General features: G+C 36.2%; 4 protein-coding genes and 1 long non-coding RNA gene across 9 annotated transcripts; 2 read left to right on the forward strand and 3 right to left on the reverse strand.

Moving 5' to 3' along the window:
* Nucleotides 1-1,136: 1,136 nt before the first annotated feature.
* On the reverse strand, nt 1,137-4,166 carry LOC148253492 (uncharacterized). The gene is made up of 3 exons (XR_015821606.1): nt 2,282-4,166; nt 1,393-2,099; nt 1,137-1,322 (listed from the first exon to the last, which is right to left on the reverse strand). It is a non-coding gene; the product is annotated as an uncharacterized LOC148253492 (long non-coding RNA).
* A 4,560-nt stretch (nt 4,167-8,726) lies between these two features.
* Nucleotides 8,727-9,412, forward strand: LOC148253493 (uncharacterized). The gene is made up of 2 exons (XM_088223394.1): nt 8,727-8,841; nt 9,162-9,412. The coding sequence occupies exons 1-2, from the start codon at nt 8,727-8,729 to the stop codon at nt 9,410-9,412; spliced, it is 366 nt and encodes a 121-aa protein (XP_088079520.1).
* A 4,370-nt stretch (nt 9,413-13,782) lies between these two features.
* On the reverse strand, nt 13,783-29,856 carry LOC110811640 (Zincin-like metalloproteases family protein). 5 transcript variants are annotated; one of them, XR_015821473.1, is made up of 22 exons: nt 29,617-29,856; nt 29,321-29,442; nt 28,812-28,975; nt 28,272-28,362; nt 27,871-28,050; nt 26,883-26,963; nt 24,507-24,587; nt 21,504-21,596; nt 20,538-20,618; nt 20,299-20,461; nt 20,040-20,160; nt 19,884-19,956; nt 19,559-19,666; nt 19,326-19,423; nt 19,182-19,227; nt 18,823-18,919; nt 18,161-18,234; nt 17,977-18,081; nt 16,064-16,144; nt 15,786-15,914; nt 15,508-15,562; nt 13,783-14,338 (listed from the first exon to the last, which is right to left on the reverse strand). XR_015821473.1 is itself a non-coding variant. In XM_088222528.1 (21 exons), exons 1-20 carry the CDS (start codon nt 29,768-29,770, stop codon nt 15,804-15,806), a joined length of 2,124 nt encoding a protein of 707 aa, XP_088078654.1. In that variant the 5' UTR covers nt 29,771-29,856; the 3' UTR covers nt 15,349-15,562; nt 15,786-15,803. The 5 variants fall into 5 exon arrangements, 2 of the variants coding, with proteins under 2 accessions (XP_088078654.1, XP_088078653.1); XR_015821472.1 differs by having other exon boundaries at nt 15,752-15,914; XR_015821471.1 differs by lacking the exon at nt 13,783-14,338 and having other exon boundaries at nt 15,349-15,562; nt 15,752-15,914.
* A 10,538-nt stretch (nt 29,857-40,394) lies between these two features.
* Nucleotides 40,395-47,176, forward strand: LOC110811607 (SRP72 RNA-binding domain-containing protein). The gene is made up of 6 exons (XM_022038151.2): nt 40,395-40,690; nt 40,798-40,934; nt 42,675-43,027; nt 45,271-45,367; nt 45,480-45,761; nt 45,901-47,176. The coding sequence occupies exons 1-6, from the start codon at nt 40,549-40,551 to the stop codon at nt 46,906-46,908; spliced, it is 2,019 nt and encodes a 672-aa protein (XP_021893843.1). The 5' UTR covers nt 40,395-40,548; the 3' UTR covers nt 46,909-47,176.
* A 309-nt stretch (nt 47,177-47,485) lies between these two features.
* Nucleotides 47,486-50,831, reverse strand: LOC110811649 (Restriction endonuclease, type II-like superfamily protein). Its single transcript, XM_022038200.2, has 2 exons — nt 50,446-50,831; nt 47,486-48,607 (listed from the first exon to the last, which is right to left on the reverse strand). The coding sequence occupies exon 2, from the start codon at nt 48,560-48,562 to the stop codon at nt 47,663-47,665; it is 900 nt and encodes a 299-aa protein (XP_021893892.2). The 5' UTR covers nt 48,563-48,607; nt 50,446-50,831; the 3' UTR covers nt 47,486-47,662.
* Between the last annotated feature and the right edge of the window lie 21,258 nt (nt 50,832-72,089).

Consider the following 72,089-nt stretch of genomic DNA (forward strand, 5'->3'; position numbering starts at 1 on the left):
GCCAATATTGGAATTCCGACACGGCGGCTCCGCCGTGCTCCGGCCAAGCGGCGGCGATCCGCCTCGGGTTGGTCGTTTTCGGCCGAATTCGGCCAAACTTGCATCGGTCCCTGCGATAAAACAACCCTAGGGCCCTTGGTGGGCTAAAAAATCACGAAAAATCGAGACTTACCGGCGGCGGTACTCTCGGGTGCGGCTGCTCCTCCGGTGTGAGTCGCGTTTTGATGTTTGGCTCGATCAACCTGTAGAGAAAAGAACGATGATCACAGTGGTATAAAATTTGCATCGAACGGAGGCCGGGAAGGGCCTCATCGGAGGCAAAAACAGAGAGGAGTCGCAGTAGCGCCGCAGGACTTCAGCGGGGTTTTCCGGCCGTTTGGCTGGTGGTTTGGCCATAAGCGGATTCAGCATCGAAAAACGAGCCAGGGGGAGAAAATTTACTTCGATTGGCGCTCAGAAACTTCTCCGGTGCGGTGGCGAGTGGCGGCGGCCGGCTCCTCCAGCGTCTGGTTCTTATTCTCCGGCGATGCACTGGCGGCTAGGGTTTTATGGTCAGGTGTGGATGGGGTTATTTATACCCTTTGTCTTTTAATCTCAACCGTCCATCAAGATTAAATCTGGACCGTCCGATCGTGATTTAATTGGAATTAAATCTGGACCGTCCATGCTTGATTGAATCTGGGCCGTCCGTACGCGTGAATCTGGACCGTCCGTGCGCACGTTTGATCTGGGCCGTCCGTACGCGCAAGAACGAATCTGGACCGTCCGATCGTGCACACGTGGATCGCCCACGTGGCCCGTCCCGTGTCAGCGTTTCCTTGCCACGCGGCGTGTCCTGGTTGGCCGTGGCTACTGACGTGGCACAACTTTTCTAAATTGCGTTTTGACCATCGGTTTCCGATTTTCTTTTTAAAAATACCCCCAGAATCTAAATTTTCACCCATTTTTTCCAAAATTAATTATAATTAAATCCAAATAATATTTTTATTCAATTTTATCATTATTATTATTTTTATTTTTATTAAATTAAATTAAATTAAATTAAATTAAAATCTAAAAAATTCAAATACAAAAAAGAAAAATAAATAAAAAATAAAAATAAAAATAATATATAAAAAAAGATTTTGGGTGTTACATCCTGCACGGGTGGGTGGCTTGACTGAGCCCGCGTGGCCAGCCCGCCACTATCCCCACTCCATCACTGCTCAACAAACACCAAAAAACATGAAAAAGCTTTACCTTTCCAGCATGGGGCGATTTGGCCTCGGCTTGGCTCCCAGTCGCCTCTTTTCGGTCACCTCGAGGCTCCCTAGCTCCCAAACCTGCACACACATACACACATGAACACTCGTTTAATCAAAAACACAAACCAAAAGAAGAAAAGGAACGCACCTATCTCGGGTCCGGTGCTCGAAAAACCCAAACAACCTCGGTCTCTGCCGTCGCACGATGCCTCGACCATTTCCTCTTCCTCATTCTTCCTTTCAGCTCAGCTTACACTATTCTCCCACCTTTGCCTCTCTCGTCTTCCCTTTTCTTCCCTTGTAGTGGCCGTTCTCGGATCCCCCATTCTCTTTCCCGTTCGACCACTCCTCTCTTCTCTTATCCTTCCCCTTTTTCCTCTCATTTCCCTTCCTTTTTCTGGCTTCCCCCTTTCTTCCCTTTCCTTTTTTCTTCTCTCTCGGCTTCCCCGCACGACCCTCTCATTTCTTCCCTCTTTCGCTCGATCACTTTTTTTTTCCTCATTCCTTTTCTCCTTCTCTATCCTTCCTCTTTCTTTCCTCTCCTTCTTCTTCTTTTTCGACTTCTCCGTGCAATCCCCTCTTCTTCTTTCTCCCTGATCGCTCCTCTCTCTTTTTTTCGATTGCCCTCATAATGAAGAAAAACTCTAAACTTTTCCTTTTTATACTCATTCATCCCAACCGTTAGATTTCTCTGACTCGATCTGGGCCATTCGTTCTCTTTTTAAATCTCAGCCATTTGATCTTCTCAAATGGTTCGATCAGGACCGTCCATTTCTTGATTTCCTTTGCCCCTTTCTACTTCTTCTTATTTATACTTTTACCCCTCCTTTTTTCTCATTTGTTTTATTTGAGTCCCTGAAATTAACCAAAAGTTTCTTAATTTTAAAAATTTCTTTTATTTATATTGTAACAGCCCCGGAAATTCATAATGAAATGTATATTAAAAATATCAAATGCGGAAGCGAAGTCAAAATTTGAATAACATCCCTTACACCAAAACCAAAAACGTGCTCACAAAATATAAAAGATCAAACTACCTAAAGGAGAAACTTGAAAGTAAAAGCTACGAATGTGACTATGGAGTCTTTAGGCGTCCCCTTCGTCGTCCTCCTGCGGAACCGGCTCGGGAACGATGTCCTCTTGATCTGAAATGATTAAATAAGGAATGAGCTACACTATCCCAGTAAAGACATCACGATATCTCACCGTCACGGAAGTAAAGGTGGGTAGAAAACATAAAAAGACCAATGGAGCATAATTTACAACAAATCCTTTTATCGATAATAAAACTTTTACCATTCACTTACCTCGGTGAAATTTATAAAACAATATACGAAAGCAATAACATCGTCATCATCATGAAACCATATATATAAACTGTATAACATAATACCTATCAAGCTTTTCGTAATTCAATCGTTACACAACATATTTTTCCTTATTTACCAGCCCACTAGTATCCATGGGGATCCATAGGGGTCCCGCTACCCGTTAACCCTTAACACTTGAAATCGTATTCTAGGGCCGTCCCCATACCCCGTCCGGTATGGGCGCCAAAATTATAAACCTCATTACCCCGTCCGGTATGAGGGTGAAACGGGCCGTCCCCATACCCCGTCCGGTATGGGCGCCAAAACACATAAGATCTCCATACCCCGTCCGGTATGGGAGACCACAATCCCGGTAGGGTTCCCTACGGACCCGGTCCGTCCACCATCTCCCAGGATATCTAGTTAGGCTGACCACATTATATAATTACCCATTTACAGAATCTTTCATTCTCCCTTCCCTCAGTCAGCATTATCAATCCACATACAAACAAGCAAAACAGTAATTTATGCCAAACAGACAACATACAGCATCAATATCCCAGTCATTCAATCCATAATCAATAAAACAATACAATATGCACATGACACTATAAAATGAAAACATTAAACCTCATACTGTATTTAAAACTGTAAAGCAGGCCAAATAACAGTTAACCGACAAACACACTAGACTCGGGCTCCATTAGCGACCTTAAGCAATTTCACACATTCGTTGATTCATGAAATACCGTTTTATCATTTATTGAACTTTAAAACCGTGATAGGAAATAGGGTGAGGGGTCCTTACTCATTTCGGGGTCCGAACACGGTTTCACAGTGCGCTTGCAGGCTGTCCCTAATTTTCCCTGAATTTTTCCTGGGGAACGGAAACGTACTACAGGTACCTGCACGTGTTCCAAAAAATCCCAAATTAGGCCTAGGGCCCCTTTTCGGCCAATATCGCAACTCCGGCACGGCGGCGGTTCGCCTCGGGTTGGCCGTTTTTGGCCACACTCGCATTGGTTCCTGCGATAAAACAACCCTACGGCCCTCGGGGGGCCGAAAATTTACGGAAAACCGAAGCTTACCGGCGGCGGTGCTCTCGGGTGCGGCGGCTCTCCGGTGAAGTTCGTGTTTTGGTGATTCGGCTCCGATCAACCTGTAGAGAAAAGAATGGTGATCACGGTGGTATAAAAATTGCATTAAACGGAGGCCGGGAAGGGCCTCATCGGTGGCAAAAATCGAGAAGGGGCGCGGCGGCGCCGCTAGCTTTTGGCCCTGTTTTCCGGCCGTTTGGCCGGGATTTTGGCTCCGATTTGGCCACTGGGGAAATCAGCGTGGAAAAACGAGTCGGGAGTATGAAATTTACCTCGATCAGCGGTCGGAAATCCCTCCGATGCGGCGGCGGGTGGCGGCGGCCGGCTTCTTGTTCGTCTTCTCCGGCGAGGGTAGGCGGCTAGGGTTTGGGGTCTGGTGTGGGGGTCTTATTTATACCTTTTTGCCTTTTGATCTCAGCCGTTCATTTTGATTAAATCTGGACCGTCCGTGCGATTAAATCTGGGTCGTCCGTGCGCGCGATTGATCTGGGCCGTCCGATCGTGCGATTGATCTGGGCCGTCCGATCGCGCGCACGCGGATCGCCAACGTGGCTCGTCCCCGGTCGACGTGGTTTTGCCACGTGGCAGGTCCTGGTTGGCCAAGCCTATTGACTGGGTCTGCTGACGTGGCACGCGCATTTTTTTTTTTTTTTCCTTCTTCAATTTCCCCGGGCGCTACATATATCCTTACTCTAATTTTATTTTTTATTTTTTTTTATTCTCTATCTTCTTTTTTTTTTCTTTAGATGGATATTACATTTTTTTTGTCATATGATGAATTAAAAAAAAATAAATTAAGGTAGCTGCAATATATATATATATATGAGATATATATACATAATCTTTGGGGTTGTTGCAAAAATTAGAGTTGCTGGAAATTAGGCTAGTAAATACATAAATATATATTTATATAATGTGGATGAAAAAAAAAATTGGGTTGTATCCCTTACTCTCATGCCGCCGAAATATATATATATATATATATATATATATATAATATGAATGGTGAAAAAAAAAAGGAAAAAGAGATAGGATAAATTGGGCTGGGGCTGTACAACTCCAAAATAATTAATTTTTATTTAATTTTTGAACACATTATATATAGATATATATATGTTTATCCTTTGTGTAATTTTGAATTAAGTGTTATATATGATGTAAATTTATTAGGATTAATTGCATATAGATAATTTAAATAAAATTAATTTTATATTAGTGATTTGATCATTATACTTTTTATAATTATTTTGATAATTATATTTTTTAATTTAAAATTGAGTTCATTATAATAAAATATAAGAAATTTTATTTCTGGCCATCAAAATAAATAAATTTATTTATTTATTATTTATAAAGAACGATATGACAATAAAAAAATTTGTAGTTCGAGAATAAAATGAAGTTATTTATTGTATAAGAAGCATATATGGAAATAATTATTTTAATTTTATATCAATTTTTTGAACTACCCGAAAAATATAAAATTTTATTAATTATTTGTCATCATGATGGTTGAACTCAACTATACCAACATGACCGATCTGACAACTAAGAGATTATTTGGTATAGAGCAATTTATGGAAGTTATATAGGTTACTTTTAAAATATGTGTGAGAATCGACTTGACTACCAAGGGACTCATTTATACTGTTAGAGAATTTTTTTATTCTACTAAATTGAAATATATATTTCTTAAAATTATTTTATTTATTTAGTGAAAATCTTATTTAGATAAAAGTCTATTTCTTTATGATATATGTAAATGTGTTCTTATATTGTTGCATTTTTTTTCTTAATTTTAGATTTTTCAATATGTCTGTTATATCACTGCGTGACATATTTGATGTCAATAAGTTGGTTAGACTAAATTTTGATGACTAGTATCGAAATATGAGAATTGTTCTCATGTATGAAAAACTTATTGATATGATTGATAAGTTTGCTAGAGAGACCCCACCTGATGATGATGTTGAGGCATCAAGGATTTTCAGAAACACTTAACAGATTGTCTTACTGTCAAATGCATTATTCTTGCTTCTATGAGTTCTGAATTCCAGAGGAAACATGAGGATATGGATCCCCATGCAAATCATCGATTATCTTAAGAAGATGTATAGTGCACAAAGTAGGACAACTAGATACTACTTATCTAAGTCTTTGTTTAGATCCAAGTTGACTGCCAACTCTCCAGTTAGGCCCCATGTTTTGAACATGATTGGTTTTATCGAAAAACTTCAAAAATTAGGGAACACACTAAGTAAAGAACTTTCTCAAGATTTGATCTTGTAGACACTACCTGAGTCATTTTCTCAATTTATTATTAATTTCAACATGAATAAAATGGATTATGATCTCCATGAGATGCTCAACATGTTGGTCGATTATGGGAATCAAATTGCATCTGAGAATAGGAAAAGAACTGTCATGTTGGTTGATAACTCTTCTAAGAAGAAGGGTAAGGGTAAGAAGAAACCTAAAAGGGCATTGGAAGAGAAACTACAAGGAGTATCTTGCATCTCTGAAAGATAAGAAACAAGGTGAGACCTTAATAAAAAGTGTTTTCATGATTTCTTTAACTTCTATTAATCTGTCTATATGAGTATTAGATACCGGTAGTTATTTTAACATTTACAATACGTTGCAGGGACTACAAATTAGTAGAAGATTAGAGAAAAGAGAAGTTAATCTTCAAGTTATGAATGGTGCAAAAGTTGCAACCCTAGCTGTAGATCAATTTCTCTTAGGATGCCTACGCAAAAAATACTTTTGTTGGATGATTGTTATTATGTTCCTAAATTTGTTTTGGACATAATTTTAATATTTTTTTTGGATCAACATGGTTTTTGTATTATTTTAAATAATGAAGTTTGCTTTATTTATTATTATGATGATTTATATGTAAATGATTATCTCCAACATGGTATTTATGTCTTACCTGATATGAATAAAAACTCAAATTTACATGTTTCTAGTCTTACGAGAAAAAGAGATGATCAAGTAAATTATACATATCTTTAGCATTATAGACTTGGTTATATTGGAGAGAAAAGAATAAGTAAGTTGTACAAGGAAGGTTACCTTAATAAATATGATTATGAATCATATCTAACTTGTAAATCTTGTCTCAAAGGAAAATCGACCAAATTTCCATTTATTAGAAGTGGAGAAAGAGCTTTTGAATTATTGAAACTAATTCATATTGATGTTTGTGGCCCCATGAAAACTCAAGCCAGATGATGATATTCTTACCTTATCACCTTCACTGATGATATGTCAAGATATGAATTTGTATATCTTATAAAACATAAATCAGTCTATTAAAATGTTCAAAAGATTCTATAGTCAAGTTGAGAAACATATTGACAAAAGCATTAAAATGTTAAGGTATGATAGAGGAGGAGAATATCTTAGTGATAACTTTACTGGATATCTCAAAGAAAATGAGATTCTCTCACAGTGGACCCCTCCTAGAACACCACAACACAATGATGTATCTGAAAGAGGAAATCGAACCTTATTAAATATGATGAGATCAATGATGGGGTTTACAGATCTTCTAATTAATTTATGGGGATATGTTTTGAAAACTGCTGCATATTTGCCAAATAAAGTATCCACTAAGTCAATCTCTACAACTCCATATGAGATATAGAAAAGACGTAAACCAAACTTTAAGTATGTTAAAGTTTGGGATTGTCTAGCTTATGTTAAGATATTACAAACTGATAAACTTGCCTCAAGACCTAATAAGTGTATATTTATTAGATATCCTAAAGAAACAATGAGATATTATTCTATCACCCATCTAACCATAAAGTATTTGTGGCTAGCGGAACAACTTTTTTGGAAACGAAATTTCTTTTTAAAAGAAATCATGGTGAAAGAATTAGGCTTGATGAAGTTCAAGAAACTAATGAATCAATACAATGAGAGGATCATGAGAAACAGGTTTAGAAACTTTTACTAGATATTTTAAAGATAACAACCATCTCTAATGGTTGAGATTCAAGAAATAAATGTTGTTCAAGAACCACTTAGTGAACTTGTTCAAAATCATATTAAACGACAACCTAATCTAGTACAAAGTGAGCAAGTTGTACATGAACCTTTTAGAAGGTCTGGTAGACAACAAGACAAGTTAAATCTTTTAATGCAAGATGATGTAACAAGTGAGGTTAATCATGGTGATGATGATCCCAAGACCAATGAAGAGGCTATGCAAGGTTTTGATTATGAGAAATGAATAAAGGCCATGGAATCTGAAATGGAATCCATGAAAGTTAACAAAGTTTGGATTTTAGTTGAAACTTTAAAGGATGTAAAGCCTACTGGTTGTAAATAGATTTTTAAAAGAAAGATTAGAGACGGAAAGATGGAGACCTATAAAGGTCGTCTTGTTGTTAAGGGATATCATCAAAATAAAAAGGAATCGATTATAATGAAATATTTTCTCTATAATAATTCTCAAATCAATTCGGATTCTACTTGTTGTACCTACATACTATAATTATGAGATGTGAAAAATGGATGTAAAAACTGTTTTCCTAAATGGTGAGTTGGAAGAGGATGTGTATATGACACAACCTGAATGTTTTATATCCCCGTCTGATCATGATAAAGTATGTACGTTATAAAGATCCATTTATGGATTAAAGCAAGCATATCAGAGTTGAAAGATTCATTTTAAAAAAATAATTAAAAAGTTCAATTTTGTTAGATGCGAAGAGAAACCTTATGTGTATAAAAAGGTCAGTAGGAGTACGATTATTTTCTTAGTGATATATGTAGATGATATATTATTTATTGGAAATGATATACCAGCATTACAAAATACTAAGATCTAGCTATCTAAACAGTTCTCCATGAAAGACTTGGGAGAAGTATCTTATATATTGAGAATAAAGATCTATAAAGATAGATCTAAGAAGTTGTTTGGACTTTTTCAGTCCATATACATTGATACCATTATGAAAAAATTTAATATGAAAAATTCTAAGATGGGCTATCTATCGATAGACATTGGAATTACTCTCAGTAGAGAAAATTGTGTTAAAAACTCTGAAGAGAGATAATACATGGGTAGAGTCCCATATGCTAATGTAGTGGGAGCTATCATATGTACCATGACATATACACGTCCTGATATGACTTATGCACTAGGAGTGACTAGTCAATATCAGGAAAATCCTAGTGAGGAACATTAGAAAGTGGTAAAGACTATTTTTAAGTACTTGAGAAGAATTAAAGACCAATTACTCATCTATGGAGAATCTGAGTTAAAACTAGAAGATTATACCGATGCAAGTTTTGCTTCAGATAAAGATAGTAACAAATCTATATCTAGTTATATATTCACTTTAAATGGTGGTGCAGTAAGTTAGAAAAGTTCAAACAAGCTACGGTAGCTGATTCAGTGACCGAAGTAGAATATATAGCGGCAAGTAAAGCTACTAAGGAAACTATTTAGATGAAGAAGTTCTTAACTGAACTTGGTGTGGTTTCTTCAATAGAATGTCAAGTTCTATTATTGTGTGACAATATTAGAGCTATCTCTCAAACAAAGGAGCCGAGATCGCATCAAAAATCCAAACACGTTTTGCAGAGGTACCACTTGATTAGAGAAATCATTAAACGTGAGGATGTTAAAATTCAAAAGGTTGATGGAAAGGATAATGCAACTGACCCGTTCACCAAGGCTCTTGGTGCAAAAGAGTTTGACAAGCATAAGTGGAAGTTGGAAATGAACTACATGACAAATTAGATCTAGTACAAGTGGAAGATTATTAGGGATATAAGTGTTGTGCTCACAATCTAATTATTCGTGTAATATATTGAATACATTATTATTTGATAATTTATTTTAATATATGACAATAATATTTTTATTATCATATTTATTATCTTATTGTTTAATTTATGTAATAAAATTTTTGATTAAATTTATGAATTTTATATCAAGATGAAGATCTTGATAATGAGAGTAAAATTTTTTATGGTTTAATCAAAAATATTCTTAGTCATTAGATCATCAAAATAAGACATTAATGATCTGGTAAAACTAATATATATGTAATAGTTTCTATAAGATAAAGATTAGTTGATCTCATTAATTAAATCATATATATAGATAATGCATATTGAGATATGATCATTGAACCGACTCAATTGAGAATTTCTAATGGTTAATATTATCTTAAATTATCAATAGAGTATTTTTTTAAAATGATGAGATATAAGAATTTCTTTTGACCTGAGATCATCATAGTAATTGATAAGTCATTTATTATACTTCGATTCTGAGCACTTATAGTCATAAAACTATAGTTGAAATGATAAATATTTGTAGAATTAATTATTGATCAAGACAGAATTTATCAACTTTAGTAATAAGTTTAAACTCTATGTTGTCATTTATTATAATGATTAAATTAAGACTTTGGGTAAGACAGTTGAATGAAAGAAGAAAATAATTTCATATATTATTTATTAGTTAATTATAATTTACACGAAATATAGTTGATTATTTATTAGGATTTGACAGTTAAATCATATTTTAGAATTAACCCGGAGTAATAATGACAGAAAAAAATATTACATCTTTCTTTAGCATATTCTTAAGAGTAATTGTATATTTCATATTATCCGTTCGTTGAGAAGTGTTGCTAGACATCAACCTTAATTAGTAAATTAGTTTGACCAATTTAATACCGATTTAGTATTGAACCAATGAGATCGCACACTAACGAATATTTTGATTTTTGCTAAATGAATTAATTATTTTATAATTAAATTAAAAAATTTAATTTAATTAAATAAATAAAAATTTTATATAAATAAATTATTATTATATTTTTTGATAACACCGAGAATATATTAATATTAGAGACAAATTAAATTTTTTTATTTTTAAAATAAAAAAATTAATATTTATAATTTTAGTTACTATATTATTAGTATAATAATATAATATATGTACTTATTATAATTGTAACACCCATTAATTTTATCATTTTTATTATTTTTATTATTAATTTTTAATTTATTTTATTTAGTTTATTTTGTAATTATTGAATTTTAATTGATTTATTTAATTTAATTTAATTTAATTTAATTTAATTTAATTTAATTTAATAAAAATAAAAATGATAATAATGATAAAATTGGGTAAAAATATTATTTGCATTTAATTGAAATTGATTTTGAGAAAAAGGAGTGAAAATTTGGATTATTGGGGTATTTTTGAAAAGAAAATCGGAAACCGGGGGTCAAAACGTAATTTAAAAAAGTTGTGCTCCGTCAGCGCCACGTCAGTAGCCACGTCAGCGGCCCAGTCAGCAGCCCTGGCCAACCAGGACCTGCCGCGTGGCAAGGCCACGACGACCCGGGAACAGGCCACGTGGGCGATCCGCGTGCCCGCGATCGGACGGCCCAGATGCGTCCTCGCGCGCACGGACGGCCCAGATGCACGCGTACGAACGGCCCAGTTTCAATCAAGTACGGACGGTCCAGATTTAATTGCGATGGACGGCCCAAATTTAATCCAAATTAAATCGCGATCGAACGGCCCAGATTAAATCAAGATGGACGGCTGTGATTAAAAGGCAAAGGGTATAAATAAACCTCTCACACCTGACCACAAAAACCCTAGCCGCCAGCCCTCACCGGAGAAGACGAACCAGACGCCGGAAGAGCCGGCCGCCGCCACTCGCCGCTGCACCGGGGAGTTTTCCGACCGCCGATCGAGGTAAATTTCATACCCTGACTCATTTTTCAATGCTGAGTTTTCCTGTGGCCGAATCGGAGCCAAACTCCCGGCCAAACAGCCGGAAAACACGGCCGAAACCCTGCGGCGCCGCCGCGCCCCTCCTCGGTTTTTGCCTCCGATGAGGCCCTTCCCGGCCTCTGTTTGATACAATTTGTATATCACCGTGATCACCATTCTTTTCTCTACAGGTTGATCAGAGCCAAATCACCAAAACACGAACCTCGCCGAAGAGCCGCCGCACCCGAGAGCATCGCCGCCGGTAAGCTTCAGTTTTTCGTAATTTTTTGGCCCCCCGAGGGTCCTAGGGTTGTTTTATAGCAGGGACCGATGCAAGTGTGGCCGAATTTGGTCGAAAACGGCCGAAAACGACCAACCCGAGGCGAATCACCGCTGCAAGCGGCGTCGCCGGAGCACGGCGGAGCCGCCGTGCCGGAATTGCAATATTGGCCGAAAGGGGTCCTGGGTCTAATTTGGAATTTTTTGGGACACGTGCAGGTACCAGTAGTGCGTTTCAGTTCTCTGGGAAAAATTCAGGGAAAATTAGGGATAGCCTGTAAGCGCACTGTAGAGCCTTATTCAGACCCCGAAACAAGTAAGGACCCTTCACCCTATTTCCTATCACGGTATTAAAGTTCAATAAATGATAAAACGGTATTTCATGAATCAATAGATGTGTGAAATTGTTTAAGGTCGCTAATGGAGTCCGAGTCTGGTGTGTTTGTCGGTCAGCTGTTGTTTGGCCTATTTTACAGTTTTAAATGCAGTATGAGGTCTGATATTTTTATTTCATAGTTTCGTGTCCATATATCACTATTTTATTGATTATGGGTTGAATGACTGAGAACCCGATGTTGTATGTTGTCTTGTTTGGCATAAATTACTAGTTTGCTTGTTTGTGTGTAATTTGATGATGTTGACTGAGGAAAAAGGGGAATAAAAGGTTATGTAAATTGATAATTGTATAATGTGGTCAGCCTGACTAGATATCCTAGGAGATGGTGGACGGACCGGATCCGTAGGGAACCTTACCGGGATTGTGGTCTCTCATACCGGACGGGGTATGGAGACCTTATGTGTTTTGGCGCCCATACCGGACGGGGTATGGGGACGGCCCGTTTCACCCTCATACCGGACGGAGTATTGAGGTTTATAGTTTTGGCGCCCATACTGGACAGGGTATGGGGACGGCCCTGGAATCTGATTACAAGTGTTAAGGGTTCACGGGTAGTGGGACCCCTATGGATCCCCATGGATACTAGTAGGCTGGTAAATGAGGAAAAATATATTGTGTAATGATTGAAATGCAAAAGGCGTGATAAGTATTATGTTATACAGTTCATATGATTTCATGATGATGATAATGTTATTGCTTTCGTATGTTGTTTTATGAACTTCACCGAGTTAAGTGGATAGTAAAGGATTTTATTATTGATAAAAGAATTTGTTGTAAATTATGCTCCATTGGTCTTTTTGTGTTTTCTACCCACCTTCACCTCCGTGACAGTGAGATAGTGTGATGTCTTTACTGGGCTGGTGTAGCTCATTCCTTATTTAATCATTTCATATCAGGAAGACATTGTTCCCGAGCTCGTTCTGCAGGAAGACGGCGAAGGGAACGCCTGAAGACTCCGTATTTATATTTATAGTTTTTATTTTCGAGTTTATCTTTTAGTTAGTTTGTTCTTTTATACTTTGAGCACGTTTTTTGTTTTAGTGTAAGAGATGTTAATCAAAATTTTTATTACGCTTCCGCATTTGACCTTTTTAATACACATATTTTATTTTAAAAATTCCGAGGCCGTTACAATAATAATAAAAATTATTATAAAATTTAATTTAAAATTAAACTAATTTATAAAATTATTTTATTAAATAATAATAATTAAAAAAAGCAATATGAGATATATATGTGTAAGTAAAAGAAAATAAAATAAGTAGATAAGTCTAAATTGATTTGGATGTCTAAAGAAATAAGTCAAAAATGATATGACCACCCATGCCACCTATATATATATATATATATATATATATGTGGGGATTGCAAAAAAAATTAGTGAAGAGAAGAGCTGAAAAAATTAGCTTTTATTTTTGTGAGAAAATTTTAACATAAATATTGATCAATTTATTTGTGCATTTGGTTGATCAAAGAGTTAATTAGCAAAAATTAATTTGGATGTGAATACACATAGACTGTTTGTATTTTCTAATAATTTTAATTTGAGAACCCATTGACAACATTTTAGATTTGATCTTTAAACTATAATATAATTTTTGAAGTACAAATAGATTATGTTGGATTGTTTTTTATCTTTTGTTTCGCGTTATGAACATATAACTAACAGTTCTACACAATCTAATACCACCTATTTATCTCTTATCAAAGAGATAAATACTTATTTACATTAAATATCAGGTGTCATTTTATATAAAAAAATAATTTGAACTGATTCACATAAAAAAAAACTTAATAAAACTCTTAATTCCAAAATCCCCAATCTCTCTATCTTCTATTCTCTATCAAGGACACATTCATCCATATATCATTGACTTCAAGAAGCAACAAAAGATAGGAAGCTAGTAGCTAGTAGCAACAAGGATGACAAGCCCCCGAGGGCATCCTGAAGGAGTAAATTATCATCATACTTGGATCAATTGCGAGTTGGAAGAGACAAAGATTTAGAGACGTTCACCATATACTTATTTTATCAAATTCTTTTGGAGTCTTTAGCAACCCCTCGTTCCTCTTTCTTGTTACTTGAATATGTTTGTGCGAGAGTTTAGTAACTAAAATCTTCCGTTGCTTCTCTTTTGAGTGCTGATATGTCTGTCGATCTTGGCCTCCTTGTTACAAAGTGGAAGATATAGTCGAAGATGCTATTGGCGCTAGTAAATCTTCATTGTTCCTTTCAAATAGTCGTCATTCTTTTGTTTTGTTGTGCACAGATTGAGGGAGGGGAGGAAGAAGGGAAGATTAGAAAGAGAAAATAGTGAGTGAGAGAGAGAGAGAGAGAGAGAGAGAGAGAGAGAAAAATGGGCTGGGATTGGTTTTTTTAATTATTTTAATATAAACTAATTTAATTTTTAATGATCTTTGAATTGATTCAAACTAATCTAAATTTAACATCTAATGTAAATATGTAACCAACTAAAAGATTTCATACCTCAAAATCAGTTTCACGTTGCATAAAATGTTAATAATGTTAAGGTTTAATGATAAAAATGAATTTTCTAAAATATTTTTTTAAAATATAAGAACTAACTTGACATGTAATTATACAATTTTTTGTGCATGAAGAATGATGTTGTTAGACACTCTTTCCCAACCAAACAAATCTCGAAAACTAAGGCTCCCCCTCGTGTTGTTTTTTTTTGCTTTGGGAGGCTTGCTTGGAAAAGATATTAACTATAGATAAACTGAAAAGTAAGGGGTGCTTCCTTGTGAATGCTTGCTACTGCTGTTTGAAGGCGGAGGAAACATGCAATCACCTCGTATTATGTTGTCCTACTGCCCCCCCCCCCCCCCCCCTTTGTGGACTTTTGAGTATGGTATTTTGGGCATTAATTGGGTCATTGTTGGGTCGGTGGGAAGAGAGATTTTGGCTTGGGATGGTTTAAATGTTAAAAATAACTTAGCTAATGTGATCCTGTATTTTGAGTTATATGGAAAAAAATAAAAATAAAAATAGTAGAGTTTTTTATTGTGATAAAAATAATTTTTTTAATCTAAAAAATAGATAATTGAATTATTTTGAGTCTATTTTATTAAGTCACGATATTATTGTGATGTAAATTTTAAAAATATTCTTAAAACACTAATTTTATTATAAATTTTTTGTATATAAACAATTTACTTTTTTATTTAAAAAAAATTAACATAAAATTAAAACAATGACCAAATCAAATTAAAAAATTGTAGAGAGAAACAAAAGATATTTTGGCCATTAATTCATCTTTATAAATCAACTTTTGTAATTTTAAAAATAATATAATCATTCTTAAAAAAATTGAAGTACTCCTGGTTGGTTTTATAGTATTACAGAAAAAATCCTTTTAATGCATTTAATATACTCATGAGATCTCAAAACATGTACCTCAGAAAAATTAACTCCCCCCTGCAACCAGAAGAGAAGACGCTGAAGATCAATCCTACAAAACATACACCATACCCAGTCACCAATCATTTCACACTGCCAGATATATACGATGAGAGCACCAAAAGAAAAGATAAGGTTTCAAATTATGATATACATGTTTATTTTCACTGATAAATTTTATCTAAACTGACTAATTAATTAATTATAAGAAATAAGTTGTGGAATTAGAAATCTAAATTACCATAATTAATTGTTTCTTTTACAAAAGATATTACCCAAGTCCCCTCTATGCATCACAAACTGTACTCAGTTTTGCCATCAATGAAAGCTTGAATTGATGGTTCTCTTCCTAGAAAATCGGCAAGAAGTTCAACGGGTTCTTTGGCTCCTCCTGGAGCCAAGACCTGCAAATAGATTTTTACCACAAACCCAGGTCGAAATTTAGAAAGAAAAACAAAAATTGATATTGAGAGCATCCAAGTCGATTGAACACAAATGCAAATGAAGGAAGAATAAATTTGAACTGTTAGGTAATTTTGCTGGCGTATATTACCTTACTCCTGAACTGCATGCCAACATACTGATTCAAAATGCCGTCGCAAAATCTTGAAGCAAAAATATCAGCTGCAAAAACCTATAAATAGTATTTTGAAACATCAGTGATGTGATTCTTTTAGCCCCACGTTGGTACCAAATTTAATAATCCACATTGAAGAGTGATAGCATGATCAAATAATGACCGGAGAGGATAAAAGATGCTGCATATGATGAAAGTATAATGCAAAAAGGATGCATTTAGTTGTGGTGTGTGTTCCAGAAATTTTTTCGAAAGAATGAAAACCGCTAAAAATCAGCATGAGACTAGACAACTCAAGTTCCATTTGATAGATAGAAAATGCTTTAAAATTTTCATTTTCTATGTTCGTATATATTTCAACATACAACATGTGTAGTTGAAAATGAAAAACAATGTTTACAAAATGAGAGCAAAACCAAGCAACATATTAACATTTTAATGCATAAGCCTGTGAATAACCAAATAAAACTAGAAGATTTGAGGCAACTTTTGGTATATAAAAATGTTCTTTGGTTTTTATTTCTTAAATTCATAAATATATATATATATATTGCTAAATGTATGTTGTAATACTCAATGTAGATAAACTTCTCTAGAAAAATTAAAAGTTGATTTTAAGAAATAAAAACTAAATGAAAATATGTTATGTACCAATAGTTTCTCTACATGGGGTAGTACACATACATGTCGCAACAAACATACATATATATATATATTTTTGTATATATGAATTTAAGAAATAAAAACTAACATTTTTATATACCAAAAAAGGTGCCTCAATTTTGTAGGTTTTATTGGCTATTCACATGTTTATCCATTAAATTGTTAAAAGTTTTTTAATAGAAAAAGAACTGCATAAATGTATTTATGTATTTACGGCACCTGGAGCATAATTAAATAGTTTCCAGAGGACACTAAAAGACCTCTATTGTTTTCAAACTTATCACATATTTTTATTTTATTATCTACTTATTATTTTTCTTTTCACCCACCACATTTTTATTTATAAACACATTTGTGCATAGAAAATAAAAATTAAGAAATATTTTCATGTACTAAATTGAGCTTCCATGAATATTTTAATCTTTAATTTTCTAAATAAATTTGTTTATATAAAAACAAGTACAGTAGTATGCGCTTGCATTGCACTAAATATAAAAACAGCTTTTGTTGGTCATATTCAGTTGTATAAACCTGTTTTAATTTCTTATTTCTAAATTTATATGCACACACATATCAAAACATGTAACTATCGAAAATGATAATAACACATGAAAAATAATAGTGAAAAATGGTATGAGTTTAAAATAATTAAAAAAAATATTTCAAACTCATTTCATATTTTCGCTATCATTTTCCAAACATTGTTTTTATTTTCAGCAATTATTTATTTTTATGAATGTAAACAAATCTAAATTGAAAAAAAAAATAAAAAAAGAAAACTCAAAATACTTTTCTACAACTAATCATGGCCTTATTATTTTTAAATTCATGTCACGTTCTTAATTTGATTTTCAAAAGGTGTTTTAGTTTCAACTAGACATGTTCATGTCAAACATATATAACAAGAAAATAATAACTGAATTTTTTCATGTATGACAAAGAGCTCTGTTCTTCAACAAATATATAGAAAATGGAAATAAGTTCTTTTCTGTGTTTTTCATTAAAAGTAAAAGATAGTTTTTCTTATTAGTAACTTAACTGAGATAAATATCATTCATGCTCAATCATATGCTTTGTAAATGCATTTTCAGTTTTTTTTTTTTAACTCTGAAAAATATTCTTTTTAAAAAAGCACAAGATAAAAATATGTTTTAGACAACAAGAATAGGAAAAGAAAAATAATTCACAGCTAAACAGACCCTGAGATACTACAACACAAATCGTACCTCACTCCAAATACGGCTGTAACAAGCTGCTTCAAAGCCAATTGCAGTACGCTGGAAACATGAAGCAGGATTGGTTCCCTCTAACGCTGGAAGACCTAACATCACCTGTGGAGACATCCAAGTGAAATAGCTGGACAAATAAAACCAACTATCATAACATAATAATCATAGGGAAGTATTATACCTTTGGATGGAGATGCTTGAATAACTCAACAAAGTCAATATTTTCAGTAGAGTGTATGATTTGATCAAAAAGACCTGGTAACAGACACATTTAAAGCCAAACTTAAGATAGGGAATCTACCTACTGCAAGACTTTCCAACAGCATTTGTAAATATGTAGGATGCACACATAGCCATGGAAGTAGATATATAACACAAATGTTCTTTGCCGAAAAATCCTTAGTATGCAGCAAGATGCGTATTGCAAACAAGTTTTTGTACCATTTTATGGTGATATAATAAGCCAAGATACCCAAATTCCAACTATGTAGAATTACATATGCACATCCAAGAGGAGTTGTTAATACTTTGCAGGAACATACTTCTGTTACATGCACCAACATAATCAAAGAGGCATCTGACTCAGGAATATGGCATCCAAGAAATCGCAAGTCCTAAATCCTAACCAAGCACTAAATCATACTTCCAAATGACAAGGCATAACCTAAATGATTTAGAGCACCACAGAACCTGTAAAAAGTGGCATGTAAATCTTCAAATCAAATTCAGAAGAACAAGACACATAGTATGTTTATGCTAAACAACAATGTGATGATAACAACCGAGTATTCATCAAAAACAGTGTCTCACAGTTTCCATGGAAATTTTAATACGTGAACTCACAGTAAAGGACTTCTTGTTTCAACTTAAGTCCAGAGAAAGAATGGCGCCATCTTTTGAGTGATTTGCACACTTCATCTTTAATAGGCTTCGTAATATCCTACAAGTCATAAATATCATCGACAAAATCTTCAGAACTAATGTATTCTAAACAAACATCTGAGGGACAAGAATAAATGATATGACATTGAAGATAATGCTTACAATAATTCCTTTTCCACATTGAAAAATAAGAAAAGAATAAAACAAGTCGAATTTGTTAAAAGCAACATACATAACATACTGCTAACCTACACAGAGAGAGGAATTAAAAGTTCAGACTTAAAATGTTTCTAGAAAAAGACAGCACAATCAATTGTCACCTGATGGAAACCAGATATTAACTTCAGCGAAAAGCTCTCATAACACCTAGAATTTTGCAAAAGCATTTCCAAGTAAGTAGTAATTTGCTTCACCTGATTAAGGACAAGGTTATCTTTTACTAGGCATATTTTTAGAATACTTACCAATTCTCTAGCAGTTGAGCAGGGATCTCCACGAAATCAGGATCAACACGCAGCCCAGAAAATCTTGCAAATGATGCACGATTGGAAATATGTTGGACCTACATGCTCATTATTATTTGAGAGGAATGCCACGAGAAATTTCATCACAGATAAGAGCATTCCATATAGATATAGAAAATTCAGCACATCAATTAACCGCATCCTCTTTTGTCAAAATAATTAACTCAACATACCACATGGCCAAACTCGTGAAAAAGATTGACAACTTCAGAGAATCTCAGTAACCCAGAATCCCCACCAACATTCTTTTCAATATGAGATATCAGCAATGCCACTGGGATCTAGTTAGAGAAAACCACAGATAATAATTAAACATAAGCTTGTGGCTTTTAGGATAGCAAATTTATATGTCTACATGAGAAAGCCAGAAATCCAAATCAAGATTTAGGAAAAAGTTTATATATAAATAGAACCCAAAAACAGCCAACATAAATATAATAGAAAAACATACAAGTCATATTTTCCTAGTACTGCAAAATGATAACTTTTAATTCTCACCTGACGGGCGCCATTGAATGATAATGTCCCATTCTGTAATGCAACAACACAGGTATGACCATACTTCCCTTCCCTGTCATCCAGCAAAATGTTATTTCTTTCTAACTCATACAAGCAAACGACAAAAGAAGGGCACAGAAAATATAACAAGCAAACCTCGTGTATATATCAAGGTAAAAATAACCCAAAAGTTCACCAGAAACTAGGTCAAACACTGAAAAAACTTGAACGTCAGAATGCCAGACCTCAGCATCTGAAATTTCCTCAAGTCTAAAACCTGCATAAAGCAACAATAATCCTATGTAAAACCAATTGTGTAGAAGATGAAAATCGTATGTATGCTGTTAAAAGTATTAAGAAAATATTAAGAACGATTAGTATTTCAATAATAGATATTGTTGAATAAATAGTTTACCAAAAAGATCTTGAGATATTTTGAAGATCCCCGATAGAACCAAACTGACAGGAAAATACTGCTTAATTGCTCCAAAATCCAAATCAAATTGCTGCTCTTCAACCTTCTTTATATAGTACAAAAGATCCTGAATCCCGAATGGTACATCCCCTTCCTCTTTTCGCTGATGGCCCATTAAAGCTATATCAGTAACACATGAACCAAGCCCAGCATAGAAACATGGATAGTTATATTCAAACCTTCAAGTCCCTCAACATTGCAATTTCTCTCATGGCCAAGTCATCTAAGCTGGCAGAGATGTCCTCTAAAAACTCGAATACCTGGATGCCAACAGATAAATCAAGACATGTAGAATGATATTCAAGAATATTTTGTTAGATTTCCATCTATGTACTATTCTTAGTCCAACAAGGCAATTCACTGAACAGTTGTAATCTCCTTATTGTTTAGCCCATTTTAGCTTATATTGACAAGAGCAAGAAAGTCCATCTACATTTATCACCAAAACCTAAGCCACCCTTTACATGAATATGAGGAAATTTCTTGCATCAGTAAACAACGAAAAGCTTTTAGGTGGAAGGGCAATCTATTTCACACTTATCGCTTAGGCAGGTACAAACATATATACATTTGTGGATCCAAATGGTCAAACAAAAAACATACAACTCTAATTGTATCCACAAATTTGGTACTTTCTAATATAGAAGCAAATATACAATTGTTTGCCAGTATTCAACATCATTCATATATTTGGCAATGCTTCCAAATAAGACCTATATTTTCAACTTCATTTTTGAGGACCTTAAGTTTTCTGATGTCTCAATTCAAGCTTATCATACTTCCAGTAAAATTTACAGGAATTCACTCCCACACACTTCACAGATATTATTACTAAATTAAGTCTTCCCGTCTCACCTATATGTGAACTCTCTCTCCAAATGTAGGCTAATCTCTTCACTCTCCACCGGACTAAATAGCATATTCACAACTTAAAACCTTATCCATTCTACATCAAGAGGAAAACAAAAGTTTCTATAACTTAACCTGGTAAGTTTCTAATGTAACTTAAAAATTAGTTAAATAGACTAAGTAAGTTACAGATACTTAAAAATAATAACAATAATCAAATAAAAAGGAAAAAAAAAACTTCAACACTAATATTATTCCAAAATTAAAACTTTCTCATTATGCATCACTTAACAAACCTTTGAGGAAGTCTTTGCCATCCTATTGTCAACAGCATACTCTGCATAATTCGGGTACCCAAGCAAACGAGCTAATTTATGGCGCTGTTGAACCTATAAAGCAAAATTAGAGAAAGTTCATGATGTCATGTAACAACCTGGAAAAAAAAATAATATAAATATATATATATATATATATTGAGTTCTTTTCTTTCCTTTTTTAGTTCAAGCGAAAAGAAAGAATGTATCAAATGGAGAAGAAAATCTCATTTCAATATAATCGAATGTCTTAGTGAATTCTGGTTTTTAATAGGATAAGAAGCAAGGAGACCTTTTAGAAGGAATTAGAAAACCTGGCCAGCAAACCATAAAAGGGAGGGGCTTAGAAAAAAGCATGAACAGAAAGGGAAAAATATAAATTTTACAAATATGGGTGAATCAGCAACCAAATTCTAACAAACCAATCAGCTTAGGACAAGAATTCAAAATAAGTCAGAAGGTAGTGGTAGAAGGAAGGACAGCTTGGAAGATGCCACATGATACCGACGAAGCAAATCGCACGGTGTTGATTTAGTAGTTCAACGCAGACGGTTCAGATTTGCCAAAACAGGGCAACGGACAGGATCATTTCACCAACGGCTTTAAGAAGAGCAGAAGCCGAGCTACAGTAAAGAGGAGAGGAAGGACTCGAGCTACTGGTGAGGAATCAGTGAAAAAAGAGAGGATCGTCCAATTCCAGGGCCGATCAAAGGACAACAGTAAGGGATTTCGCCAACCACATCATCACCGTCTCTCAAGAACAAAGAGGTAAGACGATTTGTTCTTGAAAACCTGGATTTTGAAATGGCTATGAATAAATGTCTATGTCGTTAATAGTGGAAATGATTGTAAGTTTATGTTGCATTTTGCGTATAAATAAAATAGATAGAGTGAAGATACAAGGTGACATACATATTGAAGCGGTTTAGCGTAGAGGATGAGTGAGGGACAGATACAGTGGAGATAGGAGGTGATAAGGGAGTGATCGGTATGAACCGAATGGAGCTGTTGGAGATCTAGCTGGGAGGAAAAGTTCAGGTAGAGGAGACTAGGAGCTTACTTAAGCTAATATAACAAGATCGGGAATACCATGGGGAGATGTAAATCAAACAGTAGGAAGTTTGACGGTAATTTTAGATTTGAAGGAGATTTAAAGGAAGATTATAACTATTAAAGAGGAATTATGCATATTAGCCATAATATAACCAGGGTGTTGCATGTGTTAAGCAAAAATGCGTGTGAGTGGCCGGTTATGAGGCCTTGTAATTGAGTTATGGTATACCATGGGTTGATGGTGCAGCAGATTTCACTGCGTGTACTGGGATGACTGGTTTGTGGCGTGTGTGCGTATAACTGCATGTAATATGATGTGTAGTGTCTGTTTCTCTTTTCTCTTCTTGCGTGTATGTTGTGGCTATATGATGTTGCTGGTATGGACAAGAACTGGTTGAACATGGGCTATGTATCATGGATTTATGAAGACAGAAAGCGTTGCATGGTAAGGTTTGGAATGTGATGGGGTTCTGTGGGATAAATAGGATACATGGATATGAGGACTTCTGAAAAGTAGAGTGTATGAATTGTTGGAGTGAGAGAGATAAGTAACAGAGGAGAAAAAATTGAAAAATAATCTGAATGAGCAGTAGCGGCAGAGAATTGAAAACAGATGAGGCTAGATAATTGCTCACAGTTGGGTATTGGGGAATAACAGAGAGTTAAATCGGAAAAGTAGAAGTAGCGAGGATATTGGATGGTGTTTGAGTGCGAAGGAGGTGTCGGATTGAATGAATCAGAGTCTAGAGAAATAAAATTAATTCACATTAGCCATTAAATCAAATTTACAGATCTGGGAGACAAGAGAGTAAACAATTGTATGACTGGAGATAGAGGAATTTGAGTGAACCTGTACCTTACTGAGTGTTGGAGTGGTTGTAGGATTAAAAAAAAAAGAGTAAAAGAGAGTGACAGTGAAATAAACAATCCAACACTAACTGGGGGCTGTGATGATGAATTTTAACCAGAGAGACCAGGATATTTTACTGCTACTCTGAACAGGCTGGAGAGGTGAATAACTTGGGAAAATAAATATTAGGTAAATAACTGAAAACATCTGCAGGTAAGAGAGGAGGAACTGGTTGGGATGGGGAACTCTGGAGAGGTATATCAGCTATGGGAATGAGGAAATCAAGGGCGAAATGGGAAGAAATTGGCCATGATAATAGCTTGAGTGTTGTAAGAATGTTTGGGACAAAAATGTGGGTAGAATAAAGTGAAAGTTGTTGTGGATTCTGGGAAAAACTGGGGGTGGAATACAGAAGATGCTGTTATGATTTTCTGGGTAGATTACATTAGGAAAATAAAGAGAGGTGCTGTGAGGGGTTCTGGGTGGATGTTAGCAGGAAATGGATAAAAGGACAGGGCTGAAAATGAGTGAGAATAGAAGGGGGCATGGGGATTATGGATGCAGAGGGGTTTTGAGGAAAATAGAAATTTACTTACTCTTATTTCAGTACGTTGGCTTTTAGTTCTAAATCGCTCTTACTGAGCTCTGTAGTTCATCCTTTTATTATATTACAGAGGCAGTTAAACAGGAACAAAACCAAGAGCTTCCAGAACCCGACCATGACTCAGAATGTGTGCAGACTTAGCAGTGATTGTTGACGAATAATTTAGCTTGTTTACAGATTAACAGAATTATTATTTGTAAAGCAGAAGTAGAATGGATTTGTATAACGTTTGCTTCAGATTGCCGTTTTGTTAACACATGTTATGAATTCTACACATATGAGGGGTAAGTATCTCATGAAGCAGGATGTAAACGAAAAATGTGAATTGAATGATTAGATAATTTTCTCCAATACTCTACTGATGTATGGGATGTTACATGTCAATTCATTCACTACTAATATAATCAAGTTTAGGGAATGTACCATATCAGTTGACTTCTTATTGTGTAATAGATATTTAAGGGAGAAAATGAAATACCAAACTTTCCAGGGCTGAAAGATTAACTTCTCCACACTTCTTCCCATATGCCACAGCTACTAACCTCCTTGTTGTCCCTATCTATAAAGGCTCAAAACAAAAAAGTGCAAACTACATGAATAAACTTTCCACAGATTGCGGTAAGCAAAATGAATCAAAGTTTTCTAGGAATGCTATTATAATTATACAAAATTGACTCTTGAGCACTTGATACATATTTGATCGAAGGTCATATTTTAAACACCCACACATTCTTCCAAATACACACACTTTTCCTGGAAGCAAATTGTCCAATAGATTAATAAAGTTTTTCTAGGAATGGCTATTATAATTATGCAATTTGACTTCTGAGCACTAGATACATATTTGACGGAAGTTCAAACCTTGAACACCACACATTCCTTCAGTGTACACCCTTTATGGGAAGCAAATTGACCAATAGATGAATTAATATGAGTAGGCAAATGAAACTATCAATTAATGAACATACACATTGGCAAATCCCATCCACTTCATCTTACATCTTCATATCTATACTACAGACTGGATGTCTGATAAGTCTAACAGTAATTTTTCTGTGTGTGCAGTTTTGTAAACTTTTCTCCACAATCCATCTTCATTTATCAAAGAGAAAATAGAATATACAATAACATAAATAAGTATTAGGGGAATGCCACCCACATAAACTATAAATGTTTAGAAGACACAATACTTAAAAGATTCCCCAGATCCTCCCTATTGTAGTCCTGGTAACAGAACATCCAAGGGGTGGAACCAAGCGTCTCTATCTACCATAGGGAAAGCAAATGTCCTCAGAGACCGCTTTTTTCTCTCTTCGTAGATGACCAAAAACTAGATATAGGAATAAGACTAGCTTCTGAAGTGGAAAAGGAGTAGCTGAGAATGATCATATCTCAATATTACGGGATTTATTACCCTCCCAGTTATTTTAGAGGTAATTAACTCATTTTGGAACTACTACAACAGGCTAATTATTTGGTTTAGCAATTTATTTTTTATGTAAGTATTCTACTCCTATTAGACTGTTTTCACACCCTTATTAGTACACGGCTGATTCAACTTTATTGTGAAGACTGCTTATGAACAAGATCTATTGATTCTCATTGATTGAGCACTCAACATTCCTGTGAGAAATAAATTTTTTTATTCTATTATTCTAAACCTTAATATGCTATGTCATATCAATTTCGTACTAGAGCTAAAGTTCTTCATTTTGATACCAAACTTTCTTTCTTTGTTCTCAAATTTCCTAATATTCAGATAACAAAACCCTAATCAGTAAAAAAATAATAATAATAAAACAAAATAAAAAGCAAATATTTCACTCTAAGAGACCAGCAACAATCACCCAGCCACATTAGATCTCTGGCCACTGTCGGGAGGTAGTTAATACTATTCCTGCCATCAGCATCAAAGAAATCCATGTGCCTCCACCTAGTTGCAACCCCTAACTTTGCATTACCGAGAATGGTCCTAGAGGGGGAACCAAATGACCTTGCATTATTAATTTCTTCATTAGCTAAAGTACTCCTAAATAAGTAATATTTTCCTTGACAAAGCACGTCAAACCTAAACTTAACCAGCTGAACCCACCATCATGTAAATATCACCTCGTACCCTACTATTGATTCTAGCTATCCGAGTCATTTTACACAAAGGAAAGAACATATTAGGGAGGTGCCATCTTTTTGTTGATAATTGAGTCTCTTAAGCTTCGCATCTTCTGCAGCTAACGCATCACTCAATTTCCTTTTCTGGGAATTCCCTCCCAGTTTCCATTCAGATATGGTAAGTATAACCTTGATCCAATAATACAAAAAAGCCACCTAGAGAGTTCCATTGTGGAACCAATATTGAAGTAATTAGAAAGGTTACAAGCATAGTCATTAACCAGCTACTAGACCCGAAATTATCATGGCTCCTTATACTTAGTTTCATGATTACCTAAGACACTCAAGAATTAAATATGTTGTGTGGCAATAAGCATGTCAAACCTAAACTTAGTCAACACATCCACCCTATGTCAATGTAATGCCTCATCTGTTCATTCCCTACAATTGACCTTAGCTGTCTCAGTCATTTAAGACAAATCAAAACAACATATGCATCAAGTTTGGAATCAGCGATTGTTAGGCTTTGAGAAGGTGGCAAATGCTTTCAGCATTCTATTTGGGTTTACTTGTTTCATGGAATTTGAAATTTTGATTCCTCACATAGTTTTCCACACAAATATAGATCATTCAAGAATCAATGAAAATCCGTGAGTGCAATAGACCTAATAACAAATCAATAAATAAGCCCATACATATTGGTTCACAGTGAAGGAGCTGCAAGAAACCATTCAGAAGATCATACCTTGCATAGCTCCATAACTGCTGCAACATTGTTACTTTTCAGCGTGATTTTGAATTTTCCACTTCTGTCTTTGTCGAAACTCTGGGCAAGGGTCCAAAATTAGCAATAAATATATAAGTACTAGAATAAATATTCGTTGAATTGTCCAGAGAATGCAGACATCAGTTAGCAAGTAATTGACTTTTATGGACAAAGAAAAGGAAAGAAAAAGGAAACTTTCATAAAGAGAAATTTCACTAACATATAGCAGCATATTAGAATTATTCTGCAAAATATAGAAACAATTCACAATCTCAGCAAAATATTGCCATAAAGCATTCATGATCTTCAAAGCTCCTATACTCACTTCCAGTTACAGTTATTGCTGAGATACTTCAATCAACTCTAACTTGCCATAAAGGCAAGTGAATTGAAACCAGCCTATTCTACTCTGGGATAAGAAGAAAGCACACAGAAATAGGAGAAGGAAACAAAGGAGAACAAATTGGAGATTTCAAGTCTCAAGTACTCTAAAGATTAGCTGTAATAGACTTACGAAAGATAATCAGTATAGGCACTCTTTTATAGGCATCACACATGCCTTCAAAGAACTGAGATCACAAAAATCAGAATCATAAAAAATTTCCTAGCGTCAGACATTTTAATTTTCTGTTTAACAGAGCACCTTCAATTGAAAGTTGTCTATTATTGATGATTTTGAGTAAAATTAATGAAGTTTTAAAAAAAAATAGAAATTTGAGATCTCCAGTTTGTTTTCGTTTTGCTTTCTTCTTTCTCTTATTTTCTCTTCCTTCTCTTCTTGTGCCATTTCACAGTCTAAAGTTCCACGCCAAGTTTGAAATTAGCGAAAATTCAGTAAATATGTAACTGGAGAATAAACAAAATACGAAAATATTAAGCAAGCTGACAAATGCTTTTACTTCCTTCCACTTCCTCAAAATGAACTCTTTAAACTGACGGAATGTAAGAAGAGAACAATAATATTAACCTTAAGAAAGTCCGGTGGTAAACCAGCTAGCTCATCCTCACTAAATAGGAGAAAAGTATCATCATCATTTAAATTTCGGATGTATCGACAGCTTAGCTCATGAATTTGATTTCTCAGACATTCCACTTCCTTTCTCTTGGTCATGGTCAGATTTAGCCCATTTCGCTCGAAGTCTCTGATCTGTCACTGGTAAGAAAGTAATTAGCACAGAGATTGAACTAACGTACCTTAAATTCATAAGATATTAGATAGCAGACACATGATGTCTAAATAGCTCTCACATTTTGACAGAAGAAATGCATAGGTAATAATAAGTTCCAAAGATCACTGCCAATGATAAACCCCGGTACAGAATACAGGCAATAAACATCTAGGAAAAGTATATAAATATGTTTCCTTACCAGACACTGAATATAGTTTTTGGATTCAGGACTCATCCATTCTTCCCTTGCAGCAAATACTTTGATGACACGGTATACGTCTTCACGGTTACTGATCAGCTCGCATAGAATAGCATACTTTTCAATTGCATACTATTTTGAAAAGAAAATGAAGTACATAATTTTTTTCCATCACTTCAGCAGAAAATGTATTTAATGCACTCAAAAGATTGTTTCAAAATCTTAAAGTTATGAGATTGAATCAATCATTTTTAGATGAGATTTTATAATTGAGCACTCGACTCAAGCCAACTAATGATAAGTCTCACTCTACGTATGTATGATCTTAGAAATGTATCTGCAATTTGATGATCCTAAAAATGCAACCATAGTGTTGTACAGACCATTATCGTCTGAACCGCTCGTAAATATTTATTTATCCAAAGTTTTCAACCACTTTCACCAACGTGAAGAGCCCTTCGATCTCATAAACTAGAGGAGAAGATTTGTTGAGCAGCAAGAATAGCACAAGACAACAAAACAAATAGAGAATACATCCACCTGCATGTCGAAGCATGAGCATCTATTCTCCGCTCAGCTTCAGCACTTGCTTTTTGCACAATATCTGAAGCAGACACCAACCTTGGAAACACACAAGATTGAATCAGGGGAAATTGATGTGCTTCTAGTTCTGCTAGAGGCAAAACAACATTTGCATATGAAACCTGCAAATGTCAGTAAACAGATATGAAGTGCTGAATTATATTCACTAAAAGAATATTTCTATTTTTTTATCATCAGTGATAACATGAAATTAACAATCTTTAGTCAGTGTAGATTGAGAACAAACATTTTTAGAGGAAAAATTAATTCTATACATATAGATAGGAAGAGGGTGAAATCCTTATTAGCATTAAGAATTAAACACATTATCTGATTATATACCTCACATTGGAAAACTGCTGACAACTCATTAACGAACAGAACATAATCCAGATAAGAAATATACAGGAAAATGAGATGGATTCCAGATTAAAGAAAAATGCGGAAATTTTCCCCTTTCTCTGTACCTTGTCAAGTGGAACCGAAGCTATAGCATCATGAACCTCTTTAGACTTTGAAATAATTCGGTCAGCTAACTTAAGAATCTCAGTTGCCGAGAGATTAATGCGAACATTAGAGCCCTTGAGATCTAAATTAAACTCAAAAACCGTTTATCAGATACAGTACACAAGAAACAAGGACAAGCTAGAAACTGACATAAAGAAGAAGACTCTGCTGACATAAATCAAATAGACATTAACTTTTAAGTCGTAGGAAAATTGAATGAAAATTATTGAACCGGAAAGATAAATAAGAAGAGAACCTTTCTTCTTCAAGTTTCTCCTATGGGATTTGAAGGCGGTGATAGCGAGGTTGACGGCGAGCGCGAGCATAGCAGCAGCTCCCGTTAAAGCTATGATGTTGCGTTCTCTTCTCTGTTTGGTCACTTTCTCGTTCTTTACTGAATTTTCCGTCATTTCTCCTGGTCGTTTCTCGCTCCCCAAACAACACTTGGGAGGGAAATTTTCGTCTCGCTACACTCTCGGGGTAGAAGCGGACAGAGAAGAAATTTGACCTTCTTTGCGGGGGGGCCCATACGATACGTCGGATGTTGCACCAAATATTAGTTAATTCACAAAAATACCCTCTCAATTTAAATAAAAGTACAAAAATGCTTTTTTCTCCTTTATTAAATTTATTGTAAAAATACCCTGTAATTATTAATCTTACAACTTACTGCAATAATTTTATAATATTTCATATGATTATTATATTATTTTATTAACAAATGATCGGACACAATCAAAATTTTCATTATAAGATTGATGAAATGTTAATATAAATGGTATTTTGTAATAAATAAAATAGGAGAATACTTTCCTCATTCATATTTGATATAAGATATTATTTCTATAAATAACTCAAAAAATTATTTGATAAAAACATAATTTTTCAAAAAATTTATTTAATATTTTAATAATACTTTCATCACTTATAATATAAATATTAATTGTATTAAACAAACTATTATATATTTTACATAGCACTCTAATTAATTATTATTTTTTAAATAAAAATAATTTTTTACTATTTTCACCAAATAATAATATTTTTATAATTTATAACACAAATATTAATTGCATTAGACGAGCGATTATATATTTTACATAATTCGGTAACTAATTATTAATACCATGTAAAATTTGTGCTCAAACCTAAATGAGGATTGTACTTTTATCAAATTTTCAAATCAAAGGAATTGCATAATATGAACTTCTTCGGTTTAGTCTCGACTTGTAGTCGAACCATTACTAGGTTAGGCTATAAAGACTCCAGAAATTTTGAAAGAAATAAATTATGAATTTAGTGCAGAAGCGAAATAAATAGTTAAGATTTACATTTCTTATACATAAACTTAAAGTCTAAAATAGTATTATGGGAATTATACTTTTGGAGGAAAAACAAAAAAATTAAGGAAATAAACGAAAAAAAAATAAAACTGGTATCCTACTCGTAACCCTCTTGTGGATCGAGCTCTAGATCCTGCTCCTATTAATCTGAAATGGTTAAATAAGAAATGAGATATACTACCCTAGTAAGAATATCACACTATTCACCGACACAGAGATGAAGGTTTGTAGAAAATCGAAACAACTAATAGAGTACTTAATTAAATAAATGTATTTATCAATAATAAAATTATTTACCGTCCACTTACCGCAGTGAGATTTATAAAAATAACCTATAGAGATAATAACATAGCATTTATCATGATTTCATATGCAATCAGTAACATATACACATTATAAATCCATATTCAACAAATCAAACAATAACTGTCTATTTCCATTAGCCTGCTGGTATCCATGGGAGTTCATAAGAATGTTTCCGCTACGCGTGAACCATTTCCTTTAACATTCTCAATTAACGGGTCGTCCCCATACCCCGTCCGGTATGAGTGTCAAATTACTAAATTTCAATACCTCATCCGATATGAGGATGAAACGGGTCGTCTCCATACTCCGTCCAGTATGAGCGCCAAATTACCAAGTCTCAATACCCCATTCGATATGATACAACGTTTATGGTAGGTTTTCCTATTGTACCTGGTCCGTCCACCATCTTCCAGGATACCCAGTAAGACTGCTGTTTCATGCATTCACTTGAACACACAATTTTCTATTTTTCTTTAGTCTCTATTTTCTAATTCAACCGTAATTATATAAACAAACAAATATGCATCAGGGAATGCAATCATATCTCAGTTTTCTAATTTAACAGTAGTCACATAAGGCAGCAATACATGCATTCAAAACTATAAAATTGATAAATCAGATATTATTCTGTATTCAAACTGTAAAATAAATCGACAGAAATTAACAGAAAAAGATTTTCAGTTCTAGCTCCATTACTAACTAGTAATTAATTATAGATATTTTCTAAATGGTACAAAATACCGTATTATTGTTAATTTGACTTCAATTTCATAACAAAGAATAGAGTGAGGGATTCTTATACAATTTGATGCTTGAAAAGCTAAGCTGTTGACTGCACCTACTGGCGGTCCTTAGGTTCTCTGAATTTTTATTCGAGAATTAAAACACGCTATAAATACCTAAAAATGTCCCAAAAATAAAAAATCAGTCTCAAGACCCATTTTTGACCAATTTCGAAATTTTGGCACAGCGGCTCCGCCGTACTCCGGTGACGGCGCCGCAGCCCGCAGTGGCGGTCTGCCTCGGGTCGGTAGTTTTCGGCTAATTTTGTATCAATCCTTACGAGAAAACACATTAAAGGGCCTCAATTGGCCCAAAAAACATAAAAAATTGAAACTTACTGGCGACAGAGCTCTCCGGTGCGGCGGCTCCTCCGACTCACATTATGGTTGGGTATTTTGCTTCAGTCAACCTACAGAGAAGAAAATGATGATCACAATAGTGAAAAATTTATGCATAATGGGAATCGAAAAGGGTCTCATCGGAGGCAGTTTTTGAAATTACTCGCGTTGGTCTTTTGCCCACGATTTTTGACCAACTGGGCGGTCCTTTTACTCCGATTTGGCCATGAGAGTGTTTGAAATTGAATTCCGAGCAAATGGAGAAATATTTACCTCTTTTTGCGGTCGGAAGTAGCTCCGGCACGGCAGCGGGAGGCGGTGGCTGTCCTTCCTGACAGCTGGGCTTTTTTCTCCAACGAGGGTGTCTGGCGGCTAGGGTTAGAGTTTGGTGTGAAAAGGGTTATTTATATCTATCCCTATTTAATCTGGACCGTCCATCGTGTTTGATCTGGATCGTCCAATCGCGATTAAATAGAGAGTGAATCTAGACCGTCCATCGCGATCTAATCTGGACCGTCCAATCACATTTAAATAGGAAGCAGATCTGGACTGTTGATCGCGTTTAAATCTGGTCGTCCGATCGCAATTGGGCAAGGAACGCATCTAGGCTATCCGTGCGCGCGAGAACAGATCTGAACCCTTCGATCGCGGGCATGCAAATCGTCCACGTGGCACTGCGTCAGCGTCCATTGCTACGTGGCACCTTCTGGTTCGTCGGGGCTGTTAATCGGTCATCCTACGTGGTACAAGTTTCCTAAATTATATTTTGATCTCCAGTTTTTTATTTTTCTTTTAAAAATACCATCAGAACTCAAATTTTCATCCATTTTTTCCAAAATTATTTTCAATTTCATCCTCAATCAAATTTCTTTCATTTTTACACTAAATTAAAATAAAAATAATAAAAATTATATTTATATATTAATTTTAAATTACATTTAAAAAATTAAATTTAGGTGTTATAACTCTCCCCCCTTAAAAGAAATTTGATCCCTTAAATTTGTCTCTCTCCCTCTCAATCAAACAACTACGATATTGGGTTCTGAAATCTGATTCTAGCTCCCATGTAGCCTCTCTCGATGTGTGATTCTGCCGTAAGACCTTAATAAAGAAAATTTTCTAGTTGCAGAGTAATTTGCTCTTTCGGTCCACAATACCGACCGATACTTCTTCGTAGGACAGATCCTCCTGAGGTGAAAGAGGCTCGTGGGCTAAGACATGAGAGGGGTCCGGGTTGTACTTACGTAGCATGGACACATGAAATACATTATGGACCCTGAAAAATTCTGGAGGCAGAGCCAGTCTGTAGGTGACGATACCAATTCTGTCTAAGATTTCAAACAGCCTAATAAACTGGGGATTTAGTTTCTTCCTCTTACTAAACCTACTGATTCCTTTGAAAGGAATGACCTTAAGGAACACTCGATCTCATTTCTCAAATTTTAAATCCCTCATTCGGGTATCCGCATAACTCTTCTGCTTGCTCTGAGTCGTCTGAATATTTTTCATGATCTTAACTACTTTGGCTATAGTCTCCTCTACAAGGTCAGGGGTGAACAGTTTTCTATCACTCACTTCTTTCTAAAAGATCGGATATCTGCATGGGCGGCCATACAATGCCTCTTACGGAGCCATGCCAATACTTGCTTGGTAGCTGTTGTTATAGGCGAACTCTATCAGGAGTAGATGATCATCCTAATGGCCCCCGAAGTCAAGAATGCAAGATCGGATCATATCCTCAAGAATGCGGATCATCCTTTCTAACTGTCCATTGGTCTGAGGGTGGAATGCAATACTAAAGGGATAGTTTCGTTTCCATGGCTTGCTGAAAGCTAGACCAGAACTGAAAAATAAACCTGGGATCCCTGTCGGACATTACTGTCATTGGCACTCCATGTAATTTGACTATTTTTTAGATGTACATTCTTGCCAACTTGTCAAAGGGATCGTCATCCTGATAGCCAAGAAGTGAGAAGACTTGGTAAGTCGGTCAACAATTACCCAGATGGCATCATGTTCTGAGCGTGCCTTAGACAATCCTGTCACAAAATCCATGGTGATATATTCCCACTTCCACTCCGAAATTGGTAATGGCTAAAATAGCCCACGTGGGCATTGATGCTCTATCTTGACCTGCTGACATACCAAACACTTAGAATCAAAGTCAGCTATATCTATTTTTATCTCGTTCCACCAAAATTAGGGTCGCATACTTTGATACATCTTAGTGCTTCCGGGATGCATGATAAACTTTGAGTTATGAGCATCTGTCATGATGTCCCCATTCAACTCACTCACACCTGGAACACACACTCTGTCCTGAAATCTGAGCAACCCATCGGCAGAGACTCAAAATTTTGAGTTAATTCCCTGTTCTGCATTTTTCTTGAGAGCTGCTAAGGTGGAATCGGTGGACTGAGCTTCCTTTATTCTCTGGATTAACTCTGGCTAAACAGTCAGGTGGCCCAAACATGTGACTCTCTTCAGGTTCTAAAGCTGTACTTATTGTGTGGCTCTTGTCTGCCTGCATTCTGAAACCATCAGATGAGCTAATGTACCTGCGCTTTTCCTACTAAGTGCGTCAGTTACCACGTTACCCTTACCCAAGTTATACATGATATCACAATCATACTCTTTGAGGAGTTCTATCCACATTCTCTGACGCATGTTGAGATCTTTTTGAGTGAATATGTGTTTCAAGTTCTTATGATCGATATAGATATGAAAAGTCTCCCCATACAAATAATGACGTCAAGTCTTCAAGGCGTGGATAATTATTGCAAGTTTTAAGTCATGGGTGGAGTAATTTTTCTCATGACTCTTCAACTGCCTAGACCCATAGGATATGACCTTCCCACACTGCATTAAAACACTACCCAACCCTAGGTATGAGGCATCACTGTAAACTGTATATCCACCCGATCCGCTCGGCAAAACCAACACAAGTGCAGTAGTTAATCATTTCTTTTGTTGTAAAAAGCTTCTCTCACAGTTCTCATTCCACTCAAAGTTGACATCCTTCTTTGTGAGCTGAGTCAGAGGAGCAGTTAGACTAGAAAACTCATTCACAAACTTGCGGTAATAACCTGTCATTCCCAAAAAGCTATGGATCTCCTTAACCGAGGTCAATTTTTCTCAGGCGAGCACTACTTCAACTTTTCGGGGTTCACTAATACTTCATTGTTTGATATGATGTGTCCCAAGAAGGTAGTCTGCTCGAGGCAGAACCCACACTTACTCAACTTTGCATACAATTTATTTTCTATGAAAAACTGTAAAACCTGAGTCAAATGGTGAGCGTGTTCCTCTCTGCTTTTTAAATAAACCAAGATATCATCGATGAACACAATAACAAACTAATTCTGGAATTATTTGAACACCCAGTTCATCAAGTCCATGAAGATGGTTGGAGCGTTGGTTAATCCAAATGGCATGACCAGGAACTCATAGTGTCCATACCTGGTTCGAAATATTATTTTGTGAATTTTTTCTACTCTGATTCTTTCCTGATGGTAAACTGAACACAAATCTATTTTGGAGAAAATCTGGGTACCCTACAACTGATCAAAGAAGTCATCGATCCTAGGGAGGGGATACTTGTTCTTGATCATGACCCTGCTCAGACCTCTGTAATCAATACATAACTTCAACGTCTCATCTTAATTTCTTACAAATGTGACTCCAGCACCCCCAATGAGACATACTATGTCGGATGAATCCACTGCCCTGCAATTCAGTGATCTGTTTCCTCAGCTCATCCATCTCAACGCGGCTCATGCAGTAAGGAGCAATCGAAATAGGCTGGGTGCCTGACTGAAGGTCTATGGTGAATTCGACTTCTCTGTTTACTGGCAGTCAAGGTAGTTCATCTGAAAACACATATGAAAAGTCTCGAAATACGAAATCTCTTGAATATAAATTTCTTTATTGGGTTTGTCTAGTTAGAGAAAATAGTTGGGTTAAAGTACTTGATAATAAGAAAATTTATCATGAGGGAACAAATGTTAAATGATTTTATTAATTTGTAAATGACTCCTCATTAGGAGGGTTGAATACAACCTTCTTGCTAAAACAATCTACGGCGGCGTGATACACCGCTAGCCAGTTCATTCCTAAAATTACATCAAAGTGTCCCGTGTCAATTTCTATTATGTTCATACTCAATTTTCTATCAACAATATCTATGACACAGACTCTGTATACAACCTCCCCCAGTAGTGTCCTACTCCCAGAAGTAGACACAAATAACACAAAATTAAGTTTTTAAGCTAATATATCTAATTTTGATTCAAAAAATATGAAACAAATGAATGCGATGCACCAGTATCAATCAAGACATGAGAGAGATAGTTACAGATAGTGTACATATCTTGTACCATGTTCGGGTTGGCTTCTGTATCTTACTGAGTAAGATTGTAAGTCCTGCCCTAGATAGGAGGTCTGGCCTAGTTCTGGTTCCTCGGGCACTCTTTTACATAATGTTGGGTGTTATTACATATGTGGCAGGTATTGTTGAGGCGATAGCAGGGTCGGTCCCCATGATCCTTACCACAATGCTGACAGATCTTGTCGCGTTCTGCTACTGGAACTTGAGGGGGAGCCTGAGTCATCAACCTGTCTCTTGTTCTGTTGAACAAGTACAGTAGGTGCTCGTCTGCGGTATGGGGCTGAGGACCTAAGGTTCCTTGCTGCTTGAGGGAAGGTGCAAAGGCTCTTCTTTACTAATTGTGCCTTAGCCAGAACAGCCGAATAAGTACTGAGCTCTAGCACAAACAACTACTGTCTGATCTCAGGACGAAGACCCCACTCGAACCTTCTAGCCTTCCTGCTTTCATCCATCATGCTCTCAGGAGAATATCGACCCAACTTTAGGAACTTGCGAGCATATTCTGATACAGTCATGTCCCCCTGAACTAGGTGTGCAAACTCTATATCCTTCAGTTGTCGGAGATGCTTTGGGAGGTACTCTATCATGAAAGGTCGTCAGGAACTGTTCCCAAGTGACTGGAAAGGGCAGGGTGATCTGCTTGAGTTACCACTAGCGGTCTACTTCTCCTACTAATATGTATGTTGCAAGGATGACCTCTTGTTCAGGAATCACCTCGAGGGTCTTGAAGACCTTCTCTATCTTAGCTAACCAGAACTTGGCCTCTTTAAAGGAGGATCTCCCTGCAAAAGTAGATGAATTTAGTCATTTATACATTTTTATATAGTCTGGGTCCATCATGAGAGGAGTTGGGTTCCGTGGATGAGGGACTGGACTGTGCGGAGGATGGACTGGATGGGCATGCAGTGGTACTTGATGATACAGTGGAAGCACCAAATTATACTGTGGTGGTGCTGGGTGATGCGGTGGCTGGGGCACCGGATCATACTGTGGTGGTACTGGGTGCTACTGTAGATGAGCAGGGTCATATTGGGGTGGCTCAACCTGTGGCAGCGGGGCAGGGTCAGGTAGCTCCCTCCTTTCTTCCCGGGCCTACTAGGCAGCAATGAGTCTTTCCACCATCTCAAATAACTGGTCAACATCCTCTCTAAGCGAATCCTCCTAGGCTGCTCGGTTTAGTGGGGGTCTTCCTCTCCTACTCTATCTGTACTTGCATTGCATTTCATAATGAATGATTGAGTAACAATTCATTGTTTTTAGTATTTTCTAAGGGTTTTGTGTAAGGAATGAGTCCGAGGAACGCAGCTCTGATACCAACTGTAACAACCCCGAAAATTCTGAAGGAAATAAATTATGAATTTAGTGCGGAAGTGAAATAAATAATTAAGGTTTACATTCCTTACACAAAAAATTAAAGTCCAAATAGTGTTATAGAAATTACCCTTTTGGAGGAAATACAAAAAAATTAAGAAAATAAACAGAAAATAAATAAAACTGGTATCCTACTCACAACTCTCTTGTGGATCAGGTTCTGAATCCTGCTCCTTTTGATATGAAATGATTAAATAAGAAATGAGTTATACTAGTCCAGTAAGAATATCACGCTACTCACCGACACATAAATGAAGGTTGTAGAAAATCAAAACAACTAATGAAGCACTTAATTAAATAAATACATTTATTAATAATAAAATCATTTACTGTCTACTTACCGCAACGAGAGTTATAAAAACAATCTATAGAGACAATAACATAACACTTATCCTGATTTCATATGCAATCGGTAGCATGCACACATTATAAATCCATATTCAACAAATCAAACAATAACTGTCCATTTTCATTAGCCTGCTGGTATCCATGGGGGTTCATAGGGATGTCTTCGCTACGCGTGAACCCTTTTCTTTTACATTCTCAATTAACGAGCCGTCTTCATACTCCGTCCGGTATGAGAGCTAAATTACCAAGTCTCGATACCCCGTCCGGTATGATACAACGTTCACGGTGGGGTTCCCTATTGTACCCGGTCCATCCGCCATCTCCTAGAATACCTAGTAAGACTGTCGTTTCATCCATTCACTTAATCACACAATTTTCCATTTTTCTTTACTCTCCATTTTCCAATTTAACCGTAATAACATAAACAAACAAATATGCATAAGGGAATACAATCATATCTCAGTTTTTCAATTTAACAATAGTCACATAAGGCAACAATACATGCATTCAAAACTATAAAATTGATAAATCAGATATTATTATGCATTTAAAATGTAAAAAAAATCGACAGAAATCAACAGAGAATGATTTTCGGTTCTAGCTCCATTAGTAACCTGTAATTAATTATATATATTTTCTAAAGGGTACAAAACACTGTATTATTGTTAATTTGACTTCAATTCCATAACAGAAAATATGGTGAAAGATTCTTACACAATTTAGTGCCTGAAAAGCTAAGCTGTTGAATGCGCCTACTGGTGGTCCTTAGGTTTCTTGAATTTTTCTTCGGGAATTAAAACACGTTATAAGTACCTACAAATGTCCCAAAAATCCAAAATTAGTCTCAGGACCCATTCTTGGCCAATTTTAAAATTCCGGCATGGCGACTCTGTTGTGCTCTAGCGACGGTACCGCCGCCCGCGGCAGCGGTTTGCCTCAGGTCGACTTCTTTCAGCTGATTTTGCATCAATCCCTACGAGAAAATACGTTAAGAGGACTCGATTGATCCAAAAAACACAAAAATCGAAATTTACTGGTGGCGAAGCTCTTCGGTGCGGCAGCTCATTCGGCTCACGTTGCGGTTGGGTATTTTGCTCCGGTCAACCTGTAGAGAAGGAAACGGTAATCATAATGTTAAAAAATTTACGCAGAACGAGAATCGAGAATGGCTTCATTAAAGGTAATTTTTGAAATTCCCCGCGGCAGCACCGCTAAGCTTTGCCCGCGGTTTTCGACCAATCGACCGATCCTTTTTCTTCGATTTGGCCATGAGGATGTTTAAAATTGAATTCCAAACAAAGGAAGAAATTTTTACCTCTTTTGGTGGTCGGAAGTAGCTCTAGCACGACGGCAGGTGGCGGCGGTTGGGTCTTCTTCTCCGGTGAGGGTGTCTGGCGGCTAGGGTTAGGGTTTGATGTGAAGATGGTTATTTATATCTGTTCCCATTTAATATGGACCGTCCATCGCGTTTGATCTATACTATCCGATTGCGATTAAAAAGGAAGTGAATCTGGATCGCCAATCGCGATCTAATCTGGATTGTTCGATCACATTTAAATAGGAAGCAAATCTGGACCATTGATCGTGTTTAAATTTGGTCATCCGATCGCGATTGGGGAGGGAACACATTCATGCCGTCCGTGCGCGCGGGAACGAATCTGGACCGTTTGATCGTGGGTACGCGGCTCGCTTGTGTGGCCTCCCACATGGCATTGCGTCAGCGTCGTTGCCACGCGACGCGTTCTGATTCGTCGAGGCTGCTGACCGGGCATCCTACGTGGCACAAGTTTTCTAAATTATATTTTAACCCCCCAATTTTTATTTTTTTTAAAAATACTTTTAGAATCCAAATTTTCACCTATTTTCTCCAAAATTATTTTTAATTGCATCTTCTATCAAATTTCCTTCATTTTTACACTAAATTAAAATTTTAAAAAATAAAAATTATATTTATAAATTAATTTTAAATTACATTAAAAAAATTAAATTTGGATGTTACATAGGCCCGGTTCTTTTGAGCTATTTTGGACCGGAAAAAGCTCGGTCTGAAGCGAAGTGGCAGAAGTGCATGAACCGTTTGGCAATTGGGCCATCGGGTTAACCCACATATTTTTATCCGGGCCATTACGAGAAATTCAAGTTAAAAATCGGAGCCGGAATAAAAACTGCAGATCGGGAAGTGTAATAAGGATTGTCTAGCAAGAATATTACAGTAGCCAAAACCCTCAAGAATCTCAATCTCTGGCTTCCTATTCTTCTTATCTGGTGTGAAAGAGAATTCTCAAATTTTGTTTTCTCGTTCAAGGTAATCCATGGCTCCAAAGCCAAAAGATAAACCAAAGCCCTCACAGCAGCAGTCGCAGCCACCCCCTGCAATCGAAGATCTCTTCACCTCTCTCAATAGACACATCCAGCGATCCGAATTCGAACAGGCTGTTAAAGTTGCAGATCAACGTCTGTTTTTCACTTTTCCTTAGTTATAAACTGTGATTAATTTCTCTCTTGTCCCTTTGTGTCTATTTTGTTACTGTTGGATGTCTTGAATATTTTTATTTTGCCAGTTCTGTCAATTGCACCTGGAGACGAGGACGCGATTCGATGTAAGGTTGTGGCTTTGATAAAAGCAGATAGCATCGATGATGCTCTCTCAACAATTCAATCTTCTCAGAAGATTCTCACTGATTTCAGTTTCTTCAAGGTCAGTATATTAATTGCATTTCGATGATGCTATTTCCTGTAACGTTATGGCAACATGAGTTACACTCATCTAAATCGGTTTGAAATTTTACAAGTATTATGTACCAAAAATGAGCGGGGTGGCTTAATTTTTACTTATATTTGCTTTGCAATTGATTCAGTAAAACCTACTACCATTGTTTTTTTTTTTTTTTTTTTTCGGGAGGGGTGGGGGGGGGGGGGGCGGGGGGATTTTTAATTTAGGTCCACAGAAACGACTGTCTCTGGCTGTCTTCATACTTCAAGTGCCACATTTTACCACTGATGTCGAGTAAAGTAATTATGATTCATTGGCTAGTGTTATCAAGTCTCATCCATTTTGCTCTTTGTTTGATTTATTGGTTTACCCATGAGCTTTAAATTAAATGATTTGTGCACTGTCTCATCCCATTACCTAGAAATCTTAGCTATTTCTAGCTGCCTGCAACGGTTTGAGCACTTATGTAAATTCTCTAATGAAAATTATAATTACTCACTCACATTTGGTACAATAAAAAAAAAACCTCCTTTTTATTTTTTCAAAAGATTGAACAAAATCAACCTTAGTTTCCTGTTATGATCTTGTCACGTCATCATAGAGTTATAAAATACAAAAGTTGCCCATCTTACAAATTAGTAAATCTAAAATTTATTTTGTAAAGTAAAAAAGAAAAGTCAAGTTTTGAGACTTTTATTGTCGCCAAAGACATTAAGATAATCTTCTCCCTAGGAAGTTCCCTTTTTACTTTCTTCATGAGATGGTGGATCATGCCTCATTATCATCTTCTCACTGTAAACCCCATGTACACACACCATCAAGCAAAGATTCAAGAACCACCAATATTCCTGGTTTAGTTAAACCTTGTTAATAATAATCCAAACCCAAAACATTCAGAAAATAAATTAGAATCAGATCTTTCTTGAAAATTTTTAGCTCCACTAGTCCATCATCCATGTAAATAGTCTCTTTCCTTCATATGTATTATCTTTTCCCATCTAGAAACCTACCCCTTTTCTTCTTATATCTGCCACTAAATGCCATCTGGCTTAGAACAAAAACAAACTTCCAACAATTATGTTTAATAATGTTCCAGTATCCATCAAGGAACACAACTAACAAATAGCACGACCAGCTCCTCTATCCCACTTCAAACACCACCAGCCCAATATTTCTTCTTTGTTTTGTCAGCTCTTTTCTCAAATCTTCCTCCGCTGCATCATTCTCGTGATTCCAAAATGCATATAAGAAAAAAATCTTTCAATTTCATGCTAGAAGACACAGATTTCTTCAGGGTTTAAAGCTATTATCTTTGAATTGTTACTGCCTATGAGTTATTCTTTGGATAATCAAAGAGAGAGAAAGATACGAATGCATACGTAAAAACAGACATGCTGAGATGGGAAAAGATAAGAAGTGTGGTGATGGTGTGCTTAAGGTTGTTAATAGCTGTTCTTGCTTTATGTACTGGTATTTAGCTTAAGTGGCAGAGTTAAGTTGAGCTACCAAGGAAATAAATTGACATGGTGCTGGTCAAATGACAGACATTTTAACAGGGATTAATAAAGGAGGGTTTGTTGTAGTTTTCTTTGAAAATGACTGTGTTTTTGTTTGAATTTTAAAGTGGGGAGATTTTGTAGATTAAAGCAAAAATCATAGAGTTACATTAGTTTTCCCAATTCTCCTATTAATTTTTCTGTTTTTCTATTTGTTACCTCCAAATAGGCATACTGCCTATACAGACAAAACAAATTAGATGAGGCTCTGGAATCTATGAAAGGCCAGGAGAGGAATTCAGAGACTATGCTGTTGGAGTCTCAGATTCTATATCGTCTAGGAAAGATGGATGCTTGTGTGGACATCTACCAAAAGCTTCTAAAGTCGAAGATTGACTCCCTCGAAATAAACATGGTTGCTGGCTTGGTTTCAGCGGAGAGGTCCTCTGAAGTGCAAGGAACTCTGGAGGCTCTTAGGATTAAAGCAACTAGCAGCTTTGAGTTGGCATACAACATCGCCTGCTCTTTAATTGAAAGAGATAAGCACGCAGATGCAGAACAACTCTTGTTGACAGCCCGAAGGTATTACACCATGTGTCTATATGAAAGGCTTGATTTATTATATTGGAGAAAAGTTTTTCTTGTTGCTGAATGATATTAAAATATAATACTAATTTTAATATTATATGTGGATGTAAAGGTTTCAGAAACTCAGCTATGGTTGTGGAAATTGGTCAAGCATATAAGTCTCTGCCTTACACATAAGAGTATTGCTGTTAGTTGGTTACACATGCCTTAATTAATAAACGGTTTCTATTAAAGTAACTTTTTTACTGGATGACCATTTTTAGTTGCTTGGAAATGTCAATTAATAACTTAAATTAAGGTTGTTCGTCAGTTATCTGCAACCTGATCAAATGTTTACAATCCTTTGTCAATTGAAAAAACTTCTCTTTTGTGGTAATGTGCTGGGGAAAATACGGTTTATTCTGCTAATTTTTAAATATGCGTTCTGAGATTTCAGCTTGGAAGTTGTCTACACTTCTCAAGAAGCTAGATAGGAAAATTCTATAATTCATAATTCTTTCTTGTACTGAGTGAACGAATTAAAAGAACTTTTGATAACGGAGAAAGTAGTGTTTGCTAGGTTATAGATTAGATGGATATGTACTCTCTTTTCTGGTTTTAACAGTCAAAGCAAAATAGAGGAATAGGATGGACGTGCCATCTCCATTAGAGAGAAGCAGTCAGTGGGTTTATTTGTAATTATTGAGTGGTTTTGAATTTTCTATTAGAAGTCTATTGAAAAACATATCTTATTTTTCATCTATGCAATTATGCCATTCTCTTCTTTAAAAATATATTTTTTTTTTCTATAAAGGATGGACTTACAGAAATTTTGAGATATTTTCTTGTAAATAAATCTGTACCAGGTTGCACTTGAATCCTCTTGGTGCATTATCTTACAATCTTATGTTATTAGAAGAAGCACACTTCATAAGTTTTTTCCATTCACATTTTCTTTTTCCTCTGGGCCAGTGATTTAGTTGAAGGGCCTTGAAGGAATTATGTAGGAACCTTATAGATTTGACTCGGAATGTTGAACTTCTACTTTTGCAAATTGTTCTTTGCCACTGGGTTTGTCTTGCAAACTTGAAGATTTTCATTTCTGCATTTTTGTGCTATTTTGGGAGAGTTGGATCATTCTTTCCTTTGGAGGGGCTATTTTTATTAGTCTTTTAGTGTTTTGTTTGAAGAGAAATGCAATAATTTTTCAAGCGATATTCTTATTCTGCAAATGATATCTGAGATAGGATTATGTGCTTACCTTCTCCTTGGAGTCAAAACATACAGTTGTTCTACAGGTTCTTTTTAATGTAAAGGAATTGGATTGTGATCTCCTGTCCTCAATTGTTTTCTTTGTTCTTTTATTTATCGTCCATTCTGGAGGATAGCTTATCATCCTCAAATTATATTACCAATGTCTTCTTCTAATATAGTTTCTTTTTCTTTAAAAAATACAAAAAAAATTGTCCTCTCTCATTTTTCTTCCTACCATGAAATAAGAAAATGAGAAAATTTAAATATACAGATGACTTTTGACTTTTTTAACATTCGAGGGACTTATCACATTTCACACCTATGTGACTTTACTTATTACAGTTCAGAAATCTGTTTTTTTTAGGTGACAGTTCAGTGACCTATGGTTTTGTTTTCTGTAATTCATATAAAACTGTTAATCTTTTTAGGCTGTTTATAACTTTTTGCTATTTTCCCGTAATATTTATTTGGCGATGAACTTTCACGTTTTCTTGTTTAAAAGCTCAGATAACTGCAGATGTTACATAAGAAGTTGATGCTTTTATATAAATGAAAAAAAACTAAGCTACAGGGTAGTGAACTGTCGGACAAAGAATTATATGGTTTAAACTGCAAAAAATACCAAACAATATAGGTGGGACAGTAGTTTTCCCTATAAAGAAAGTGAAAATTGCACCTTGTGGGATTAAGTGCTGCCTCAAGACTACCTGAGAAAGTAACTAAGCTACAGGGTAGTGAACTGTCGGACAAAGAATTATATGGTTTAAACTGCAAAAAATACCAAACAATATAGGTGGGACGGTAGTTTTCCCTATAAAGAAAGTGAAAATTGCACCTTGTGGGATTAAGTGCTGCCTCAAGACTACCTGAGAAAGTTATCAATTCGACTCTTTTAAATTATTCCCAAAGCTCTGATGCACGTGGTCGTTGTGCTATTTATGCACTTAACTCTCCACGACAGTGAAGTTGACAAATGGTGGTTTTTAACATGCTGCTTTCTGTAGAATTGGCCAGGAAACTCTAACAGATGACAATTTTGCTGAGGATGATATAGAGATAGAACTGGCACCAATTGCTGTCCAGCTAGCCTATGTGCAGCAGGTATATTAACAGTAATTTGTGGTTGTTTTACCTCTTCTTTTCTTTTCTTTTCATTGTTCGCGTTTGTCTAGGATTTTAATGGCCAATAATGGTTGTTGTGGTATCTTACCAGCTTCTTGGACACAAGCAAGAGGCAATTGGGGCATATACAGACATTATTAATCGAAATCTGGCAGATGAATCATCACTTGCAGTGGCAGTAAACAACCTGATAACATTGAAAGGTTCTAAAGATATTTCTGATAGCTTAAGGAAACTCGATCGACTCAAAGAAAAAGACTCACAGAACTTTCGATTTACTCATGTACTTGACTTAAAGCTTTCACCAAAGCATAGGGAGTCAATATATGCTAATCGAATTCTTCTACTTCTACATGCCAATAAAATGGATGAGGTCCTTCACATTTACTTTTCTTTTCTTTGTTCTGAATTTTTCTTTTTTCCTGTTGTTTTGCCATTACTGTTTACCAAAAAAAGTTAGTGTTGTTCTCTAGCTTTCCTTACAAATTGTATTTATTGATGAAATTCTGTAGGCCCGAGAACTTGTTGCTGCATTGCTGGGCATGTTTCCTGACAGTGTTATACCTTTGTTGCTCCAAGTTGCTGTTCTGGTGAGAGAGAACAAAGTTGGGAGAGCTGAAGAAATACTAGGGCAATTTGCTGGGAAGTTCCCTGAAAAGTCCAAGATCATTCTCTTGGCAAGGGCACAGATTGCTGCTGCTGCTGGCCACCCAAATATTGCAGCAGAATCCCTATCTAAGATACCTGATATCCAGCACATGCCTGCCACTGTAGCCACACTTGTGGCTCTCAAAGAGCGTATTGGAGATGTAAATGGCGCCGCAATTATCCTTGATTCCGCAATTAAATGGTGGTCAAATGCCATGACTGAGGACAACAAGCTGAGTGTAATAATGCAAGAGGCTGCTTCCTTCAAGCTCAGGCATGGGCAGGAGGATGCTGCTGCTCATCTATATGAGGAGCTTGTGAAAAGCCATGGAAGTATAGATGCTTTGGTTGGTCTTGTAACTACAGTTGCTCGTGTAGATATTGACAAGGCAGAAACTTATGAGAAGCAACTGAAGCCATTACCGGGTCTGAAGGTCGTCAATGTTGATAATTTGGAATGGACTTCTGGGGCAAAACATTTTGAAGGTGCTTCTCAGCCTGGGGTCAATAATGCGCATGAAGAAGGTAAAAGTAAAGAGAAACAAAAGAAAAAGAGGAAGAGAAAGCCAAGGTATCCCAAAGGATTTGACCCTGCAAACCCAGGTCCTCCACCAGATCCTGAAAGGTGGCTTCCCAAGAGGGAGAGGTCAAGTTACAGGCCAAAGAGAAAGGACAAGAGGGCAGCTCAGGTACGAGGCTCGCAGGGTGCTGTGGCTAGAGAAAAGCATGAAGCCGGTGCTTCTGGTTCCACATCCAGCATTTCCAATTCAAAATCAAACCAATCAACTAGTTCTAAGGGATCCTCACAAATTGCAGTTGCGGATCAATCCAAGCCGTCATCCAAGTCATCAAGAAAGAAGTCAAGGAACTAACTGGGATGCATGCCCCCCTGCCATCCTACTACTGCTTTTATTTAGTGTTACCAATATTTTTAGAGATTTTTGCTTCACATTTAACATTGCTCATATGAGATTTTGGGGGTTCTTTTTTGGCATTTAATTTAAGAGGAATTAAAACACTTAGGTCGCTTAGTACATTTCATCAGAATATCATGTACATGGAGGGTGCAGGTGGCTTTGACGCCTGTTGTATGGTTGCTTCTGATAATTTGAGTTCAGAAATAGACAATTATGTCAAGTAGCCTAAGGTTTATTTTTGGTCGTTGGTTCTCCATCAGTTATAATAAGCAGGATATATCCAGTGCCTTCTGGAATTCTGATAGCTTGATCTATTTATTTTGAATTTCAGCAAAATTTAATCATTTTTCTTCAAGAATGCTTCTTGTATAGCCCTTTCATGGTGTTAACCTAAGCTACTCAGTTTTGTTGCAAATTGCAGACATCAATACCTGTATTTACTGTTATCTTGGCTTTGTTAGAGAAATCAAGCCAACTTGTCTGAATCCAAATTGCTCCGGGGACTATGACTTGAACCACCGACAAACATCCATAAAGTAGAAATTGGAAAAACTTCATAATCTTGGACAGTCCTGTTCGGTGGGTTTACCCACTCTTTTCGGGACTTTGATTTCTAATGGCATACTATATTTCAGATTGTTAAACAATTTGATTTCTCTAAGGAAGATTGTAAATTTCGAAATAGCAATAAACAAAAAAATGAACATGATCATCTATAAAATTCAACATGACCAGCAATCTCCTTACACAACAATTTGGCTTCACTCGCCAACTGGATGCTCTTACTAATGGCAAGTCCTGTATATTTGTGTTTAGAGGTTGGCTGATATGTACTCACCTCATTTTTCTTTCCCAAAGATAAAGCTTCCCTCGCAGGAACCACATTTTCCCACCAGAACTCTCCTAAAATTCCATGTATTAGCTCCCAATAACTAGGCTCCCTATGCACACGAAAAATAGTGCTTCCATTTGGTGTCCAGCAATACAAGTCTACCCATTCTCTGTCCATGATCTCCATTTGGCCCTGCACCTGAGGCATGTAATAGAAGGGCATGGTTGACCAGGGCAAAGCCCTTTCAGGCTTCCCCTTGTTATATGGGCACTTCACTTCTAGGATCCCACCAGCCAAAATACCATCAGGCGATGCACCAAGCCAACCCAGTCGTTTCTCGGAATGAATGGCGAATCCCATTGAGCTCACCTCACGACCTGTGATGCTCTTGTACTTTTCTATGGCTGATGCTTCGTTCATCACACCCCATTCCATAGCAAATCTTTTACTAGGTTCAACCTTAATGTCCAACTCTGTAGCATACACCTTCTCCTGCCAAAGCTCCAACCGACGGTTTCCCTTCCAGAAACCCAATGCTGTACTGAAGGTGCTAGTAGTCAACTTGTCCCGCCGGAGGGCAAACCATTCATCTGAAAGTTGACGGGTTTCAGAAGGAGTAAGCTGAGCACCCAAAACCAGTGATGAGATGACAGGGGTAACTGAAGAAATCATTGGTGATGCAACAGTGCAGAGGCATCTACTTCTTCCGTTTAGCACATGCCTTTGCCTTGGCATACAACTGTTTTGGAATCTAGCAATACTGCAGGATCTGTTCATTGTTGGAAAATATCATACACTTAATTGACCTTGATGGTGTAAATCCTACAAAATGGGAAAAGATTAGAATAATGGTCTTGTAAAAACTATGCAACAAGGACCCTATAAGGATAAAGAAGATATAATCACTAGAATATGGGGTTTAAACAAAAAATCTGTTTTTTATGTTAAATTTGGTTTAAGTTCCAATTCTATGGAACATGAAAAAATAATATAATACAAATATAAGAGAAATTTGAAAGAAAATACTTATTTATTTCAAAGTCAATTTGATGTCCAACTCAAATTAGATGTTCTAGTGATTTCTTCATTAACATGTACAACACAAAATCTGTGGTGTGGAATTCAAGATACAAGTGAAATTGATTGAATTGTGTATCCGATACATAAATTCAAACTAATTTCTACGCAACAAATAATTAGATTTGCTAATTGAAGGAGAACAGGATATGGCTGAACCAAACACAATTTATGGTTTTGCAATTATAATTCTTTTTGGGCATTCAAAAGAAAAATTGAAGGAAGATATGGATAGAAATCATAAGTTTTGTTTTTTATCCTAATTAAGAAGCCAGAGAAATGATTGCAGAAGAGTAGCATAAGAGAAAAATCCTAGTAGCAAAAGAGAGAAAATCCCATGAGGGAGGGAGTTGCCATGAGAGACATGCCGTCACTGCTCTGAGGAAAGGAGATTGGGGGAGACCAAAGGCAAAAGGTCCCTTCTATTTGATATTCCACAGGGCAGAGGAAAGATTCAATCCATTAATTTTCTCTCCATTCCATTACTTAGCTCTCTCTCCCTCTCTAAGAAATAAACTTAAGATGTCTTTTTCTTTTTCTGATTTGATTCTAGTGTGACTAATATTAGAGTTATCAGAAAACAGAACACTCCTACATCAATTTGTTTCCTTTTCTTTTAGCAGACTCTTCCATCATCACCACACTCAATCCATCAAAAGAAGAAAAAAACCATAGAGAAGTGCCACAAGAGATTTAATTGTTGCAGTAAGAAGTCCTTAATTTTTTCTAAAATTGACAGTCCACTAGAATCCAAGTATATCATTTCTCATTCAGAATTACATTATATAGGCCTAAGAAGTGACTAAAAGAGGAGCGTCTAGATCGCAATCACAACAAAATAAAGAAATTTTCCATCATTTGGCACCAAATAGTTAAGAAATAAATTTCAATACGTAATAGAGGATCAATCATAAGAAGAGATGCAATCACTGACGTAATGTCACAAAGGCAAAAAGATGGTAGCAAATATGCGGACTGATCTGTAACTTGCAGCAGAACCGAACAGCTTAGGTTAACACCATGGAGATATTGCGGATATGCCCTGTAAGTCAACCGCTTGGATAACGGACACTCATCAAGGGATGTTATTCAATCATGTAACTTTGCAAAACATTATATACAACATATAATGGAAACTATATTCTTTATCGTAAGCTACTTGTTTAGATCTATATATCCTAGAAATGATGCCGTAAAGCTTATCCTTGTGTTGGTTTCACAAAGTCGAGATCATAACTTTTACAAACAACAGTTACAAATATTTATGATCGATAGATTCATGAGATGGGACATTATGAAATCAGGAAAACTGATACTAATTATGTCAACTATTAGAGAATGTTAGCCACGGCTAACATTAATAAAGAAGGGTACTATGATATTTGTGTAGACACTTGTTGGAAACAAGTATATTACATTTGACTCGCGACAGGATATTCCACGAAGTATTATTCCGTGTCAAGCAAGAGACTACCGTGTAAGTTCTGAAAAATTAATCCTTAAACTTGTTCATATCTTCAGCATAAAAGATTTGATTTCGCTTTCATATTGAGATTAGTAAGAATGTGAGGTTAGGGCGTTACCTGCTTGAAGAAATCGAGTTATGCGGCTGCAATGAGGGCTGGGGGTGACAGGTGAGCTAGTCAGTTTCTTCCAGTTTCCTAATCCTCTGGTTTTGGACTCTGAAAGTTGCTGCTCGAACTCGACAAAGCAGGGAAGAGGCGTAGCTTTTGAGAAAACAAGATAAATATCCGGGAAAGGCTACGCAGAGAGAAAACGTTTTAGGGGAAGGGGAAAGAAAGAGTAATCGGAGACAAGCTTTCCCGTGGATTTCGCTGATCAAATAATAATAATAATAACAATAATAATAATAAAGAAGAAGAAGAAGAAGAAGAAGAAGAAGACTGGAAGTATTTAGGGTATCTTCAGGGAGTGTTGCTACAGACTGAAGGAATGACGGGGAAATTTAGGGCCTATCTGTTCGGGAAGAAAAGATTGAAAGAAATTACTCTGTGGGGGCGGTACCAGAATGTAATTGATGAGCTCAGCCATTTATAAAGTGACACATCAGCAAAAAGCCATGTAATCATTTCACAGACAAAGTTAACATCCTCTTTAAAGAGAAGCACTTAAATAAATCTATGAAGACTGAAAACTACGTAAAAAAAATTCAGATAAATAAATATGATAAAATTTGTCCTAAAATATTCAAAAACAATCACACAAAGATACCAAAATTTTTAACGTAGAAAACTCATTCAATATGAAAAATAAAAACCACAATACTACTCCTAATCTAAGTAAAAGAGTTTCACTATAAAAAAATTAGTGTTTACACCAACTACAAAACAACCACAATAATCCTCAAACAAATTCTCAATAACAAATCAATCAAACAATAAGAGATAAACAAGGAAATTGAGAAATATCACCAAATCAGCTACTGTTCATGTAAAACAGATGCGTTTTGATTGTTTAAATCCAACCTCCATTGCTCACATCAAAGACCAACTTATCTAAAACATGCTCACCGAATTTCAACCTCATCAGACTACAAATGACCATTCGATCATCGAAGAAAGTCAAATTGGTCGGTGTAGAGAAAACAATGTGAACAGTAACTTCGAAGTGAAAATACTGGAAATTCAACCGTCGAAAATCGACGTCCACCATTCAAAATAAAGAACAATGAATATTCTAAATATCTACGAAATTTCAATATGATCAGGATAAATATGGTAGTCTGATCGTGGGAAGAACCGAAATACATTGGATGTAATTTTTCTAGTAAAAAATTCTCTTTTTGTTATATTTCTTTTTTGTGGCTGAAAACTTGTTTTTCTACTACTTTTTAGTGTTAAAGTGATATACTATAAAAATCTTAATAGCTCTAATGGACCAAAAATAAGTGGCTCAAAATTTTTTTGGGTTTTTCCACATAGGAGAGAACCCAAAACCCAACAATTTTCCCCCTCCCGACTATGTAGAGGAGTTCACCAAACCGACAACCATTCGACATGCTTCAAATTTCACTATTAGTAAAGCCTTTGTGCACATATCAGAACTATAATCTTAGTGTGTATCTTTTCAAATTCAAGCTGCTTAGAATCTAAAACATCACGAATCAAATGATACTTCACATCAATGTGTTTGGATTTACCATGAAAACTAGGATTCTTACCAAGATGAATAGTACTCTAACTGTCACAAAATAAGATATATATCTTTTGTGTAAAGCTCAGTTCATTCACAAACTTTTTCATCCAGAATAATTCTTTACATGTTTTAGTCATTGCAATGAACTCAGCTTTTGTAGTAGACAATACACTGCATTTCTGCAGCCTAAATTATCATGCCATAGCTCCCCCTGTTAAAGTAATCAGATACCCAGAAGTAGACTTTCTCCTTTATCAAATCATAATCTATATAACCATTGAGAATAGACTTCTCAATCCTAAAACACAACTTCAAACTAGCAGTACTATGAAGATATCTTAAAATCCACTTTATAGCATTCTAATGCTCTTTTCCTGTATTAGATAGAAATCAACTAACAGTACCAACTGCATGAGCCACATCAGGTATGGTACAAACCATAACATACACCAAGTTACCTACTGCAGATGCATAAAGAATTTTTTGCATGTCTTCTTTCTCTTTCTCATTAGACGGAGATTATTTGATACTCATCTCTTTCTCATTAGAAGGAGATTATTTGATACTCAATTTGAAAGACATAGCAAGAGGTGTACTTATAGGTTTAGCTTTGACCATATTAAATCGCTGCAGTACCTTCTCAATGTACTTTTCTTGAGATAACCACAACTTCTTGTATTTTATATCGTGAGTGATTCTCATGCCAAGAATGTGTTTTGTTGGCCCTAAATCTTTCATTACAAAAGATTTGCTCAACTCTTTCTTCAAGTTATCAATTCTGGAAGAACTAGAACCCACAATAAACATATCGTCAACATATAGTAACACGCTGATAAAATCACTATAAAAAAATCTCTGTATAAAAATGCAATAATTAGATGTAGTCTTCTTGTAGCCTTGTTGAACCATAACTGACTCAAACTTCTTATACCATTGCCTAGGTGCTTGTTTTAACTCATACAAACTCTTTCTCAATTTACAGACATAATTTTTTATTCTTTTCACCATAAAACCTTTAGGTAGTTTCATGTAGATTTCTTCCTCTAATGATCCATGAAGGAAGGCTATTTTAACATCTATTTGCACAACTTCTAAATCAAGACTAGCAGCTAACCCCAAAATAACACGAATTGATGACATCTTGACCACTAATGAGAAAATTTCTTCAAAATCAACTCCTCTTTTCTAACTGAAGCCCTTGATAACTAATTTGACTTTGTATTGTGGAGATGAGGAATTCTTTTCTTGTTTCACTTTATAGACCCACTTATTTTTCAAGGCTTTTCTATCTTCAAAAAGCTTCATAAATTCAAAAGTGTGATTATCAGCTAAAGACTACATTTCATCTTTCATAGTTGTAATCTATTCTACCCTTTGCTCACTCTCAATTGTATCTTCATAACATTCAGGTTCTTCTGCATTTGTTAAAAGTATGTACTCATTAGGTAAATACCTATTAGAATGCGTTCGATCTCTAGTAGACCTCCTAAGTGGAACTTCAAGTTCCTCAATATGTGCCTCTTGTTGAACATCAACTATTTCATATTCAGCAGTACCAATCTCATCTATATTATGATTGTCATTTTGCATATCATCATTCTGAACCTCAATTGCATCAGGCATATAAGTTGCAGGAGATGGGTCTAAGTCAATCAAATCACCAATGTGAGACTTAGATTTCTCCACTTTGTTAGTATCTTCAATAGTCTAATCTTCTATAAAGATTACATCACGGCTTCTGACAATTTTCTTTTGAACTGGGTCATAGCATTTGTAACCAAACTCATCTTACCCATAGCCAATGAAGATACATTGCCTAGTCTTGGCATCTAACTTAGACCTCTCATTTATGGGAACATGCACAAAACATTTACAACCAAACACTCGTAGATGTTCATAGGAAACATCTCTACCATACCAGAACCTATTAGAAACATCATTGCCCAATGTAACAGTGGGAGTTAGATTAATCACATGTGCGACAGTATACAAAGCTTCACCCCAAAAAGAGTTAGATAATTTAGCCTCTGAAAGCACGCGTTTGCCTCTCTCCATCAATGTTCTATTCATCCTTTCTGTCAAACCATTCAATTGATGAGTTTTAGGAGGTGTCTTTTGATGTCTAATACCTTGTTCTCTGCAATATACATCAAAAGGCCCACAATGCTCACCACTATTATAAGTGTAAATACATTTCAACTTCTTTTCAGTTTCTCTCTCAACAGAAGCTTGAAATTCTTTAAATGCACCAAACACCTAATCTTTTAACTTTAAGGTACTAACCCAAAGTCTCTTTGAATGATTATCAATAAAAGTCACAAAGTAAAGTACACCACTAAATGACTTATCCTTCAAAGGACCACAAACATCTGAATATACCAGCTCAAGCAAATCATCTTTCTTGGAAGGAGAATGATGTTTGAAAGAAACTCTCTTTTATTTTCCAACCTAACAATGAACACACCTGTCTAATCTTGTACCTTTTAATCCTGAAAGCAAATTACTTTTAGTTAGACAATCAAGTACCTTCTCACTAATATGACTCAGTCTTTTATGCCATAATTCTGAGAAGCTATCACCTTCAACTGCATTAATAAGATTTGTAGAGATTGAAGCTTGTAACCAATAAAACCCTATGCCTTCTTTTCTCTACCCACAACTAATAAACCTTTGCTGAGTTTACATTGTCCATAATCAAAAGTGTTGCAATAGCCATCATCATCAAGCTTATTAGTGGAGATCAAATACAACTTAATATCTAGAACATATCTAACATTCTTGAGCTCTAACTTTGTTTTATTTTGGGTTTCTAAATAAATAATTCCAATGTCTATCACCTTTGACACTCCATCATTATCCATCTTCAAAACCCTAAAATCACCCGGAGTATAAGATGTGAAGAATTCCTTCCTTAATGTAACATGAAAGCATGCACCACTCTCAAGAACACAAATAATGTCATCATAGGCTACATTGATCATATTCTCTTAATAAACTATAGCCAAATCATCATCTGAAGTGGTAGTGGCAACATGATCTGTATTGTTGTCATTTCCCTTCTTTTCTTGCTTCACTTTATCTACCTTGTTCTCTTTCTTCCACTTGTAACAATATTTTTTGATATGTCCTTTTTTACGACGATGATGACATTAGAGGTTCTTGTACCTTGATTTTGATTTACTTCTGCTATTGCCTCTATTATGATCTTGACCCTTATTTTTACTTCTCCCCCTGTTTTCAGTAACCAAGATTTCTGACTATGAACTAGATGTCCCCTGATTTCTTCTTCTCATATCTTCATTCAAAACGTCAGTCCTTGCATACTGCATGGTTATAACACCATTAAGAGAAGAATTAGTAAAAGATATATGAAAGTTTTTCCATGAATCAGGAAATATAGTCAACAACCAAATTCGAATAACATCTTCATCAAATTTGACACCCATGCTAGACAGTTGATCAAAGATATCTTGAAATTCATTTACATGATCAAGTATAAAATTATCTTCTCTATATTATAAACATATAGCTTGTTTAAGCAAGAATAACTTATTGTTTTCATTCTTTGAAGCATATAAGGTTTCAAGCTTTTCCCACAAAATTTTGGCATTTGTTTCATTAACAATATGATTCAACACATTATCTTCTACCCAATCTTCATAAGATTTAGACTCAAGTTTTTTAAAAGCAAACACAGGTAAATGCAATATTTTCACAATAAGATCCCTCATTTTTCCTTTCTACTTGTAATAATTTGTGTCATCCAAACAAACCATTTTACTCACATTCACCTTCATCATTCAAACAAGTAGAAAAAAATCCGCAATCAACCAATGAATTAGTGAACCAAGCTCTGAGACCACTTGAAGAGAAACACTTAAATGATTCAATGAGGAGTAAATGTAAAGGCCCAAAACCTAAGAAAAGGAATATATATTAAAATAGCGGAAGTAAATGCTAATTTAGAGTTTATATTCCTTACACAGTAAATTAGAATGCCCAATAGGACTACATGAATATCACTTTTGAAGAAGTTAAGATAATAGAAACAGAAATAAAATAAAAATCCTATGAGGTTAAACTTCACGGGCAACTTTGATGGGATTTGAGAGGTAACCTTTACTCGCAATCCTCCTACTGTTCAGGATCTGGATCTTGATCTTTTTAATATGAAATAGTTCAATATGGGGGATGAGCTAACTATCCTAGTAAGAATATCACATTAATCACTGATACAAAAAATCAAAAGTTAGTAAAAATTATAAAACAACTAATGGAGTCATTGATTTAGGTAAATTTATTTAACATAAAACCGTTTATTCCATACTTACTATTATGGGTTCCCAAAAAATCGATCTATAAAGATAATAACTTTAGATAACATTGTAATTTATCTCCAAGCGAGCAAGAATAACAACTTGCATTTTCATTTACTTACTGATACCACTAGGGGTCCATAGAGATGTCCCCCCGCGCGTGAACTTAATATTTAAATTTATAACTCAACCGGCCGTTCTCATGCCCCATCCAGTAATGGGCGCCAAACAAACAATCGTCTCGATATCCTGTCCAATATGAAGATGGACAATATTTCTCAAACCCTTTCGGTATGGGACTTTCTAGCCCCGTCCGACTAAAGTAACGTTTACGGTAGCATTTTTCCTATATGTTGGGTCTGTCCACCCTTTCCCAGGGTACCTAGTAAGCTTTCATACATAGATTCACATTATCAACTAATTCTCAATTATATATTAACATTTAATATTTACCAATCGTCAATAAGTCATGCAAATAGACGGTACGAAAGTCAAAATAATATAATTGAGACATTTATTGCAAAACAAACTATAAATGAGGCTACGTAGTTAAGTAAACTAAATAACCGAGAAAGTAATGAAAACTAGCAATTTAATGCACACAATATAATAGTAAGCATTTCAGGCAGTATAAGAGAAAATAAGCTGTAAACTAGCACAAATATGCACTGACAAGTTCTGATTCCACTAGTGACCTGAAATTAATTTTAGGATTTTCTAATTTTTATAAAACATAACATTATTGATTATTAAGCTTCAATTTACCGTAAATGAAAAAAAAGTGAGGGATTCTTACCCCATATAAGTGTTCGAAATGTCCTACTTTCTATTACACCTCTAGGCGGTTTTTGAATTTCTTGGATTTTTTCTGCAGAACTTATAACACCTGTTACATATCCAAAAATATCCCAAAAGGCCAAAATAGGCTTTTTAAAACCTTTCTGACCTATTTTAGGGTTTCGACACAACGCTGACCCTCATCCAGAGCGGTGGTTCACTTCAGTTTGGCCAGTTTTGGTCAATTTTGGTCAATTTTGCACGTAAACCTGCAAAAAACCAAGTTAAGAGGCCTCGGTTGGAAGAAAAAAATAAAAAACTGAAATCCTACCGGCAGAAGGTCTCCAGGTGCGGTGGCTTCATCAATCCTCCTTCGTGACCGAAGCTCCCTTTAGGGTAACCTGCACCAGAAAAGGATGAAAAATATAGTGGTCAAAAAATCATGCGAAACGAGAAACGGAAAAGTGATCATTAGAGAGGGTTTTGGATTTTTCGTCATGGTGGCTTGGTCGGACTTTGCCTGTGGTTTTTGGTTTTCCCCCGTTAGCCCTTTGGCTCTGATATGGCTATAGGGAGACTCAGGATTGAATTCCGAGGAAAAAGGAGAAAATTTTACCTCTCTCAGCGGTCAGTGGTCGACGATGTCTCGGATGCGGCAATGACAACGTCCCTCTGACAACTGGTCTTCCCTCTTGCTGCCCTCCTTCTTCTTCTCCGATTGGGTGTTGGCTCGGGGCCGACTGAAAAGAGGTTTAAATACCTCTCTTTTCTCTCATCCTGGCCGTTCATTCGCATTGACGTGGAGCGAGGAGAGTCGTCCGATCATTGTCTGTTTAGGTTAATTGCGTGGGCGAATCTAGGTTGTCCATCAGAATCAATCTCATCCGGCTGATCACGCTTGAAGATGGAATGTATCTGGGTCGTTCGTGCGCAGGGGATGCGACTTGGGCTGTCGTATAGCCCAGACACGTGGATCGCCTCTGTGGCCTCTTGCGTGGAGCCGACATCAGTGTGTCTGCCACACAGCGCATTCTGACTCGTCATGGTTGCTGACCAGGCTGTCCCACATGGTGAAACTTTTTTTTTACGATTTTACCCCCTGTTTTCAAATTTTCTTTCAAAAATACCCCCATTCATTCACAATTTCACCCATTTTTCCTAGAATTATTTTGAATTTTGTCTCTAATTCATTTTTCTCAAAAATTCAACAAAAAATTAAATTAAAATAAAGGTTTAACTATATATATATATATATATATTTATAAATTAAAAAAATATCCTGGACCAAATTTCTGGACCCGAGTGTTATAAATATTTCATTCTTAAAAGAAATTTAGTCCTTCAAATTTGTCACATTCTCACTAGTCAAATAGTTGGGAGTATTGAGCTCTGAAATCTGATTCTAGCTCCCAAGTTGCCTCTTTTTTTGCATGATTCTGTCATTCGAACTTGACGAAGGGAATTTCTCTATTGTAAAGTACTCTGCTCTTCTGGTCCATAATGCCTACTGATATCTCCTCATAGGATAGATCCTCCTAGAGTGAAAGTGGTTCGTGATATAGGATATACGAGGGTTCTAGGATGTACTTGTATAGTATAGACACATAAAATACGTTATGGACTCAGTATAACTTTGGGGGTAGTGCTAGTCTGTAGGCGGACGTACCAATTCTGTCCAAGATCTCAAACAGTTCAATAAACCGAGGATTAATTTCTCACTCTTATCAAAACTGCTGATACCCTTGAAAGGGGTGACCTTAAGAAACACCCAATTGCCCTTCTCAAATTCTAAATCTCTCATTCGGGTGTCCACATAACTCTTCTGTCTATTTTGAGCTTTCTGGATGTTCTTCCTAATTTTAACTATCTTACTTGTAGTCTCCTCTACAAGATATGAGCCAAATAATTTTCTATCACCCATATCTTCCTAATAGATCGGTGATCTACAGGGTCGACCATACAATGCCCCATACAGGGTCATACTGATACTTGTTTGGTAGCTGTTATTGTAGGCGATCTCTATCAAGGATATGTGATCATCCTAATGGCCACTGAAATCTAGGATATAAGCTCGGAGCATATCCTCCAATGTGCGAATTGTTCGTTCTGATTGTCCATCAGTTTGAGGGTGGAATGCGGTGCTGAGGGATAGTTTTGTTCCGTTACTTGCTGAAAACTAGACCAAAACTGAGAGGTGAACCTAAGATCTCCGTCGGATACCACTATCACTAGAACTCCATGTAGCCTGACTTCCTAGATATAAATTCTTACTAGCTTGTGTAAGGGGTCTTCAGTAGAGCCAACACATGTGTGGTAGTCAACAGCTTCTTGAGTTCTGTAAAGCTCCTTTTGTAATTCTCGTTCTACTCAAACCTGACGTTCTTTTTTGTAAGTCGGGTCAATAGAGCGGCTAGGGTAGAAAACCCTTCCACAAACTTACGATAATATCATGTCATTTCCAGAAAGCTACAGATCTCCTTAATTGAAGTCAATTTTTTCCAACCGAGTACTCCCTCAACCTTCTCAGGATTCGCTGACACCCCATCATTTGATATTATGTGCCCCAAAAAGTTAGTATACTTAAGGCAGAACCCACACTTGCTCAATTTTGTATACAACTTCTTTTCCCTGAAAACTTGTAAAACTTGAGTCAGGTGATGAGCTTGTTCATCTTTGTTCTTTGAATAGACCAAGATATCATCAATGAATACAATGATGAATTGATCCAGGAATTGCCTAAAAACCTTGTTCATCAAGTCCATAAAAATGGTTAGCGCATTGGTTAGCCCAAATGGCATGACCAAAAATTCATAATGTCCGTAATTGATTTTGAATGCTGTCTTGGGAATGTGCTTTGCCCTGATCTTTACTTGATGGTAACCTGAACACAAGTCTATCTTAGAGAAAACTTAGGCACCTTGTAACTGATCAAAAAGATAATCAATCTAGGGGAAGGGATATATGTTCTTGATTGTGACTCTGTTCAATCCCCTGTAATCAATACATAACCTCAAGGATCTATTCCCCTTCCATGCAAATGTGACTCTAACACCCCAAGGAAATACACTGTGTCGAATGAACCCATAATCCTGCAATTCTTCGATCTTCTTACTCAGCTCTTCCATCTATACCCGACTCATGCGGTAATGGGCAACTGAGATGGGCTGGGTGCCAGACTGAAGATCTATGGTAAATTCGACCTCCCTATCCACTGGCAGTCTGGGTAGTTTATCAATAAATACATCCGAGAATTCTTGGACCACAGGGATCTCTTGAATGCAAATTTCTTTCTTATCTTTACCTAATATAGAAAAGACAATTGAGTCAAAGCATTATATAACGATGCAATTGCCATGAGGGAAAAAATGTTTAACATTCTTATTAATTTGTGAATGACTCTTCATTAGGAAGATTGAATACACATTTTTTATAGAAATAGTTTACGGTAGTGTGATACACTGCTAACCAGTTCATCCCTAAAATTACATCAAAATTCTTTGTATCTATCTCTATCAGGTCTACACTCAATTTTTTATCGGCTATCTCTACGATACAAGCTTTGTATATGACCTTCTCTAGTAGTGCCTCATGTCTAGAAGTAGACACAAATAACACAGAATCAAAATTTTCAGGTAACACATTTAAATTTTTTGTAAAATCATGTGAGACAAAAGAATGTGAAGCATTAGTATCAATCAAAACATGTGAAGATGGTTATGGATAGTGTACATACCCTGTATTACGTTTGAGTTGGCTTCAGCATCCTATTGGGTGATGTGTAAGCTCTGTCCTATATGAGAGGTCTGGCCTGATTCTGATTTCGTGGGCACTCTCTCATGTAGTGTTAGACACTTCCACATATGCGACAAGTACTATTGAGGCGATAGTAGGGTCGATCTCCATGATCCTTACCATAATGCTGATAAGTCGTACCGCGTCTTGCTATCGAGACTTGAGAAAGAGCTTGAGTCATAGGCTTAGGCCTTTTTTTCTGTTGAACCCATGCAATAGGTGCTAGTCTCGGTGTGAAACCGGGGGTCTGGAATTACTCACTGGTGGAGGGAAGATATGAAATTTCCTCTCTTCTAGTTGTGTCTTGGCCAGAACTACTAAGTAGGTACTAAACTTGAACACATACAGTTGTTGCCTAATCTTAGAATGGATGCCCCACTCAAACCTCTTTGCCTTTTTGCCTTCATCCATCATACTCTCAAGGGAATACCGGCCCAATTCTAGGAACCTTCGGGCACACTCTGACATTGTCATATCATCCTGAACCAAGTGTGCAAACTCTATTTCCTTCAAATACCGAATATGCTCTGGGAGGTACTCTGCATTGAAGGCTATGAGGAACTATTTCCAAGTGACTGGAACGAGTAAGGTGGCCAGCTGCCACCAGCAACCTACCTCACCCACGAGCATGTAAGTGACAAATACAATCTTCTGTTCGGGAACTACTTTAAGAGTTGCGAAAGCCTTCTCTGCATCTGTTAACCAATACTCGACCTATTCAAATGAGGATACCCTTGCAAAGGTAGATGAATTTAGTCTCTTGTACCTCTCAATGTAGTCTAGGTCCATCATGAGTGGAACTAGGTCCAATGAAAGAGGGACTGGATTATGCTGGGGAGGGGCTGGGTGGCCCTGTAGTGGCACCTAGTTGTATGGTGGGGGAACCAGATTATACTGTGGTGGTGTTGGATGATATGATAAAGGAGCAGGGTTGTATCGGGGTGGCACCGGAACTTCTCATTGCCAGGGTGGCTCAAATTATGGCAGGGTTAGAGGGTCAGACATTTCTCTCATTTCTTCTCGGGCCTGCTGGGTAGAGATAAGTCTCTCCAGCATCTCAAAGAGTCAATCGATATCCTCTCAACGCGACCCATCCCAGGCTGCTCAGTTTAGTAGAGGTCTTTCTCTCCTTATATTCTTGTACCTGCATTTCACAAGAGAGAGTTGAGTATCGAGTTATATTATAGTATTTTTAAATCTCTGTATAAGGAATGGTTCTGAGGAACGCGACTTTGATACCAACTATAAATATCCAAAATCTTAAGAAAATAAATGTATATTAAAATAGCATAAACAAATAGTAATTTAGAGTTTACATTCCTTACACAGTAAATTAAAGTGTTTGATAGGGTTATGTGAATGTCTTTTTTAAAAAAGTTAAAATAACAGAAACAGAAATGAAACTAAAATCCTGTGGGGTTAACCTCTACTAGCAACTTTGATGGGGTCCATGAGGTAATTTTTACTCGTAATCCATTTGCTGTTCAGAATCTGGATCTTGGTTTTTTTGATCTGAAATGGTTAAATAGGGGAATGAGTTACACTAGCCCAGTAAGAATATCATATTAATTACTGACACAAAAAATCGAAAGTTGATAAAAAGTATAAAACAACTAATGGAGTCATTGATTTAGGTAAATTCATTTAACATAAAATCGTTTATTCCATACTTGTCGTTATAGGTTCCCAAAAAATTGATCTATGAAGATAATAACTTAGATAACATTGTAATTTTATCTCCAAGCGAGCAAGAATAATAACTTACATTTTCACTTGCTTACCGGTACTTCTGTGAGTTCATAAAGATATCCCCTTATGCGTGAACCAAATATCTAAATTTGTAAATTAACTGGTCGTCCCCATACCCCGTCTAGTAATGGACGCCAAATATATCATCATCTCGATATTCCATCTGGTATGAGAGTGGACCATATCTCCCAAACCCTTCCGGTATGGGACTTCCCAACCCTGTCTGACTGAGGTAACATTTGTGGTAGAGTTTTTCCTATGTGTTGAGTTCGTCCACCTTTCCCAAGGTACCTAGTAAACTTTCATATATAGATTAACATTATCAACCAATTTCCAATTATATATCAACATTCCATATTTACAAATTATTAATAAGTCATGCAAAGAGACGGTACGTAAATCAAGATAACATAATTGAGACACTTATTGAAAAACAAATCATAAACAAGGCTATGTAGTTAGGTATACTAAATAACTGAGAAAGTAATGGAAACAAGCAATTTAATGCACACAACATAATAGTAAGTATTTCAGGCAGTATAGGAGAAAATAAGCAGTAAATTATGGCAAATATGCACTGACCAGTTCCGACTCCACTAGTGAACTGTAATTAATTTTAAAATTTTTTAATTTTCACAAAACACAACATTATTGATTATTAAGCTTTAATTCACCGTAACAGAGAAAAGTATGAGAGATTTTTACTTTGGATCGGTGTTCAAAACGCATATTTTTGACTGCACCTGCTGGCGGTCCCCAAGTTTCCTAAATTTTTTCTGCGGAAATTAAAACACTCGTAACGTATCTAAAAATACCCCAAAAGACCAAAATAAGTGTTTTAAAATATTTTCAGCCAATTTTAGGATTTCGACATGGTGGTCTCGCCGTTCTCCGGCGCCGGCTTAGCTGCCCACAACGGTGGTTCGCTCTGGCTCATTTTGACTAGTTTTATACATAAACTTGCAAAAAAGCAAGTTAAGAGGCCTCGGTTGGCCAAAAAAGTTAGAAAACCGAAACGTTAATAGCGAAAGGTCTCCATGTGCGGCGGCTCTGCCGGTCTTTCTTCACTGTCGAAGCTCCATTTCGGCTAACCTACACCAAAAAAGGATGAAGAACACAATGGTAAAAAAATCACGCAAAATGGGAAACAGGAAGGGGGTCATTAGATAGGGTTTTGGGTTTTTGGTTGCAGCAGCTCAGCCCTTTGGCTCTGATATGGTCATAGAAATACTTGGGATCGAATTCCGAGCGAAAATAAGAAAATTTTACCTCTCTCAGCAGTCGGCAGGGGCTCGAATGCGGCAGTGACGGCATCCCTTCGGCAGCTGGTCTTCCCTCCAGTCGCCCTCCTTCTTATTCTTCTCCAGTTGGGTGTCGGTTAGGGTTTCGGGGCCGACTGAAGAGAGGTTTAAATACCTATCTTCTCTCTAATCCGAGTCGTCCATCTGCGTCGACATAGAGCGAGGAGAGTCGTCCGATCATTGCCTATTTAGGCCGATTGCTTGGGCGAATCTAGGTCGTCAATCACGATCAATATCATCCATCTGATTGCATCTAAAGAGAGAATACATCTGGGTCGTTCGTGTGCGTGGGATGGAATCTAGGCCGTCAGTTCGTCCAGGCACGCGGATCGCCCACATGGCCTCTCATGTGGAGCCGACGCCAACATGTCCACCACGCAGTGCGTTCTGACTCGTCGTGGCTTCTAACTGGTTTGTCCCACATGGAAAAACTTTTTCTTTTTACAATTTTACTGCCTATTTTAAAATTTTCTTTCAAAAACACCCCCCTCACAATTTCACTATTTTTTTTCCAGAATTGTTTTTAATTTCGTCCCTAATTTATTTTTTTTCAAAAATTTAAATTAAAATAAAGGTTTAATTATTTATATATATATATTTATAAATTAAAAAATTATCCCGAACAAAATTTCTGGACCTGAGTGTTACAGTAAAAATTAAGTAAAAAAAATTCAAATAAATAAATATGATAAAATCTTCCCCAAGATGCTAAAAAATAATCACACAAATATACCAAAATTTTAAACGTGGAAAACCCCTTCAATGTAAAGAATAAAAACCACTGAACCTCTCTTGGTTCAAGTAAAAGAACTTTACTATAAAAAATTAGTGTTTACAGCAACTACAAGCAACCACAATAATCCTCAAACAAATTCTCTACAATAAATCAACCAAACAAAAACAGATAAACAAGGAAATGGAAAAATATCACCAAAGTAGCTGCTGTTTGTAACGTCCCATTCCCTGTTCGACTGCGTTAAGATAATCTAATCCACAATCCTATATCAACATACGACATGTAAAGAATTCTAACCAATTTCCTTAGCAATTAGCCACGTGGTAACAAATTTCTTTACAACGAATACACAACTAGACTCAAGGTTATCTTAATGAACACAACCATATACATGAATTCTCGACCACCACTTTAACACGATTATCTACACTATTATATCTCAAATGAAGTATATTATATTACAATCATATCTCCTCATGTATAGTGCTCTATTGCTAAGCATTTTGGTTTCGATTCCTGTTTCAATGCATATGAAAATAAAGGTAATCAACATCTATGGCCCAATAAGATAAAATTTAGAACTTGAAACTAAAATATGAAAATTAGTTAAACTCCCACCCCAATATTTCTCATCTTTTTCTTCTATACACCATTCCTTCCTTTCCACTAATTTCACTCTCTCATCTCTCAATGTTCTCTTCATATCTATACTCACTTCCATTCACTTACTTTCTATCTCTAACACTCTACCCTTCCCTGCCCTATACCACAAGATGACATGCTCGACTCCCTCTTGCCTCAACTTAGCACACAATGGTTAGCCCCGCCGACACACCAATACCTATGTTAATGCCAAAAAATTAGTTCACAACCAAACAACCAGATAATATCATTCACATTCACAACATTCAAGACAACTAACTAACTCATCGTACCTCAACATGCAAACACTGGCCCTTGAAGGGCCACACACGCACACTCTTGCTACATCCATGGTATCACCACAACAACAGGTACCTTCACCCAAACATATGCAGGCCACCGAGCGGCCACACACGTAGACGTGCCACATCCCCATATTAACACCTCAATACACCATCATACACCTTAATCCAAACACTTAACGACCACTAAGTGGCCACACCGAAAACTCGCAAATATCGACCAATGGCCTCACACACACACACAGATGTGCCACCACTCAGCATATCGGCACACTAAAAACCTAAAAGTATTAGCCAATGGCCTCACACACACGCACTTGAATAAGTGAGTGTCGGCAAATGGATGGCCAGCACTTTATCTATCTCCCTTCCTATTTTCTAGTTTCTTATCCATTTTAACTTTAGGTCTCCCTCACCTCTCGGTTATGAACAAGTCTCCCTCCAAACGCTTTGTTCTTTTTTTCATATCAGTCCTCTCCAAACTATATATCCTAACCGACTCTAACTCTACTCCTTCTCTAATCCTCTCTTTTACGTACTGTGTACAATTACCTATTAGAACAATCGTTCCTCCTTATGGTTCAATCGGTATATCTTTTTCCCTTCCTCTATTTTCTGCCTCCAACTACACATCCACCTCTAATCACCTCACTACTCCCTATTCCCTACCTCTGTGCACCTTAGTTAACCTGAAATACAAAAAATCAAAGTACATTGCCATAATAAAGTTTGAAATTCCAAATTCTCCTTATCTCTTACTTGTGTCCTCCTATGTCTAAAAAAAAATCTATTTCAGACCTTACTTTCTCTAGAAACTTCCGGTCAACTGCTGTTCTTGCCCTAACTCATTTTTTTCTCTTTTTCGCACACTCTTTATTTTTTTTCCTTTTCTTTTATGCCCAAGCTCCCCTTTTATACCCAACCTAACCAAAATCTTGACCGTTGAAAGTGCCTACCTAATCGTAGTCGTCCATCCTATATATACTTAAGCTATTACAATATCCTCCCTTTTTAAAGAAATTTGGTTCCTCAAATTTCATTACACTATATTAACTTGAAAAGTTGCGGATAGTTGGTTCTCATCTCATCCTCTCGTTCCTAAGTTGTCTCCTCCTCATAGTGATGTTGCCATAGTACTTTCACCATCGGTATTGTGTTACTCCTCAATTTCCTTTCTTGTCGTTCCATGGTACGTATTAGTTTTTCCTCATACGTCAAGTTCCTCTCTAACTAAAGTATTTCATGTTATATAATATGTGTCAGATCAAGCTGATACTTTCGTAACATCGAAACATGAAACACATCATGCATTTTAGTACATTTCGGAGGAAGTGCAATTCAGTAAACAACTGTACCTACCCTTTCAAGAATCTCAAAAGGTCCGACAAAATAGGGGCTCAATTTTTCTTTCTTCCCAAACCTCAACAAACCGTTAATGGGTGACACCTTTAGAAACAGATGATCACCCACCTCAAATGCTAGATCCTTCCTGTTATCTGCATACCCCTTATGTATATTCTATGTTGCTTATAAGTTTTTCCTTATCACTGATACCTTAGCCATCGTCTTCTCTACTAACTCTGAACCGAACAACTATCTCTCTCCAACCTCATTCCAACAAACTAGCGACTTGCAAGGTCTACCTTAAAGAGCCTCATAGGGGGGTCATCCCAAGACTAGCATGATAACTATTATTGTAAACAAACTCTATAAATGGTAGCATCTCTTCCCAATTTTTCTCAATATCTAAAACACATGCCCATAACATATCTTCCAATCGTACAAAAATTTAGTTTTATGTCAATTGCCAACTATAAACTTCTCTAGAACCAAGAGGTGAACCTAGAGTCTCTATCCAAAATAATGGAGATAGGAATCCCATGCAATCTAATTACTTCTCTTACATATAACCGGGCAAGATGGTCAGCTGAGTCAGAAATCTTAGCCAAAAAAGAGAGGATTTGGTTAGTTGATCCACAATTACCCAGATATTATCTTGGTTCCTGCGGTTTCTTAGTAAACCTATCAGAAAATCCATCAAAATATGCTCCCACTTCTATTTTGGTATTGGTAAGGATTGCAATAATCCCCCAGGTTTTTAGTGTTCCACTTTACCTGCTGATACGTCAAACATTTTGACACAAACTCAATAATGTCCCATCTCATCCTATGCCACTAATAATGTTTTTACAGATTTCTGTGCATCTTAGTACTCCCTGGGTGCATGACAAATCTCTTATTGTGTGTTTCCTTGAGGATTTCCTTCTATAAGTCATTGTCATTAGGCACATAAATCCTATTCCTATATGTGAGCACCCCATCATCACGTAAGCTGAATCCAATCGAAGTCTCTTCCTCCATTCCTTTCTTGATCAATTGTAGATCGGTATCAGCAATTTGAAACTCATTAATTTTCTGAATTAGGGTCAGCTAGGCTCTCAAGCTGGCTACATACTTACCTCAATATTGTTCTTAAATTTCCACTCATTGCATGGCTTCACATAATTCCCACTCAAATACCATCAAATATGTCAACATCCCAATACTCTTTCGGTTAAGGGCATCTACTATTACATTCTCCTTTTTTTGGATGGTAACAAATTCTACAGCTAAAATCTTTCAACAAATCTATCCACTGCCTCCACCGCATATTGAGCTCTCTGTGTGTGAACAAGTACTGTAAACTCTTATGATCGGTATAAATTTCAAAGATCTCCCCATATAAATAATGTGGCCACAATTTCAGGGCATATACCACTCCAGCCAACTCCAAATCATGTGTCAGATAATTTTTTTCAGATATCTTCAGTTGATTGGAGCCATACGCAATTACCTTTCTATGCTACATTAATACACACCCCAACCCTAAACAAGATGCATTAGTATATGCCGCGTAGCCCCCACTTCCAGAAGGGATGACTAATACTAAAGCCGTGGTGAGTTTCTGTTTGCGCTGATTGAAACTATTCTCACAATCTTTATTCCACTCAAATTTTGTACTCTTCTTGGTCAATCTAGCAAATGGAGTTTCTATACTTGAGAATCTTTTGACAAATCGGTGATAATATCCTGTTAATCCCAAGAAGCTTCTAATCTCAGTTACAGTGCTTGGTCTATCTCATTTCACCACTACTTCTACCTTTTCCGGATCCACTAAAACCTTATCTCTTAACACTATATGTCCAAAGAACGATATTTGATCTAGCTAAAATTCACACATTAACTAAACTTGGCATTTCCCAGTTTTATCAACACACCTGTCAGATGTTCGACATGTTCCTTTGAATTTTTAGAGAATATCAAGATATCATTTGTGAAAACGATTACATAACGATTCAGGAGAGGTCAGAACACCCGGTTCATCAAGTCCATAAATATTGCAGGGGCATTTATTAGTCCAAAAGGTATGACAAAGAATTCATAGTGTCCATACTTAGCGCGAAAAATCGTCTTCGCTATGTCCTCTGCCCTAATCTTCAATTGATGATACCCAGAACGTAGATCTATTTTTGAGAATACCTAAGCTCCCTATAGTTGATCAAAAAGGTCATCTATCTGTAGTTGATAAAAAAGGTCATATATCTTCGGAAGTGGGTACTTATTCTTTATTGTCACCTGATTCAAATCTGGTAGGCAATGCACATTTGCATGGTTCTGTCCTTTTTCTTCACAAACAATACAGGTGCGCCCCATGGCGACACACTTGGCCTTATGAACTTCTTGTCTAACAATTCCTGTAATTATTTACTCAATTCCAAAAATTTCGATCTGGCCATCTAGTACAAGGATTTGGAAATGGGTTGAGTTCCTAGTTGTAACTCTATAGTGAACTCAACTTTTCTTCCAACGGTAGTATAGAGAGATCATCTGGAAATACATTAGAGAAGTCTCAGGCCATTTGTATCTTCTGAAGCATGGCCTTTTTACTCCTATTCCCTATCAAACATACTTATGAGAATTTTATTGTATAAGCCATATAATTCAAAATGTCACATTGTACTTATAAGTCATAAGTACAGAACATAAGCCAAATAAGGACACACACTAACCAATTATTTTACCCAATTATCACCGTTTTATTGTATTCTAGTAACACTTTACAAATGTATATATTTATCATCTCTCTTTTTTATATCGAAAAAGGTTCCTCATCAAGAATTTCAAACGTAACTTTCTTACGAAAGTAATCTACATGTGCATGATGTGCAACTAGTCAATCCATCTCTAATATTACATCAAAGTCTCTACTATCCAACAAAATCAAGTTCACTCCCAGTTCTCTCCTAGCTATTTCTATTTTTCATGACCTATACATTACATCAGTATACACGGTGCCGCTAATTGGCGTGGATACCATGAACATACACTCTAACCTTACTAGCTCTACTTTCAGTTTAGATGTAAACCTATGCGAGGTGAATGAATGTGTCACCCCTAGATCAATTAGAACTTTAATAATAAAATTTGATATATTAAGTGTATCTTGAGTAACCTCTGGGGTGACCTCTGTATCCTGTGTTGTCAGGGCAAACACTCTACCTGGAACCATTAATCTGTTGTGCTTCCTAAGTATGGGACAGTCTCGTACTAAATATTGGGTACTACTATATCTGTAACATCGTTGACTAGTAATTGTACATGGCCTATCCCCATGACTCCTACCACAACGTGTACAATCTGTATTCATTAACAATATATGATGCCCTATAGTTAAATCCTAAATTGTTCTTTGCCTATTCTCTGTCTGAACGGAGGGTGGTGGATCCACTTATAACTGGGGGGTCCTCTACTGTACTCTATCTGCTCCCTATACAGAGTTTTTACCAACTGTGTCTTCTCTAAAATCGCCTGATAGGTAAGTAAGGCAAACACCACTACTTGATGGTACAATTCTAGTCTCAGTCCCATCTCAAATCTTTTAGCCTTCTTCAGTTCATTAATCATAACTTTCGGAGAAAAACAGTCCAACTCTATGTACCTCTCTGCATATTTTGCCACTGATAACTTCCCTTGACGCAATTCTACGAGCTCCGTCTCTTTCCTCCGCCTAAGAAAATTGAGGAAATATTTAGTATTAAAGGCTTCTAGGAATACTTCCCAGGTTACTGGGGGAACTAAAACTCATTTCTTCAAATTCCACCAACGTTCCGCGGATCCTCTTAACATGAAGGTGGCTAGTTGTACTTGTTGCTTGGTTGTCACCTCGATCACATCAAATAGCTTCTTAATTTTCTTGATCCAATCCTCTGCCACTAGTGGGTCAGAAACTCTATTGAATGTCGGGGGGTTAAGCCTTCGGTATTTCTCAATATTACTCGTATCCACCCACCCTGACCAGTGCTCCAATGTTTTTAAAAAGATGACTTCGGTCGTAATTCTCTTTCTCTAATCATTGTGGCCAAGATCTCCACCATCCTGCACAACCGATTGAAGTCATCCTGATGGCCAACAGTCTGCTCCACATGCGGTATCTGGGATATAGAAGGAAGCCTAGGATAGGTAGTGGGTGGCACAACTGAGAATGAGGGCAGCCCTTGGAAGACTGAGAGTGGCACATGCTAGAATGACGGTGCCCAGCAGGGTTGATTTCTTTTTGTTTTACCAATTCAAATAAATCAATTCTTATTTTGTAAGAACATGAAGTTAGATTATGGATTGTTAATTATAGATTTAGTTGGAATTTTTTATAATGGTTGCAAATTTTTACGGAGTTAACTTTAGTTTTTTTTGTCTATATATTTAGTTTAGATTTAATGTATATTTTTATATTTTTCTAGAACAACAATAAACATTCTCTAGTGTTTTATTTCCATATTACTATTTTATAAACTTATTTTGTTCCTTTTATTTATTTTGTAGTATCAAAACCAAGTTCTAACACTTTTGTCATTCCTCATTTCTTCTTATCAATCAAGTTATTTGTCTTGTTCGAGGAGACTGAAAATTATAAAGGGAAGCTCATAAAACCATAAATTTGTCAAGTGCTACAGATGTAGAAAATTTGAGCATATAAAGAAGAATTATAGGGTGAAGCTTTCCAAAGCAAACCTTGTAAGTGAATGCAATGAATCACTAAATTTGGAGCAATGTTTCACCATTGAAGTAGTTAAAGGGAGGAAAAACATTATTGTTGAACCAGTCCCACTTCAGCTTCAACCTTGAAAGCTGTAAATAAGAGTGAATTATTTATTATGGTTCCTCTCATTATGTCACCGGAAATGATTCTTCGTTTTCAAAGTTGTGTCAACATGATGGAAAAAAAAATTATAACTATAGTTGATAACTCTACTTATCTTGCAGTAAATGAAGGAGTTATGAAAAATGGTGTTGATGATATAAACATCAAACTAAATGATATTTATCATGTTTCATATTATAGAAAAAATTAGTTTCAGTATTTTAAATTACAAATTTTGAAAAGTCTATCTTATTTTGACCAAATAATGTGAAAGTGTT

This window comes from Carica papaya, chromosome 6 (genome assembly GCF_054855325.1).
Source record: "Carica papaya isolate Zhongbai chromosome 6, ASM5485532v1, whole genome shotgun sequence".
NCBI classification, from domain to species: Eukaryota; Viridiplantae; Streptophyta; class Magnoliopsida; order Brassicales; family Caricaceae; genus Carica; species Carica papaya.

Bases quoted from the DNA above. Each gene is read 5' to 3' on its own strand.
- LOC110811640 (XM_088222528.1), bottom strand. From the start codon at position 29,770: ATGACGGAAAATTCAGTAAAGAACGAGAAAGTGACCAAACAGAGAAGA. The intron at 20,619-21,503 runs GTTTGTTAAGTG...GTTGGCATCCAG, and splicing joins TGGCAAAGACTTCCTCAAAG to GTATTCGAGTTTTTAGAGGA. The intron at 16,145-17,976 runs GTACGATTTGTG...TACTATTTATAG, and splicing joins ACAGCCGTATTTGGAGTGAG to GTTTTTGCAGCTGATATTTT.
- LOC110811607 (XM_022038151.2), top strand. From the start codon at position 40,549: ATGGCTCCAAAGCCAAAAGATAAACCAAAGCCCTCACAGCAGCAGTCG. The intron at 43,028-45,270 runs GTATTACACCAT...TGCTTTCTGTAG, and splicing joins CTCTTGTTGACAGCCCGAAG to AATTGGCCAGGAAACTCTAA. The intron at 45,368-45,479 runs GTATATTAACAG...GTATCTTACCAG, and splicing joins AGCTAGCCTATGTGCAGCAG to CTTCTTGGACACAAGCAAGA.
- LOC110811649 (XM_022038200.2), bottom strand. From the start codon at position 48,562: ATGAACAGATCCTGCAGTATTGCTAGATTCCAAAACAGTTGTATGCCA.
- LOC148253493 (XM_088223394.1), top strand. From the start codon at position 8,727: ATGGGTAGAGTCCCATATGCTAATGTAGTGGGAGCTATCATATGTACC. The intron at 8,842-9,161 runs GTGAGGAACATT...TTTCTTCAATAG, and splicing joins TCAATATCAGGAAAATCCTA to AATGTCAAGTTCTATTATTG.